Below are 72,089 nucleotides of genomic sequence, written 5' to 3'. Positions count from 1 at the left end.
GCCCGAAAGTCGGGCGGCCCGCATCCGGTAACATTAAGGGTGAAAGAAAGAACAAAACAAAGTTAAAGCAGAAAACTACTCAATTAACCACATCACTCAATGGCCCAATTGGAAAAATTTCAGATCAAAACAGAACATTTTCTTCAGTCCCAAATGTGAAAAATAATAGCAATAGTAGTAATAATACGGTCAAAGAGGAAGATGAGTATAAGTATTTGGAGACCGAGGAGCCACTTGACTTTTCGCACCTGCAAATACCTGAAATGGATGTTCTCGGTGATCAAGGCGAAGATATAGGTTCATGGCTGAACATTGATGATGATATATTACAAGATGATGATTTTATGGGACTTGAGATTCCAATGGATGATCTATCAGATTTGAACATGATGGTCTAATAAAGTTGATAATGTTATGTCGTACAGAAGACATGTTGAGTATACACCACTTACAAATGAAAGATAGAAACATAACCGCTGGTCTCAAGAAAGAATGCCAGCCTGTTATTCGGCTACAGATGAAAGATACATATGTGGAAGGTTTTGAATGGCATGGATTTTGGTGGTATTTAATATAGGGAATTAGGGTTTGTAAAAATCTTTTTGTTTTCTACCTACGCATAACCTAGTTTGTTCTGGCCACTATATTTTAGGAAAACCCGATTTTTGGTTGTAGCATTTAAAGATCAGGGGACAATACCCCTTGTACATACAAATTTATGTTCTCAATAAAATCAGTTCATTCTTAATATCATTTTTTTCTTCATGTTTATTCTCTCTTATAAGTTTCTATTCATCTCCATTTCGGCCGCAGTTTGAAGAATTCAAAGCGAAGGTATGTAACAATAAAGCCTTTACATATTGGCTTTGTGCTATTCAGTTTTATTATTTCACATATTCTTCTGGACATGAATTCTGTGTTTCTGTTATTGCAGGGAGGAAATAAAGTCATCTTCTCACATTATTCATGGGCTTTAGATCATATGAAGCTCAAAATGGTTTTCTTTTTGTCTTGTATACTTTTGTTGCATTCTTTTTTTCTTTTCACTTATATAAGTGATTTTGGAATAAGAACATTCTCATATTGGTTTCTTTTGGAGCTAAATGCCGAGTGTTTGACATGGTTGCTAAATTCGTTTAGTTCATGTTTAGCGATTCGTGCTAAAATTGAGAAGAAAATGTAAAGTTGCTTTTTAATTTGTACTGTTTGACTCACACTAAAAGGTAAAAGAGATCACCGAATAGTTTGTACTGTTCTTGTCACGCCTCCTGGTATAAGCATAATTGATAAACATCTATATTTAACGAATAGTGTTGTATTTTAAAATGAACGACCGCCAGTTTTAAGCGTATGAATACGTTTATAGTTTCCTTCTTTATGTTTAAACATATATTTTGTAGCCAACTTGTTTGACTCATATAAGCTTGTTGAGACTGTTGTCTTTCTAAACATCAGAAAAAAGAAGTAAACGAAAAAAAAAAAAAAAAAAGACAGCCGGCCTGAGACGGCAATTTGAATAGGAAATATGTTATTATAATTAATTAAAAACTCAGGTAATCTGACAATGGAAGCGTCAGTTTTCTTCCTTCCACACTCAGATTTCTGGTTCAATCTATTTACGGTCATAACAAGGTAGGCTTTAAATTTTATATTATTGGATTAAATGCTGGTTTAGTTTGTTGATCATATAAAATAGGTGGAAGAAGTGGTAGCAACCAGCAGGCGACTGAAGTCCACCTCGGTTTTGAATCAGTGCAAATGGATAAGGGTAATCAATCTTAACTTTACTGGAAATCTGTCTAAACTTATGGTATTAGAAGATATTGTAATTGGGAACTTTTGGATAAACAGATGCTGCTATGGAAGAAGGAAAGGTTTCAAGATATGTCTTCGAATTTGTGAAACCATTCTCAATTTTCAAAGGTAACAAAACAACTTTTAAGTTTTAACTATACAAAACCACAAAATAAAAATATTAATTGACTAAAACAAGCAGGTGCAGATAATGCAGGACACACAACAAAGAATGAAGATTATGAGAAAGACAGATATACCCTTATAAAGGATGCAGATGATTTTCAACAAGGAATTTATGATAAGCCTCTTCCTTGCTTTGGCTGTGGCGTAGGATGGTTTTCGTACGTATTAACATTTTTTCTTTTCATTTATTTAACGAATTCGTGAATCTTGTTTGTTTTTCTTTTTAAAGGTTTTTAGTAGGGTTTGCATTTCCGTTGATGTGGTACTATGCTACATTTCTCTATTTTGGAGACTATTACCAAAGAGACCCTAGGGAACGCGCGGGTCTTGCTGCTTCTGCAATTGCTGTAAGTCCACTTTTGGTATCACCTATGAGTGAAATAAGCTATCTACTTGACACAGTGTGATCTTGATTGCAGGCTATGGGATTCTCTCTTGTGCTATTGATCATAGCAGCAATTTTTATATTCTAGGTGCACATTTTGACCCTTTGTAGATAAAACTCTTCTTATCAAAACCTTCAAATTGTAAGTTATAGTTACATAAAAGTTTATGGGCGACGGATTGTATAGACTTTAAGCATGATCGATCAACCGCACACAAGTGAAATGACTTGTATATTTTCTCAAATATACCAACAAACAAGAATAATTTATATGTTTATATACATATCAAAATAGTACTTGCATAATGTGAAGTTAAGACGGACTCTCGTTCTGTTCATGAGTCCTAGAAAAACTTTACATGTTCTGTCTGTTCTATCCTCTTTAGAACATAATAGACAAGAGGAAGAAAGAAAACTATCAACTGGTCCAGAAGGTTGAAGAAAAAAGAAAACTTTTTTTTTATTAATCTTGGTGTTGATTTTGTTGCGGTTGAGCCACCTTTAGTTTTCTCTTTTCCTTGAGAACCACTTGACGCGGCATGACTTCCACCAAAAACTGGCCTCCGTTCCATACGGCTGCAGAAACTTTAAGTATTTGGAAAAAAGGTGTAATTCACATGACAAGAATATTGGTACTGTGAGTGCCATTGTTGCTACTGTGAAAACAGCTTGTAGCAGAATATACATCAACAAACGGTTATTATCTCCAAGATACCCGCTTAAGCGCCACCATATGTTGTTTGCCTTTTGTGCCTTTTTTGATAGTCCCCTACATATATCATGATTTTATTAAAAAACAATAAAAAAAAAACTAATTTTATGTAGAGAAGTGTGATAACCTGTAAGAGGTCATGACTTCAGGATCCTTTAACAGGCGTTGTCGACGAAGGACATCTACTATGAGGAAATATAGAACTTGCCAAAGAACATAAGCGATCAATGGGACCGTGAACAACCATGTGCATAGAAATGATTTCTTTTCAGTGTGGCGCCATGATAATCCGTTTGGGCTTCCCTCTGGATCCATGGCTTCAAAGAAAGCTGGGTCCCACCAGCAAATCGTAAAGAAGACAACACCTGCAGATAACCCAAAAATAACAACAAAAAAAAACACCCTCATAAGGTTAGAACTTAGAATCTTTGTTTATCATAACATCAGTAGCAAGAATGAGCCCTTAGAATATGATCATAAGGCATAAGTATGAGAGATGAATCACTGAAAGAATCAACTTTTATCCGGCCGACGCACCTGGTAAAAGATGTATCAGGACGCTTACAATTTTGTCAACAGAACTAAAAACCAAGCTACATCGCCAAACAATCAACGCCCATGCTAGTGGTCCCTGCAAATGTAGCTTATTATTTATTAATCATGGTTCTTGCGATTCTCTACATAAATTTGGTTCTTTAGTATAAAGTGCCTATATATGCATATGGGAAAAATCTAAGTGCACTTGCCTCTGCAAATGAGAAGGTAACCATGAAAAGTTTTTGATTTCTGGGATAAAACAAAAGCATGACCAAGAAGATGGTATTGGCATAGTAGCAGAAATCCTACATGACACAACAAAACATAATGTTTACATCACTTTGCACAAGGACGATCTTTGCAATTTACGCTAAACAAAATGAGTGACGGAGAGGGTCATACCAAAAGGTAGTAATGCCATTTCTTGTATCGGTAGTAAATCCATCGAAGTGGCACAAAGGTGATATAGAACAAAACGTATATGTATTGAACATCTTGTGGCCCTGATTGATTGATATCGACAATCCATACGAAAGATTAGCGTTAGCTAAGTATAACTAGAAGGCAAGTGGAAATAATCAAGAAATCATATACTTAATTGCACCCAAGATAAAACAAAATGCCCCGTATGAGAAGACACCCAGAAAATGAGTTACCTACAATAACCAGAAAAGAAAAAAAAAGTTGTATTCAAACAATAGTAATCTTAAAATAATATATCTTTCAAACATATTAATAGGATAAAATCCCGTTTCGTATGAGAACCTTAAAACACTTATATTCATGGGTGGAACTAGCAGGGGCCTGTTAACCCTCCGATCAACCAAATTTTCTTTACATAGCCGGTTATATACATGTATATGCGTATTTTCATATAGTTACCTACCTTGGTGATGAAGCTTTCATGTTCTTCGGCACGTTTGGCGATCAACAAATCTTGTTTGGACAATATCTCCTTAGTTTTTTCTTTTGTTTGTACCACTTTCTATATATTCCAAAAAGAGAAACAAAAATGTGTATTAAATCGATAGACCACAAAACGTCTAACGATAAACAAAACTCATACCCTTGATCGATCTTTTAGCCTCTGCTTCACCTTTGAAAATCTTCGTTCGCTATATGAACTTGCTTCTTCCGCATCTACATCTTCAATGGTTGACATCTCATCTACATCTTCAATGGTCGACATCTCATCATAACACGCTCACAAATCTATAATGCATACGTGTACCATAATCTTCTCTTGTTTGATCATCGAAAGGGAACCGAGGAGGATGATATGTATGTGATCTATGAATTAAATGATAAACACATACAAAAACATAGAGAGATTGAATGTTGATGGTAAACTGATATTTTGGTTACGAAAGATTTCAAAATGGGTAATGTTTTGCATGGATATCAACCCTCAATTTATTTTGGTTGTGGTTTATTCTTGTTAACCAAATTTATAATATCCGTACATTTGACTGTTAAGACTTTATATATCTGCATTTATCATTTTATTAGTTTGTTTTTTGGTTTCTTTTTTATATCAACAAACATTTAAGATCTGTAATCAGCATACACGATGTTTTTATTAAAATTTATAGTTACGTTTACGTACAACTTACTGTTATTCATATATATTGTAAGTGTAGTGATTGTTATAATAGTCCCACTTATTTCAGGTTCCAAACAGCTTATCGGGGTCTAGTTATTGCATGATATGATGATAGTGTTTTTCTTTTTTAAATTATACATAAAAACTTTTAGCACCCTTTATCAAAATAAAAATAAACAACAGGGATCGTAACTTTTAAGCAAATATTTCGATTCTAGTAGAGTCCATAGATTCCAAACTTATTTCCACTGTTTTCTAATAGAAGCTTTTCAAATGGATCCACATCGGTTCGGGTTGGTCAATGGTAAAATATTTTAAATATGTTTGGTCCTGATTCGGGTTTCAAACATGATTAGAGTCCATATAATCATGTCCTATATTTCAAACCAAAATCAGGTCGGGTCCAAGTCGGTACTCCTGAACTGGTTTTGTTTTTATCTTTTTATTATAAAATACACAAAATAAACAAAAATATCTCAAATTCACTTTTTTGTTTAATAATTTAAAACTTAAATAGCATCATAAATTGTAATACGTAAATGTAATACATTGGATAAAAAATACAAGCCACAATTTAATTTTCTATTCTTTGGCTAGGGTTCTAGTTATTATCGTGATGTATTTAATCTTCACCCACCGAACCCTAGTTGTTGCGTAGGTACTCATTAAACGTGGCTTCATCTTCGGTCATTGGTGTCGTCAACCCAACGTCTATCTCGTCCTCGTATAATTCACATTTATATTCCATTTCGCCTTTAAGTGAGAATATATGCTGTATGTGTTTCCTTCGAGCAAATGGACATCTCTATCACAGGAGGAGTAAGTCTTGTTATTAATGTTGTAGGATATAACTCCCGCTACTAACACAAAAAAAAAAAAAAAAAAAAAAGATTCTTAAGTTACGTTAGAAGCTTGGACAGTTAGTAGATCTTGGGTCATTGCGGATAGGATAGGAAATTGATCATCCTTACCTTTCCATCATGCAAATATATCAAATTGTCCAAAATCTTTCACACTCATACCGGATAAAAGGCCCGTCCCACCATAACTCCCGAGTTTGCTACTTTGGTATTTTCATTCATTAAAGTATCATATATACAAGTTAACATATCAAGACTACTACTTGAACTTCCAGAAGATGTTGCTTTTCTTATCGACTCTTGAATGTTTGATGTTGTACCATATTTTTCTATATAAACATCAAATTTATGTAGCATCCTGAAAATTTTCGTGCAAAAAAATGACAACTCGATCTAAAAGTTGAGGGACCAAAGAACATGTATGCCAAAGTTACTAAGTAAAATGCTGGTTAGACGGATAATCCAACCATTTGTGACGGTCGAATTAGTGTCTGGATATGTATGGAAACATCGTACATTAGACAGACCATCTAATCTGAATACAATTTTGTGACGTCCCGTCAAATGGGTGAGTCATCAACACCATTTGAACACGACTATAATGTGTCACAACTTCACCAGTGGTTATCCAAATCGATTTGGCCTATAAAAAGGGTGTTATGGCCGTCCATTTCATGCATCCATTATCCCTTAATCCTCTCCAATCACCCTCACTCTCTAAATCAAAGATTAAGCCTTGTTCTCATGTTCTACCCTCATTCAAGTATAAGGAAGTTCTATTGAGTCATTCTCAGGTGCTAGAAGTCATAGCAAAGCCATAAACATATCTAAGTTACCATTTTATGTTAGTTTACATAAACATAAGCTTTGATCTTGTGCACAAGCTTACAAACGTTGTTATGCTCATCAAAATAAGATTTCTGAATGCTTGAATAAGTTAAATGGCTTAAACAAACATCTCCATGATGTTTAAAAACATATTTAACCAAGGCAGGGTCACTGATAAATGTTGGTTTAAGTTTATATCTTAAAGTTTGAGTAGAAAAGGGGGTCTTGTTCGAGTAAATCCAAACCATGTGTTATTTTTTCAATTAAAGTTTTAACCGCATTTAGGCATGAGTTCAATGTGGCGACACAAGTTATAACTGAGGACATTTCTTTAAAATCTTTTCCACCTTTTTCTTTTATCACCGGTATCAAATTAGAAAAAGGCTTTGCCTCTAACTAAATACGTGTTAATTCAGAACACATTACATGTATAAAGTACTAAAGTACTCATGTGATAATAAATTCCTGAAAGTAGTTGTTGCAATTTTGAAAACAATACACATATCGATTGTTTGTTTGCTAATAGCCCAACTTGATAGAGGAAATGGAGTAATTGAACGGTCTGAATGGCTTGCAAGAATACTCTGAAACATAATTAAACTTTCTTTTTGTTATATAACTTTTTAAAACATGTTAGATGTGGAATTCCATCTTGTGGATTGAAGAGGTAGGTCCCAGCAGAGCCCAGTTGGACCCACAGGACTCACCTTGAAGAGAGACGTCTGCGCAGAAACCAACTGGATCCGCAGGACCCACCATGCTCAGAGACGTGACGTCCTTACGCGCAGTACGCAAGCTGTTCCCGCAGGAAATGCCTCCCAATGGTGAAGTACTCTGCCTGTTCCCGCAGCTGCGGATACAAGCCATCAGGGAAGGCCACCCGCGCAGCAAGGCTACATGCACAAGGCACTTAGCTCTCAATAATTCAGTAGTCACCTGAAGGAATGAGCAAAGCCGGGAACAATCCCGCACAAAGGCGGGAGGGGGAATACTCCCGCCCAAATGAGCCAGTCCGTACGATACTGGAAGATCTTTTGTACTGTACCTGACGAGGTATGGGCAAAAGATCTGACCAGAGATACGACAGCCCATTGACAACAGTATGGCGAGCAGCATGCTCTTGTACTGTATGTCACTATTAGCCGCTACCTACTCACCAACTCCTGTCATACCACATGCATAGCCTGCAGTTGGTGGAAAAGGAATAGTACACAGCAGGCCTGGTCACTGTCAGCCGCTGCCTACCCACCAACTGCCAGCATGGCACGTGCGTAGGCCACAGTTGGTAGAACAGGAATACTATTCAGCCGGCTATACCCTCTTGGAAACCTACCTTCGGCTATAAATACCCCAAATGGTATGATCATCTCATCTTATCTTGTATCTTACATCTTATACCTGATATCTGCTCTAGCAATCTCTTAATATACACTCATATTCAAGAGCAATCTAGTCTGATTCTCACGCCGGAGGGTGGTCGTACCCCCCCCCTTCTCAGTGACGAGCTCACGGTGTCTGTTTTGCAGGTCATCAGAAGAATCATCTTTGCCGGACCTAACCCCTCGTGGGAAACATCTATTTAACCCCCAGATTATCCGTAATCTGCCCGGGGTCGATTAGTGTTTCTTCATTGGCGCCATCCGTGCATAAAAGCTAGAACTTCATTTCCTTTCAGTTTTTTCAAACTTCTGGAAATATGGTTAAAGAAACTCCGGTAACCACAACCCCAGCTACTCAGGGGGATACCGGCGACTACACAGTTTTTACGAACACTACCCCAGTTACCCAAGCCGGGGCAAGTGCAGTAAATTTTACGAACACTACCCCAGTTACCCAAGCTGGGGCAAGTGCAGTAAATAATCGCTCACTGGGATTCACCGATACCCAGTTAGAGAGACAACGAACGAGGCTCCCCCGCCAAACACTCGATGAAGTTAAAGCGTGGGCGGAAGCACGTCAAAAAGAATTCCAAGCCGAGTTGGATGAACGCTTACGTTCACTCCAACAGCCTGAGGAATTCGGAGAGTACTGGGACAATGACGTCCTTACGCGCAGTACGCAAGCTGTTCCCGCAGGAAATGCCTCCCAATGGTGAAGTACTCTGCCTGTTCCCGCAGCTGCGGATACAAGCCATCAGGGAAGGCCACCCGCGCAGCAAGGCTACACGCACAAGGCACTTAGCTCTCAATAATTCAGTAGTCACCTGAAGGAATGAGCAAAGCCGGGAACAATCCCGCACAAAGGCGGGAGGGGGAATACTCCCGCCCAAATGAGCCAGTCCGTACGATACTGGAAGATCTTTTGTACTGTACCTGACGAGGTATGGGCAAAAGATCTGACCAGAGATACGACAGCCCATTGACAACAGTATGGCGAGCAGCATGCTCTTGTACTGTATGTCACTATTAGCCGCTACCTACTCACCAACTCCTGTCATACCACATGCATAGCCTGCAGTTGGTGGAAAAGGAATAGTACACAGCAGGCCTGGTCACTGTCAGCCGCTGCCTACCCACCAACTGCCAGCATGGCACGTGCGTAGGCCACAGTTGGTAGAACAGGAATACTATTCAGCCGGCTATACCCTCTTGGAAACCTACCTTCGGCTATAAATACCCCAAATGGTATGATCATCTCATCTTATCTTGTATCTTACATCTTATACCTGATATCTGCTCTAGCAATCTCTTAATATACACTCATATTCAAGAGCAATCTAGTCTGATTCTCACGCCGGAGGGTGGTCGTACCCCCCCCCCCTTCTCAGTGACGAGCTCACGGTGTCTGTTTTGCAGGTCATCAGAAGAATCATCTTTGCCGGACCTAACCCCTCGTGGGAAACATCTATTTAACCCCCAGATTATCCGTAATCTGCCCGGGGTCGATTAGTGTTTCTTCATTGGCGCCATCCGTGCATAAAAGCTAGAACTTCATTTCCTTTCAGTTTTTTCAAACTTCTGGAAATATGGTTAAAGAAACTCCGGTAACCACAACCCCAGCTACTCAGGGGGATACCGGCGACTACACAGTTTTTACGAACACTACCCCAGTTACCCAAGCCGGGGCAAGTGCAGTAAATTTTACGAACACTACCCCAGTTACCCAAGCTGGGGCAAGTGCAGTAAATAATCGCTCACTGGGATTCACCGATACCCAGTTAGAGAGACAACGAACGAGGCTCCCCCGCCAAACACTCGATGAAGTTAAAGCGTGGGCGGAAGCACATCAAAAAGAATTCCAAGCTGAGTTGGATGAACGCTTACGTTCACTCCAACAGCCTGAGGAATTCGGAGAGTACTGGGACAATGATTCGAAAGAATCCGATAGTGACGCAAACCCTCGCCATAGGGCGAAAGGGAAGCGTAAGGAAACGGACTCCCAACCGAGAAGGTGTTTTGGAGAAACCTTCAAACCAAAAAACGCAGGTGGAAACCCACGTGACTTCTCCAAAACATTTACACCAACTGCTGCAAAGGCGGGAACGTCCAAATTTGCAAGGGACATTGCGGAAGCAATCGTCCCGAAAAGTGCCAAACAGATGTCCAACATCGGCACTTACGATGGTATATCTGATCCAGACGATCATTTGAACAGGTTCATAGCGGGGGCAACCGTCAGTAGTTGGACGGAACCTACGTGGTGTTACATGTTCCAAATGACGCTTGTTGGGGCAGCTATAGCGTGGTTCGATCGTCTACCGGTCCACCACATCTACGATTGGGAAGACTTCCAGCAAAAATTTAGCCAACACTTCAGCCAACAAAGAAAGTATACCGAAGAGCAATGGACAATCCTCAAATGCATTCGAGAGGAAGATGAATCTATGCCAGACTTCATCACTCGCTTCAACTCAAAGAAGCTAAGTCTGGGTAATATTAGCGAAGATCTTGTTCGCTCTGCTTTCATCCAGGGCGCAAACGACCCAGAGCTCATCCGCACCTTAACGGGTAAAGATGGCATGCCATCCACATGGGATGCCATCATGACAGCAGCTAAACGCTTTGCGGAAACGGAGAAGCAACTGGGTAGAGATCTCCCCCAGAGCACAAACCTCTACACCCAGAAAACAAGAAAAGACAACATCCTTACCGCCCGACTAAACAAAAAGCGGAAGCTAGGCATTTGGCAGTCAAGGGTAAACTTTGACACATCCGGCTTGCAACATCGGTTAGGCGGAAGGGATAACGTACAGTCGAACCAGAACTCCAGATGGACGCCACTCACCAAAAGCGTCACCGAGATATTTGCCACTGAGGAGCTCCCATGGCCAAAGGCTCCAATAATCCGACATCGTCACAATGCTGATCGGAGCAAATACTGTGACTTTCACAGGACAAAAGGCCACAACACTGAAGAATGCACAGACGTAAAGGACATCGTCGAAGCATTTGTCAGAGATGGGACGCTCGCACACCTCGTGGCGTAACGAACGCTGAGCAGGCTGATGCGTGTAGAACCCCAGCTGGGGAAAACACGAATAAAATTGCAGCTTCAATGCCGGAGACTACATACTGCGTAAACAACGAGATCCCGAACCAGGTGCATATCGGCTCGATGGCACTCCCATCCCAACAACATGGAAGGGAGCTCAATTACACAGTTTGCATATAGATCAATTCCAAATTTGTAAAGAAAAGGCCCAGAGCCACTTCTAATGGAAATGATTCTCCTTAGAACATCGACGCTGATGATTTTACATTTATACTTATGAACTTTCCACACGAATATGCCGGTTTTCACCGCATAATTACGGGGAAAGTCGTTGCGTGGGGAAGGCGGCAAAACCCGCATAAACCCAAAAAACGGCAAACCTTCACGCAGGTCAGTTAAAGGTAAAGTTCAGTCATCACACTAAATGAAAGTGCCGGTCTATCCGCACGAATCATGATAGAGGAAACTGAACACTTAACCTATTAACAACCGCGCGTCGAACGGTTAATTTATTCAACACTGATGCCGGTACTCACCGCATAATTATGTAGAAAGTCGTTGCGTGGGGAAGGCGGCAAAACCCGCATAAACCCAAAAAACGGTAAACCTTCACGCAGGTCAGTCATAGGTAACCTTTGGTCATCCCACTAAATGAAAGTGCCGGTCCTAACCGCACAAATCATGAGAGGAAACCGAACCTATTGACAACCGCGCGTCGAGCGGTTAACTTATTCAAAATACTTTAGAAAATTTCGAACAAAAGGATGAGGAAAACCTCCACGCATGTCAGATATAGGTAAAGTTTAGCCATCCTACTAAGTGCAAGTGACGGTCTTACCCGCACAATCACGAACGAGGAAGCAAAACTTCAACTTATTATCTACCACGTTCAAAGGTTAACTTATTCTAAACACTTAGAAAATTTCAAAGGAAAAGATGAGGAAAACTTCCACGCAGGTCAGATATAGGTAAAGTTTAGCCATCCTACTAAGTGCAAGTGACGGTCTTATCCGCACAATCATGAAAGAGGACGCAAAACTTTAACTTATTATCTACCACGTTGAAAAGTTAAATTATCTAAGTACTAAAGAAATTGCTAAGTTAAATCAGAATATGCGTGAAATAAACAAGGCAAGGGATTGGCAAACAATCTTTATTCCATCGAAATTCAATTATTACAAAGATTGCTGGGTGCATACCCGCATACAAAAGAAGCTATACAAAAACAAAAATCTACGCTAATGGTGGAAAGGGATCTTCAGGATCAAGCTTCAGGACCACTTCCACTTGGACCCGCACCATCAGTAGAGCGTGGCGGTTCAAGGAAAGCTTTAAGGATAGCTAGCCCATCATCAGCAGCAGCAACTTCGTTCACCTTCTCCACCACCGGATGCGGGAAGCCGGCATACTGGTTCGTTGCTTGGTCATAAACAGCTTCAGTATCCACATCGTACAAAGGGAAGTTGGAAGGCGGGATGCCTTTCTCAACGAACCCTACACCAAGCAGAAGCCGGCCTTTTCCCCATCCTCATGAGAAGCGTTGAGGGCTGCGCTCATGGCATCGTCGTATGATGTGTCCGTGAAGACTCGATGCACAACCTACAAGAAAAAATACAAGTGTCAAAATCTCTTCCATGTGCAAAGAAAAGAGTAAAGATATGAAATTACGCATACCTGAGACAACGCTTCTCGAAGAAGTCATTCCTTGGTAACCAGAGCTTCCTGGAGGGCAGCTTGAGCTTGGTTACGGGCGCGTTCGGCTTCACTTTTGTTGAGGTTGGCAAGCAACACTTCTTTAGCCGCAACCTCTTCAACTCCCTTTAGCTTCCGCTCAGTCTGGTCAAGCACCCCCCTCTGGTCCAGGATCTCTTGGAGCTTCTTCGCGTCTTCCATCGCCAAGGCATCATGAGCCTGTTGCAGCGCCTCTAGTTTGGCTTTAAGTTCCTCATTCTCGAGGCGTAGAGGCTCAGCAACAGCTTCAGCCTTGGTGGCCCTTTCAGTTGCGTTCCGAGCAGTTTCCTTAGCCAGCCGAAGCTGTTCGTTAACAGCTTGGGCAGCCTTGGAACGGGCCTCGAGACGGGCCTGAACTTCAACTTCAAGGGCCTTGAACGCCTTCTCCTTCTCCGCAGCAGCGGCGGAGAGCCTCCTATTCTCCTCCCGGACAGCCCGCGCCTGAGCTACTTCTTGGATACGAGCTGCTTTTAACTTGTCGTTTTCACGACAAAGCAGCTCGACACGCGGCTGCATCCGGGCCAGGAGAACCCGAAGCTCATTGGTTAGCCTACCCTCCTGGTAGCTAGCCATGGCTTCCCCCAACGCACCACTGGGAGCTGCGTGACGAGCCCACTCCACGCACTCCACAGGTGTGCGAAGGGTTGTTCCTCGGCGGATGTTCCATCGTGGAACATACACTTCATTGGAATCCGACACTGCAAAAAACAAAAAGCAGTTAGGAAAAGATGATATAAAAAAAAAAGAGGCCAAAAGAACCCTACGCACCTGTAGGGTCAACAACAGGCCGATAGCCGCCAAACCCATCACCTGAACCCAAAGGAAATCCGTCCAAGAGGTCAGGTAGATGGGAAAGAGGCAGAGGTTGGCGAGAAGCCCCATGCATACCTGAAGGATCGGCCGTCGTTGCCGATGACGGAGGAGGCATGGTGAAGGCCGCCGCGGTAGTAGAAACCAACGGAGGTGAACTCACAACCGTGGTCGCCGCTGCGGAGTCCGCAGAAAAAGTAACCGCCGGCTCAGTGAAAGATGCGGTGAATAGGGCACTGACAGCCGGCGGTGATGTCATCACAGTTGGAACAGTTGGCTCAACGGGGTGAGCAACTGAACCAACGGAAGCAGGCGCAGCCGCCTGGGTCGTCGCTCAGTTAGGCTGACCAAGCCTACCGTCATGGGTCCGGAGGTACTCCTCCCCGCTCCACCCTGGAATGCGGTAGCATCCACGCCTGCACAAAGGAGATAAGTATTAATGATGGAAAGCTATGAAGTTAAAAATAAAGGAAGTTAGTACTTACGGGTTTTCTTGAGCCTAAAAGTGCGGACAGGCGGGGACGAACCCGATGGAGCCGGCCTCTTTGCGCCGCTCACCGTCGTCATCCTGGGCTCTCTGGAGGTGACAGTCGTCGCAGCCTCCGGAGCAGTGGTCTTATCACCACCAGGGTTCCCCGCCACCTCCTCGCTCTCGGTCTCTGAATCAGACCGAGGCACTGAATCGGCAGTGGAGGCCACCTTCGCCTTCCCCTTCCCGCCGGCAGCCTTCTTCTTCCGCACCAACGGAGGACCATCTGCGGATTCCTCATCAGAACACAAGATTATAGGAATTCCAGCAGAGGTTTCAGCATTGAGGGGTCGAGGGTTGAATAACGCCTTACCTGGCCGCCTGGCGCTCAGGATCTCGTGGCCTGGCGGGTAGACCTCCACGAACCGATCCGCCGTCTGTTCAAGGATGGGCAACTCGTTCTCATTTAGAGCACGAGTACCCATCCGGGCGGGAATATCAGCCTCCCGCGGATACAGGAGCGACTGCAAGTCGTTCCCCTCTGAAATAAAAAAAAAAAACAGTTAGAAGACAAACCTATATAAACAAAGTAAACAGAGCATACCGTAAGGAACAGAGTTCAAACCGTATTCGAGGACGATCGGGATCTTTTGCGCCTCCGCATCCTTCCACACCCGGCTCATCCCGAGCATCACCATCCCGGACTCCGCAAAGCGGTAAACCGGAGATTGGACTCGGGATATCTTTGAGAACCATTCCGCCTCCTGGTAGTTGGAGGCGTGAAGGCAGGGGAGTGCTTGCCCATTCTTGAACTTCATGGCAAGGGGGATGGCGCGAGCGGAGATATAAAAGAACTCCCGCTTCCATGAACGAAGACTGCGCTCGGTTGCGCAAATCTTCAAACCCTTGATCCGGGTTATCCAAGTATACCACCCCTGGATGCACCTCCAAGAATAGAAGGTCATCAGGCGGTCGACGAAGGGCTCAATGCCCAGAATCCGGCACACCCACTCGAAGTGGCGAATCTTGGCGATCGCCATCGGGTGCACCTCGGTCAGGTGTACACCGTGCCTTTCCAGAACACGGTACACAAACTTCGTCAAGGGGAACCTAAGATTCCCATAGACAAAGAATGTGGCATATACCCCGATCTTGCCTTTAGGGGCATCATACACCGTCTAATGAGGTTCAGGAAACTCAGGCTCGAGAGACTCGAGCATGAACTTCCTGACGATGTACTGATATAGATCGACAGGCAGAGCACACTGGCACTCGCCAGCAGTACTCTTGTCATCTTTGTCGGACGTGGATGACGGGTTCTCGGCGTACACCCCAGCCTCCTGGACTGTAGCCTCAAGATCGTAAGCAGAAGACATCTTGCAGGTATGAAAAAGAAAACGATTTCAAGAATGCTCGACTGAAAAGGTGAGTATTCGCCGGAAATCGTTTTGGAGATGAAGAGAAAAGTGAAAGTGTGGATTGCAAAGGACCCTCTCCCCCTTTATATACTAATCGCAATTAATGCGATGAATTTAATGCGGAAGAGAGAGAAATCGCAGGTGCAATGAAACTATGACACGTGGCAATAAGCAAGCTGGCAACAGCTGTTGAAAGGACGCGTGCCATTAATTTCGCGGCCACGCGCCCGAAAATTCGCGCCCACGCGCCTGAAAAAGCGCCTGGAATGACCATATACTGTCACGTCGCCATAACTTCCTGCACGTCCTGACACAGTCAGAAGAAACCGTCGGACGACGTTTCAATAGTTTGGACTGTTCTTATCCTTTCACCAACTCTTCGAATTTCAAAATTTCAAAAAGATTCAAAAGCAGGAAAATACCCCTTACCTTGGCAACCAAGTAACTGTAAGACAGGTGCGGGTACAGTGTTAAGGCAAAACCCTTCACATACTTAGCACCCGCAGGGAATTGACGCCAGGAATACCTTGGAAGTAAAGTAACCGTAAGACGAGTGCGGGTACAGTGTCAAGGCAAAACCCTTCACATACCTAGCACTCTGCAAGGAATTGAAACCAAGAAGGATCTTCTGGGCAATGCTTGCGGAAACGGGAATAACATCCCCGCATAGCGGGAACGTCGAGAACTACATTGTTTGAAGCCCCAAGATGGAATTTGTGGTTTTAACATAATTGATCACTATGTTCAAAACTACCAAAACCTTGTGGAGAATCCACACAAGTGTCTCAACGCTCCTGACTTGCGAGGAGGTTACAGACCTACCCGCATCATCCCCAAAGATCAAGCAGGAAAGTCGGGAATTTCTGCAAGTGACATAAGGACTTCCACGGGAAGAATCCCCATGGAAAACCTTAAAACTAAACCCTTTTCAAAAACCCTTTGCTTAAAGTCCAAAAGTTCACCTCACTTATTAAACACTCATGAGAAGAACATTGGACTGGGGGGACTTGAAGAGGTAGGTCCCAGCAGAGCCCAGTTGGACCCACAGGACTCACCTTGAAGAGAGACGTCTGCGCAGAAACCAACTGGATCCGCAGGACCCACCATGCTCAGAGACGTGACGTCCTTACGCGCAGTACGCAAGCTGTTCCCGCAGGAAATGCCTCCCAATGGTGAAGTACTCTGCCTGTTCCCGCAGCTGCGGATACAAGCCATCAGGGAAGGCCACCCGCGCAGCAAGGCTACACGCACAAGGCACTTAGCTCTCAATAATTCAGTAGTCACCTGAAGGAATGAGCAAAGCCGGGAACAATCCCGCACAAAGGCGGGAGGGGGAATACTCCCGCCCAAATGAGCCAGTCCGTACGATACTGGAAGATCTTTTGTACTGTACCTGACGAGGTATGGGCAAAAGATCTGACCAGAGATACGACAGCCCATTGACAACAGTATGGCGAGCAGCATACTCTTGTACTGTATGTCACTATTAGCCGCTACCTACTCACCAACTCCTGTCATACCACGTGCATAGCCTGCAGTTGGTGGAAAAGGAATAGTACACAGCAGGCCTGGTCACTGTCAGCCGCTGCCTACCCACCAACTGCCAGCATGACACGTGCGTAGGCCACAGTTGGTAGAACAGGAATACTATTCAGCCGGCTATACCCTCTTGGAAACCTAACTTCGGCTATAAATACCCCAAATGGTATGATCATCTCATCTTATCTTGTATCTTACATCTTATACCTGACATCTGCTCTAGCAATCTCTTAATATACACTCATATTCAAGAGCAATCTAGTCTGATTCTCACGCCGGAGGGTGGTCACAAGGAGGTACCCCCCCCCCTTCTCAGTGACGAGCTCACGGTGTCTGTTTTGCAGGTCATCAGAAGAATCATCTTTGCCGGACCTAACCCCTCGTGGGAAACATCTATTTAACCCCCAGATTATCCGTAATCTGCCGGGGTCGATTAGTGTTTCTTCATAGATACATCCCAATTTGGACATATGGTTCTAATGGTCGAAACCGTTTGGAAATCAGTCACCGGTCGGTTCCAAACCATATTTAAGTCTCGAAGATGCAAACTAGTCTACAAGCCATTGGTTTGGGTCGGTTTCGAATCAGGTCAGAAACCAATTTGGCGTACCCAAACTGTTTTTTTGCCCACCTCTCGACTCTCGTCACATGCCTATTGCATGTTGTAATTTAACTTACCTCGATGGTTATCAAGATATTGACAACCTCGTACATTTAGCAACATGTTTCATACAAAACAAGTTTAGATGAAAAACTATGAAAATTGTAGGGGTATGGTACTAAACCCGGTTTTACGACCCTAAATTTATTATGTTTGGCTTATTTTATTATATGGATTAATACAATGTTATTGGGCTGAGGGGGTTTTGTGGAGGTAACCCTAACTGGGCTAGGCCCATTAGGGTACCATGATGGTGGCCATGAGGCTCCCTATATAAGGAGGTCTCCACCTCCTTATTAGGGGTGGGTCATTCTCAATAAGAGCGACCACCATATTTTTGTGTCTGTGAACAAGAGATCCTGGAGATTTCTTAGCGGTCACCTCCACACCCCCAAAAAGTCATTGCAGATCCCAACCAGCCGGAGAAGAAGATCAAGACGTGGTTCGTTCATCTTGAAATCCGTGAAAACATCGTCATGGATCAGGTCAGATTCATCTCGTGCTTCGACAAAAATCATATAATATACTTCCCTGAGATAAAGAAGTAAATAATTACATAGAATTTTATGTGTTAAGGGCTTATGGTTAAAGTAATATATATAAGTGTTTATGTTTTATATATATAATTGCTTTTATATTGGATGAATAAAGAATAAATATGCGAAACATATATATTTTTAAAATTTATTTATATGGGTTGAGTTGTAATAAGAAGATTAGTTTTTCTAAGAAGGATAAGAAATAATCTTATTCATTCATTTGAGAATTGAATGGTTGAGATTAGATTAGAGAGATCATTAAGTGTAAAACAAGGGTAAGGGCATAATAGGAATAACACATTTATTGACTTTCTCTCTCCAAATGCAAGACACGTGTCAAATTCCTCTATCATTTTTTTATATCGGATGAATAAAGAATAAATATGCAAAACATATGTAATTTTTAAATTTATTTATATTAATATATTAAAAAGAAAACAGAAAATAGGCAGACAAGGAATCTTTGCGATTGCGGAATTAAGGGGGGCAATAAAAATCCCTGAGCACCAACACAAGTCACAACCAACACTTCAACAACATATTATTAATATCTATCAAAACCTCCAAACCTTTCCTTTCTTCATTCTTGATCATTCCAATTCTGTGAATTCACACATCTAATTCTTCCCTCAAAATGCTAACATGCATTGCTCGTCCCAAACAGCGCGATGAGGCCGATGAATCAAAGCGTGTTAATGGCGGTAGTTCCACTGCCAATAAACAAGCCATCAAAACTCTTACTTCTCAGGTAAGCAATCTTAATTTCCTTTGTAAATCGTGTGTGTGAATTTTCTAGGGGCCATCTAATCCGACACCATTTGGTCAAACGACCGTTCTAATCAATAATTTTTAAAGTTTAATTGTATATGTCTAGAAAGACACGTCCGGATATTGGCCAAATAACAATTCAGCCAATAATTTTCAAAGTTTAACTCCACTATTATCAGCGTCCACCATATATCGTAAAATGTTTGTTCTGGCCAATAATTTTTAAAGTTTAAATTATGATCAGAACGGTCGTCCAAATATTGTAAAATGACCATTCTAACCAACAATTTCCAAAGTTTAGTTTAAAACGGCCACTCTAATCAATAATTTTCAAAGTTTAACCGGTTATGTCAGAACGACTGATCTGGTTATTGGCCGAAAGACGTTTTGATAAAAATTTTCAAAGTTTAACCGTACTATGGTCAGAACGCCTATTGTTCAAACGGACCAATAATTTTCAAAGTTTGACGGCAGTCTGGGCGACATGTGACGGCCGTTTCTATACATAACATTTTACGGATTGAATGTTTCGGTGTTGATTGAAATAATTGAATTTATATTACAGATAAAGGATATGACGCTAAAAGCCTCCGGATGCAATCCATGTACCGGAGCAGCAATGATGACACCACAACAGCGGTTACAAAAGAGCAACGAACCGGAACCGGACTTATCAACGTCCGTGTCGGATAGATTCCGGTGGCCGTACAAACGGAACGGGAGCAAAAACTCGAGCTCCGGCAGGGCTTGGGGGAAGGAAATGGAGGCGAGACTGAAGGGGATATCGGTGGGAGGTGACGTGTCGTTGGGGACGTTGTCGGCTTCCGCTAGTGGCCGGAGACCCGACCCGATTGTGTTGGAAGAGGAGAATGAACCCAAGGAGTGGGTTGCACAGGTGGAGCCCGGTGTGCTTATTACTTTCGTGTCTCTGCCACGTGGCGGTAACGATTTAAAACGGATCCGGTTCAGGTAATAATTTGTTATCATAGTTTTGGTTTGAGTTGCCTCTAGTACACTCCTGTTAGATTCTATTCACACTATTTTATAGATTGAGTCATCCCGAAATCACAAAGAATAATATGACTTAATCGTCTAAGCTAAGCATAGTTGTAAAAATCGTGATTAATCACAGTTAATTCTGATTAATCTCGACTAATTATAATTTTAATTTTAATTAATCATGATTAATCGCTAGTCCCCTCCCACCATGCGAGTAGTGACGGTTACTATAGCATTGCATCTAAGTTTGAACATCACCAATTTTACCAAAAATCTTATTTAATGTAACATTTTATAATCGCTTTACTTTGGGAAAATGTGACCTACCATGTGAACATGAGTGATTAAATGCTCTTATTGTTTATGCAACAAAATAGATATGATTACATTGAGGTACATTCTCAAGTTTTTCCATAGACATATTTCTTCATCAAGTGAAGTAGCCATAGAGTCATAAAGATGGATGCTTGATTCATGTTGCCTCACAAGACCTTGCATTTGCAAGAATTTAAATCCACCGCCTCACTTTTGTAAGGGAAAACATCATACAACTAGACCAACAGATTATGTCATGGGTGTAGGTGTTGTGTTTTTATGTTATTAAGAAAAAGAAATAGAGTTTGAAAGGTTTTTTTTTTTATAAAATTTTCAGGAAAGGCTAATAGCTTTTCATAATGACAAAAAAAGGTCTGTGTTTATTAACCTTAATTAAATCATCATATAGTTATAAAATTTAAATTTTCCTTACATATATTGTCAACCCCATACTGTATAAATCCAACCAGCCTTCTTTTTTGAATTCAAGAACACAGAAATAATAATAATCTATCTTTCCTTTTATTTTGTCGATCCCTATGTCTTTGATGTAGAACTTGAGAAAGCAACATAACTATGTAATCTTTTTTGAGTCCTAAAATAATATTGTTTGTGAAAGTATTAATATTATCATTATTTTTTTTGTTATGACCTTAGTTTTGCTACTATTTGTTTTGAAAAAGACTTGAGATTCATGAGCCTTAAATTCTAATTTCTATTGCCAGGTGCTAATTTTGTTTTCTTCTTCTTCTAGACTTGTTTTTTGACATGCACAAGTGATGATTCCTTCGGTAGGTGACACACTCATCATTATCATTATTTTCTTTGAAATTGGTCACAGCATGCATATAAAGTCATTTGCAATTATAATAGATTTCCTCTCCTATTCAAACAAAGACTTTGAATACTCCTGCTGGCCATACAAACTATAATATGAGTGTGGGTACCCATTAGCATAATAGATTATCAAAAACATTAAAAAATATTTATTTCACAACCCTATATATTCATTATTCATGAAATAAACACTTGTCTAATCAGCTTTCTTCATACATATTTTGTAATATGTAACAGCTACAAGTATATTAATTTATAAAACTTAATATTTCTATGAATATAACCTCTTCAAAAAATCAAGAAACATAATTTTCTTTATTTGTGAAATCGGTGGTGTGCGTGGGGCAATATATCCTTAAAGTGGTCACATTCGTACTGCAAACATCATTATGAACAAGGCCCCGCTAGAAAATAGCACTCCAATTTATTATATGAAAAAGTCCAAAAAATGTAACTTATTACTCATTAGTGGGTCCCTGTTCAAAGTTTTGTATTCTTGGTATGCTTTTTCACCAAAATGCTGCTGCCTTGTCGGATAACTGTCTGCTCTCAACTTTTTTTACACTTTGTCCCACCTATGGTTTGTCATCTTGTGATGGTTAAGATGACAACAATGAGAAACATGTCTTGCCATTTTTAACTTGGAAAGTGATCAAATTTGAAGTTGAAGATTCAACAAACATGAAACATTATATGTCTCTTGTTTCAGTCCCACTATGATAAAAGAACATAGTACCTTATCCATAACATAGTTAGTGTTCATTGAATTGTCATATAATAGTTTGGATGTCGCGTTTGTGGGACCGAAGTTATGTTTTAATTGATCTGATGCATGGTTTCATAACAGTGTTTTGTTTTTCACTTGTGCTTTATCTTTGATTTACCCTTGTGAAACTTTGACCAATAATTTTGATTTTATTTTGAAATAAATCAATGATGGATTTCTTGCTTTTTCTAACACAGTCACTTGATTGTGCATCTTTGCTTTATTAGTACTATTATTCCACTAATCTATCTATATTAATTTGGTTTATGTTTAAAAAATATTATTTATGTTCAAATTATCACAAGATCTAGATAATAAAGGAGCAATGACCCTTTTAGTCAACAATAGTGGTTAGGTTTTTGTTTTCTTTAATTAAGTGGAATCCATGATTAACATGATCTATATATAATATAGCCTAAACTACAAGTCTATTTCATATGCATTGGACTTTTGATGCAATTCATATAAGATAGTGACCTAACTCCTAAGGCCTAATTTAGCCTTACTCCTGAAGGTACCTTTTAGTCCTTTGTGATAGTGTTCATGTCATGAAAACCACTTGTCCTTAAGTGCCTAACAAGCATTATAAGTTTATAACTCATGTTTAGCCAAATTTTACTCAAAACTAATAAAAAGCATAGTTAGATCCAAAATTATGACCGTAATGGTCACGACTTATAGTTTTGATTTTTGGTTAGCCGAGAGATGTTTAACAAGTGGCAAGCTCAAAAATGGTGGCAAGATAATTATGACAAAGTAATGGAACTTTACAATGTCCAAAGATTAAACCGACAAGCGTTTCCCCTTCCAACACCTCCAAGATCCGAAGACGAGGTGGGAAAACATAATGACGTGTTAAAATATTTAATAACGATCATAATTTTAGTTAACCTTATATTGCTTTAACAGGGTAGTATGATGAAATTTGAATGCAATGGGGACAGCCCAATAACACCACCTTTGAATAAAGAAAGGTTACCTAGAAACCTATACCGCCCGATGGGAATGGGATACTCATCCTCAGATTCACTTGACCACACGGTGGGTCGGTCCAACCGGGACTCATCTGGACTCACTGCTACTCCAAAACTATCAAGTATCAGTGGGGCTAAAACCGAAACATCATCCATGGATGCCTCTATAAGAACCAGCTCATCACGTGAGGCTGATCGGTCCGGAGAGCTATCAATCAGTAATGTCAGTGACATTGAGAATGAGTGGGTCGAACAAGACGAGCCTGGTGTCTACATCACCATTAAAGCACTCCCGGGTGGCTCCAGAGAACTCAAACGTGTTAGATTCAGGTTTGTAGATATAACTTCAATTTAAATTTTATAAAAGATTGGGAAATAACATTAGAAATATTGAATTGCAGCCGAGACAAATTTGGGGAGGTGCACGCGAGATTATGGTGGGAAGAGAACCGCGCTAGGATCCACAAACAATACTTGTGATGGTGAGAAAAATATGCATCCGATGGAAGTCGAATATGTTCAACAGAATGTTGAATGTTGAATGTTGCTGTTTGTATACTTGGCTGGTAAGTTTTAAGAGTTCTTTATATTTTTGACACTGCATTAAGTAAATGTAGGAGCCATATATATTTTTTCATATATATTATTGTGGAGGACAAAGATGGTGTATTCAAGTGGAAATTAATCAAGTTGGTTGGTATATTGTTACTAAATTTTCAACTTAATTCATAAGATTTGTTATAGCAAAACGAAATATCTATGTATCAGTATTCGAGTCTAGCTAATAAAACGAACAATAATAAGATCCATCGACATCTACTTAAAAGTCTATGATTGATTTATGCGTCTGGACGCACCAAATCAAGTGGCTCGAAATCTGACCGGAAGAAGAAGATTTGATAAGGGATGTCATTTAACACCACCTTACTGGTCATGTTATTGCCATGCTCTTTAAACTTGTAAAGCACGAGCGTGTGGCCATCCACCATAACGCTTGTATCCGAACCATGTAACGCCTTTAGTGACTCAAATTTACTCTTAGTTTCTACAGCAACATCTTGTTTCTCCCACCGTTCATCCAACGTGTGAACCCAGATCTCCCAACAACCATTAGAATCTATTGGCTTACAAGCTAGCCCCAATCTTACACCACACTTCACTAGCTCCATTGGTGGATTTGAAAAACCAGACTAATCATACGGAATTGGAGACGAAAAGACTTTCCACTTTTCTGTATATGCATCGAACTTAAACACATCGTTATTCGATAATAACATGTAGATCGAACCGCTCACTGTGATTAGTTGCGAGTTAGTAAAGTGTACACGATGATCAGCCAACTTTACGTGCTTTAGTGATCGCCATTCCCATGTCAATGAGTTGAATATATCACACCGATACGTCGTGTCGAAATTTCCCCACCGTTTCAAACAACTGCAACAAATTGAAGAAAAAAAAATTAAATATATAAGTTAAAATTTAATGCATAAATTTTATCAGTAGGATCTTGTTAATATTTGAAGTTGGTTAAATATTAAACTCAATAGTCATAAATTACCTGCTTTGTGCAAATCTGATAATCTTGTAATGTAATGGCTCCGAACCCATCACCACAATGTTGGATTTAATGGTCGGTTCGGGTCAAGTCAACGTGACCGACCCGAATGTGACCCGGTATGAGTTACACCGGGGGTAACGAAGAATAAACCCACTTAAACGTTTACGTTTAGTGGGCCCGACACAATCACACAATAGAATTAGTTGGTGGATTAGGCTTTGTTTTAAACTTTGGGCTTAAAGCCCAATGAAGTTTAATTGTTAAACCCTAGATATGTTCCCTATATAGATAAATAACATTCTATTTATGGTAACACTAAGAAACCACTAACCATAGCCTCCATCTAATTTCCGGCACCTTGATCCGGCCACCGGAAAATCGACCCCAGCCGCTAGCCACCAACCACCGTCCATTGGTCACCGGAACTTCCCCCGCCGCCCCATACAAGCTTCGGTGTTGTCTAGAACCCCACCGCAACCTTCAAATCGTTTTTCCGGCGACCCTTGAAGATTCCGGTGGACGCGTTTTTCCGGCAGCCCCATACCAGCTTATTTTCGGGTTGTTATTGTTCCTAGGAGAGGTGTTGATACTGCTGTGCTGCTGTTGCACCACCGAGTTCCATCACCACCACTACTCTGCCGTTGTCACCTCTGCCGGAATACCCGCCGCCGCTGGAGTTCTTGGTGTTGATTGTGTCTCATCTAGCTTGCTTCGTTAACCTTCGGTGTCTTCCCGGTTTCGATAACCGAGGTATATCAATAAACTATAAACTATGGTTGTTTATTTTCGTTTATCGTGCTCGTATTGTTGTGATCGGATCCGGGTTCGAGTTTTCGTTTATGGTTCATTTAAATCGTTTATATTCCGCTGCGTTTTATAGATTTCGTTTATGTATCCATGTTTATTAATATTGGTTAATTACTATCGAAACGAAATCTTTAAATAAAATGGGTTAAAAAGGTTTGTCCGTTTTGTTCCGAACCACCGTTGAAACCCAACAGTGGTATCAGAGCCGCGGTTACAACGTACGAGTCGATTCCGGTTCGTTTAAAACCGGATCTGCATCTTAAACTTTAAATCGTTTAAAGTTTATAGATCTAGATTTATTTTCGGGTGATTTTAGAGTTGGTCAAGGTTTTGTTTATTTTATTTGACCAAGTCAAAACGACCCGAAATTTATTTATTTTGAATATGTAAATTCGGCCCCGACCTATGTTTGTTTGGTTGTGTTTGGTTGTTGAGCTTGTTTTTGGCCATATGGATGGTTCAAAAGTTGTAAACGATTATTATATATTTTTCGGTTTTCTTTTGGCCATAAAGATGGTTCAAATTTGTAATAGGGTAAATTATTGTTAGTTTATAAATTTGTAATTAAGAAGACGCGAAGATAACCGAGGACGAGCTCAAGGATTTTGGAGTTAGTGGGAATTCGAGCAAGATGACGGGATACACGAAGAAGTCCATCCTTGTGATTGTTTTGTGTTGTGAACCCCTTGACCCGATCGGTCTCCCTAATTGGCTCTAGCGAGACCGATCACCTTTTGGCCATAAGGATTTACATATTATTATTATTTGCTATTGTGATTGCTTGGATTGATTATAATAGGATTATAATATCACCGATTTAATACCAAATAAATTTGAAAATAATCATTTCATTAACCGATTTTGTTTTGCAAATTAAAAACGTTTTGATTTCCAAAACTAATAACTTAATAGATTTTCTATTAACTTAAAATTGGTTAGTTATATCGCGACAAACTTAGTTTTTAATAGGTTATTTAAAGTAAATGTCCTGAGAGGTGAAAGGGTTCATCTATTCGTCCCGGTAATAAATACAGTAAAATTTGACTTTTACTCTATTTGGTAATTTTAAAATTAATCCCAATTTAAAACCAATAGTTTATGTCAATCCTACTACAAGTCACACTTGAGGCATACTGCGAAATTTCGAGTGTTTGGAGCTACAGCACCACACTTGTTTTCTAGCCTATCCCATCAAGGTGAAAGCGCTTCGTTGACACATCCGACCCTTTCACACGTCACGGTACTAGGACAACTATTACTTTACTCTCCTATTACGTGTTAAAGCTGTCTGGAGACTTAAAGTGGGCAAATATGAGGTTAAACATATCTATACAGACAATCGTTGTCTCTATAGGCCTCATAATCGAGAGTTGTGCTCTATTCACAATTGGCAATCGTTGTCAGTCTGCCTAACCACTTATTAATGTTGTGTGCTACAGCTGCCTTTAATAACTGGAACCAGATTCTCATACTCCTAATTAATTAATGTTATTGGGTCATTAATAATAGGACTACAACGTCGAAAATACTAATTAAATTTACTTTTGCTTAATTAATCAGATGTCGTCAACGAAATTTCACCCTACGCCCTTAATACTATCCATGAGAAGGATAAACTGAACGGTACCAACTTCATCGAATGGCGCCGCAACTTAAGACTTGTTCTCACCATGGCAAAGCGCATGTATGTTCTCGATGGACCTGTTCCAACCGAGCCTGAAAACAACACAGCCGCTGCACGAAAAGTTCTTGACAAGCATAAGGACGACTCGGCTGAGGTCTCCTGTATTATGCTAGCCACCATGACTTCTGAGCTTGCTAAAGGCTTGGAAGACTTTGGTGCCTATGAGATGCTTGAGCAACTCAAGGGCATGTTCCAGAAACAAGCCCGTCAAGAACGTTTCGACACCATGAAATAACTCATCAGTTGCAAGATGGCAAGAGGGTCTCCCGTCAATGCGCATGTTCTTAAGATGAAGGGGCACATCGATCAGCTCAAGAAACTTGATTATCCCATGCCTGATGAGATGGCATCTGATTTCATTCTCAACTCTCTCCCCAACTCATACGACCAGTTCGTAATGAATTTCAACATGAATGGTTGGGTGAAGACAGTGCCGGAGCTTCATAACATGCTCAAGACGGCTGAGATGAACATTCCTTCTAGGACCAATCAAGTTCTGATGATTCGATCTGATGGTGTCAAAAAGCCAAAACCAAATAATCAGGGTTTTAAGGGAAAAGGCAAGAAGAAAGTTACTGTTGCTGCCAATGTTGCCACCAACACTAACAAGGTAGTTGCAAAGAAAAAGCCACCGCCCTTTGAGGAGTGCAAGTGCTACAAATGCAACCAAATGGGGCACTAGATGAGAAACTGCCCGAATACCTTGCTGAGATCATGAAGAAGAGAGCAAATGGTGAAGACTCTTCTGGAGGTATTTCCATATACGTTATTGAACTTTTCACTGTCTCTAGCAACACATGGGTATTTGATACCGGATGTGGTTACCACATCGTGAATGTCTTGTAGGAGCCTGAGAAGTGGAGGAAACTGAATAAAGGCAGCATGGAACTCATCGTTGGAGATGGGAAGAGAGTACCAGTTCTGGCAACTGGAGTATTTCATTTTACTTGTCCATCTGGCCTAGTTTTTCCTTTAAATAATTGTTTGTATGCTCCTGGCTTGACCAGAAACATCATTTCAGTTTCGTTGTTATCTGAACAAGGATTTAAGTATGTTCTTAATGGCATGACTATTTCTGCTTACTTAAATGATATCTTTTATTTTGAGGCTAAACCTCGAAATGGTATTTATGAGATTGATGTTCAACCTGACAATAACGTATATTATCTTTCAAAACGTATCAAGACTAGCATCAATGATACTTTTCTATGGCATTGTCGACTTGGCCACATAAGCAAGGCGTTAAAATACTCCAATCCGAAGGGATTATTGAATCCACAGGACCGGACTCTTTTGACGATTGTGAATCTTGCTTAGCTGGCAAACTCGCCAAAGACTCCTTCACTAATAAAAGTGAACGAGCAAGTGATCTGTTAAAACTCATACATACTGATGTATGTGGACCTTTCAGAACCATGACTAGAAACCATAAAAGATACTTCATCTCTTTTATCGACGATTATAGTCGATACGCTTATGTGTATCTTATGAAACACAAGCATGAAACTTTTGAAAAGTTCAAAGAGTTTCTAAGTGAAGTGGAAAAACAACTTGATAAAACCATTAAGATACTTTGATCAGATCGAGGTGGAGAGTATCTCAGCTCAGAGTTCATCACTCATCTAAAAGAGCATGGAATTGTTTCACAGCTCACTCCACCTGGCACACCCCAACTTAATGGCGTGAGTGAGAGGAGGAATCGAACTTTGCTAAACATGGTTCGATCGATGATATGTAGAACTAACTTGCCTCACTCCTTTTGGGGATACGCCCTTATGACCGCCGCCCACATTGTCAATCTAGCTCCAACTAAGAAGATAGACAAAACACCATATGAGATATGGCATAAGGGAAAGAAGCCCAAATTGTATTATCTTAGAGTATGGGGATGTGATGCTTATATCACGAGTGAGTATGATGACAAACTTGATCCCCGCGGCGAAAAGGTTATTTTCGTCGGATACTATTATAAAAGTGGTTATTACTTCTTTCATCCTGATACAAATACGATTTCTGTCAGGAGGAAAGACCACTTCCTTGAAAAGAAATTTCTCAATCGAGGAACTGGAGATAACATTGTCGATCTTGAAGAAATTCAAGATCCACAACCAACCGCTGAAGAAGTTGGAGAGTCTGATCAACAAGTTGTTGTTGCTGATACATCAGATGTGAACACAAGCGTTCGCAGAAGTAGTAGGACTCCCGTACCAAATTCTAGATAATTATGTCATCTAGATGGTCCCAAAGTCTTATTAGTAGCTGAGTCTGGGGACGAGCCTACTAACTACAAATCTGCTATCTTGGATCTGGAATCCAAGAAATGGCAAGATGCAATGAACGCAGAGATGCAATCCATGCATGATAACCAAGTTTGGAACTTGGTTGAGCCACCCCCCGATAGTCGGGCAGTAGGGAGCAAATGGATTTTCAAGAAGAAAACCGACATGCATGGAAATGTGCAAACCTACAAGGCACGGCTAGTCGCGAAAGGTTTCACTCAAACTCAAGGTGTTGACTATGATGAAACTTTTTCGCCCGTTGCCATGACCAAGTCAATTAGGATACTGCTTGCCATTGCTGCATACTATGATTATGAGATATGGCAAATGGATGTCAAAACCGCTTTCCTTAATGGACATCTTTCTGAAGATGTCTATATGGTTCAGCCTGAAGGTTTTGTCGATTCAAAATATCCTAATAAGGTTTGCAAATTGAACAAGTCCATTTATGGACTTAAGCAGGCATCTCGAAGCTGGAATCTTCACTTTGACGAGAAAATCAAAGAGTTTGGTTTTGTCAAGAATGAAGATGAACCTTGTGTTTACAGAAAGGCTAGTGGGAGCACTATATCATTCCTCATCTTGTATGTGGATGACATACTGATCATTGGAAACAACATTCCTATGTTTAAGGAAGTTAAGCAATGGTTGGAATCTTGTTTTGCAATGAAAGATCTTGGAGAAGCCGCATAATACTAGGAATAAAGATCTATAGAGATAGATCTAAGCGGATTCTAGGGCTTAGTCAAAGTACTTACATAGAAAAAGTAATGGCACGCTTCTCGATGGAAAACTCCAACAAAGAAGCAGTTCCAATGACTAAAGGAACCGTGTTGAGCAAATCGCAATCTCCGGCAACAGACATTGAATCTAAACGTATGCAACCAATTCCATATGCTTCTGCGGTTGGCTCTATCATGTATGTTATGTTGTGTACTAGACCTGACGTCTTATATACCTTGAGCATGACCAGTCGTTTTCAACAGAGTTCTGGCATTGCCCATTGGACTGCTGTGAAGAACATTCTAAGGTACTTTAATAGGACCAAAGACATGTTCTTGGTGTTTGGGGGAGTGGAAGAGGAGCTCACTGTAAAGTGTTACACTGATGCTAGCTTCCAGACTAAACGAGATGATTCTCGCTCACAGTCGGGTTTCGTTTTCACTCTCAATGGAGGAGCTATTTATTGGAAGAGCTCCAAGCATAGTGTAGTAGCGGATTCTACCACCGAATCCGAATATATAGCTGCATCAGATGCTGCTAAGGAGGCTGCTTGGATGAAGAAGTTCATCACCGATCTCGATGTGGTTCCGAATATTCACAAACCAATCGAGATATTCTGTGATAACACAGGTGCTATTGCTCAAGCCAAAGAGCCAAGGTCTCATCACAGAACCAAGCACATTCTAAGGAAGTTCCATCTTATTCGGGAAATATTGGAACGAGGTGACATCGTGATAAGCAAAGTAGACACAGATCAAAATCTAGTTGACCCGTTCACTAAGCCGATGACTCAGGACAAGCATGATCAGCATAGGGATGCTATCGAGCTTAGACTTGCTAGTGATTTATTTTGATTTAGTATTTGGATGTGTGAACATTTAATCAGTTGTACTTTTCTGTTCACTTTTTGATTTAATGGTTAAATGCAAACGTTGAATAATACAACTGTGTTCATTTTAATACGTTTAATCCGTGAATATTGTATTCTAAATTATCCGTAGTCGGTCAGACTCGTGGGAGCGATTCTGAATTAAAACTATTCTGACTTTGGACTCAAGCAGTTGACTTCCAAACTCACAGACCTCATTGTGAATGACGTTGGATGTAACTCGCATAAAATCATCTTCATGGATCTTGATCATAAGATGTTTTGATAATAGTATGCTCATTTAGTATCCTAAGACCTAAGATACATATTAGAACTCTCGTTTACCGAGGAATATTCTTTGATCATGTCAACCGCTGTTGCGTAACTGCCAGCCATAAATGCATTGATTGGGAATGTTCTGGAGTTCAGTGGGAGTTGTATGTAGTCAAGATGGGATTTTGTACTCTTACATTTAAATGTAACAGTTAGACATATTTGAGCCCTCGTTGATTCAAACTGGTAAAGTGTGAGGCCTCACCCAAACTTACTGTGTGTTTGAATGGACCACTTTGACTCTATATCGAGAACAACAATAATTGAACACTATATGAGATTGATTTGATCCATGTCTCATTGTTCAATTAATGTCTTATACAGAAAGGATAGATGACAACGATTACAATAAATTCATTATCTTGCAATAAAGTATTCCAAGATGCTTTGGTTATGGATTTAAAATGTCATATTTGATTGGGGACAACTATGTGAAGCTAGAACGCCTCTGGCTGTTAGCGTTGTGATACTTGACCCAAATCCGTCCAAGTGGAAGACTGTTGGATTTAATGGTCGGTTCGGGTCAAGTCAACGCGACCAACCCGAATGTGACCCGGTATGAGTTACACCGGGGGTAACGAAGAATAAACCCACTTAAACGTTTACGTTTACTGGGCCCGACACAATCACACAATAGAATTAGTTGGTGGATTAGGCTTTGTTTTAACCTTTGGGCTTAAAGCCCAATGAAGTTTAATTGTTAAACCCTAGATATGTTCCCTATATATAGATAAATAACATTCTATTTATGGTAACACTAAGAAACCACTAACCCTAGCCTCCATCTAATTTCCGGCACCGTTTTCCGGCCATCGGAAATCGACCCCAGCCGCTAGCCACCAACCACCGTCCATTGGTCATCGGAACTTCCCCCGCCGCCCCATACAAGCTTCGGTGTTGTCTAGAACCCCACCGCAACCTTCAAATCGTTTTTCCGGCGACCTTTGAAGATTCCGGTGGACGCGTTTTTCCGGCAGCCCCATACCAGCTTATTTCCGGGTTGTTATTGTTCCTAGGAGAGGTGTTGATACTGCTGTGCTGCTGTTGCACCACCGAGTTCCATCACCACCACTACTCTGCCGTTGTCACCTCTGCCGGAATACCCGCCGCCGCCGCCGGAGTTCTTGGTGTTGATTGTGTCTCATCTAGCTTGCTTCGTTAACCTTCGGTGTCTTCCCGGTTTCGATAACCGAGGTATATCAATAAACTATAAACTATGGTTGTTTATTTTCGTTTATCGTGCTCGTATTGTTGTGATCGGATCCGGGTTCGGGTTTCCGTTTATGGTTCATTTAAATAGTTTATATTCCGCTGCGTTTTATAGATTTCGTTTATATATCCATGTTTATTAATATTGATTAATTACTCTCGAAACGAAATCTTTAAATAAAACGGGTTAAAAAGGTTTGTCCGTTTTGTTCCGAACCACCGTTGAAACCCAACACACAATTGCCATCTTCTCAACTGTATGGTTTCCTTTGGGACACGACAATGCCGATATCTGTTTAGTAGCAGGTTTACAAACATAGTACGCATATTTCCTACAATTCATTGGATCGGGTTTCATGAACACCATTATTCCTTGCTCGGATGTCGCAAGAATTCGGGTATCGTCTTGTAGAAAACCAAGATCAAGACTCTTTGATTCAGGAGATGGTGCAAATTCTTTGGTGTACCAACAACCTCTTCTCAAATTTTGAATGATAAAACCCGACACAATGTTGTTTCTTTTCGTGTTCATATCAAGAACAAATGATTCGTTGGCGAGTGTATTGAGATAGTTACACGTACAACGCATGGTGGCGAAGGATTTTAATGATGCTCGAGACATAATCTCCATGAACATCTCGTAGGGAAGATTGGAGTCCTCTATACGAGAAAAACAAGGTAAACAAATGGAGAAGATTGAGTTGTTTTCAAAGAGAAGACGCTCTAAAGATACTAATGTATAATGTATATTTACGGTAATCTATATATAGCTAGGGAAATTGAAGCTTGGGGGCCAAGTTATAATCAGACTAGTATAAGTAATATTTTTGATTTTTGACAAATAATAAAATTCTGTTTCCTTTTTAAAACCTGTGTTTTATTAAATTTATTATTAGATTCTATCTTTATTTTGTACTTTCAAAGCAAACCAAGAATTATAACATATATTCAAATTTCTTTTGGATGATCTGGATAGAAACACGTTATTGGATTGTAACATGTTTTATTAGAAAAGATTAAATATTAAAAATAAAAAGAATAATATAAATTACCTTGAATTATTATGTTAGTAATGTAGAAGTTCAAAATACAAACGCCCTTGTGCGTTGTATGTAAAGATTTAATTTAAACTTTTCCTTTTTCTTCAAATACAACTGGCCTAAATTTAGATGGAATATTTAAAATAATGCAAATCTTACCGTATAAAAATACAACGGAGCAAATATTTAAACTCAAATTCTAATTGAAATCTAATCCGTAATAATTAATAGTTCAATCTTCAACTAAAATTAGGAATTTTGAGTATAAAGCTATTTACACTATTTTCGAGCAATAAAAGCATATGAAATAAGTATTAGGCTACGCACCCTTATTATGTAGTTGTCATACTCTTTTTCATAAACTTTCATTTCTTTCAACAATTTTATTTGACATATTACTACCCTTTAACTTTTTTAGTTCTATCAAGTCTCATTATAAAATATCAAATCAAATACTATAAAGTTTATTTTTTATTTACTCTTTGTGTTTATTGTTCAAAATAATAATAATATTTATTATCATTATAAAATGTATTTAAAGAGTAATGATATAACACCTTAATAAAAATGATAAAACATTTTGTATATATCGATCTTATCATATGCCTCACACCCGACAAAAAGATTATCTAAATATTTTTTGATACGTTCGAAAGCATTAAATTAATGTCACATGAGAAAAGAACCAAATGTGTTTTTTGATGAAAAAAATGTGTTTTTTTTAAAGTAAGTTATCTCTAAAATTAATTTAAAAGTAGAACCAGTCGTATATTGTTTAATCTGTTTTATTGATGAAAAAAATGTGTTTTTTTAAAGTAAGTTATCTCTAAAATTAATTTAAAAGTAGAACCACACCCTAAAAGTATTAAAACACTTGTAGAAAAAAAATGTTTTTATTGTTTTAATTTAAAAAAAAAAGTTTTTTACATAAACAATTTCTTTGTTATTTAAAAAACAAAAAAAAAATTATAATATAAAAAAAAGATTAAAGGAAAAGAAAGACTCTTAATTAAATAATAAAAAAAACTTTGATTAATTAATAATGATAATAAAAGATAAAAAAATGACAAAGAATAAACATAAATATTTAAATGTATTAATGTAAAATTTGAGGGAGATGGTATGTTTAGTAAAAATGAATGGAAGATGAGTACATTTAGCAACACCCATGAAATAATAACCAAGTTAATACAATTACTTATTAGGTAAGTGACCGGAAATTATAGGAAACACCAAATAAACATAAATCTTATATATCTAAATGAACTATAAATATTGTATTATTGTTTCAAAAAAAACAATAAATTGGAGGCATACAGAGTGATGACACTAATAATATGACTAACAATTTGAACTTATCGATTGATAGTAAACCTATTATTAGGTGAATAATATTATAATATGTCCGTAACATAAACGGTAAAATATTGCTAAACAAAGAGCAAGTAACATGTGCAAATAATCTACATAAAGTTATAAACAATGAAAATAAATAATAAATATAAAATTTATATCAAAACTTCATAAGCTTTCAAATATTTCCTTATATGTAACATTTTTTGTTGCATGTGTAACTTTACATTCTTTGTTTAAATAAATATTTTGTGACCATCGTTGTATTTTAAATTTGCCATACAGATAGGGGTAACATGTAGGGGTGTTCAGTATTCGAATCACACTCGAATAACTTGAAATTCGATTCGACTCGCATTCGAATTTGAAGGTTCGAATTCGATTTTCAATCATTCGAATTTGATTCGGTTCGAATTCGATTTTAGAAATTGAATTTCGAGTCGAATACGAATTTATGATTTTAAATTCGATTCGATTCGAAATTCGAATTCAAATTATACATTTTATTTTTGTTATATATAGACATACTTATGAAAAGATAAACCACATAAATCTTTTGAGTTATAGAGATTAAAAATTGAAAGTTCATGATGTGGTGTGAGATATATATATTTTTATTAAAGATTTTTCACACTTTATCGGGTTTTAAAAATGGTTTTCACCTAGACTTAACCACACACACAAAAGGCAAGTGTACCCGTCGTGTGGTAATATAGTAACGGCGAGAACCGGGTATCAATCCATGGACACGTAAATTTTTAATAACAAACCTTTGCAAATATAGTAACCGTGAGAAATGAGCTTAATTGATTTGTTTTTAAGATTAATTTTTAGAAAAACTCGTAACAATAAATTAAAGCAAGTAACACGATAATGGAGATAAACAAGAATTAAGAAACTAACACCTTAACTTAGAATCCACTTGACTCCTAATGATGGTAATCTTAAATATATGATAAATTCATTATTTTGTTTTAAAAAGAATAATTTCTAGTTATAGATAACCATCCAAATGATTTTTTGGAAAACTTATGATGAATTATACAAACTAATCACCTCAAATCATACTATAATGTAAGTGAACCTTTATGTTGAAATTTAAAGATATAGATTATCATTCAATTACGAAATTCAAATCTAACAACCGGTCGGAAAGATTATATGAACAACACATAATCCACCTATGGTTGATTAAATTAGACTAAGTTCAAGTATTCCCTTGATTTATGAATTTTCAACCCAGGTGTAATATTAAAATAATTGTGTTAACAAATTATTTACAATATTACTTAACAAGAATATCAATTCATAACAAATGTTCAATCTTTTCAAATCTAAACATGAGGATATGTGTTTAACCAATTTTCATGTGCCATACAAGAATTATTTTAACTATTTCTAGATTAAAAGTTATAAAGTTGCATGAACAACATTTATAAATAAATGATAAAATCAAGAGTCTTTCAACATAACAAGATGTACCATTTATAATTCTTGTATATTACTTTCAGTTGTTTAAACACAATATTTCATCAAAGGATAACCAAGAATTAGTCATTATTTTAACATAAAATTATCATATATTAATTCCAACCATCAAAAGTTGTCAAGTTTCATCATGGGTTAAGGTGATATAAAGAGTTTTAACTCATGATAATTATAAAAGATACACCAAAATAGAAGAATATAGCATTCATGTTTAATATTAAGATAATATAACCAAGCTAGATAATTATGATGATGCTAAGACTTCTTCTTGATGTTGTATGAAGGTTCAAGAGCTTCTCTTTCTTTACTTCTATGGATTATGAGAGTGAAAATGGGTGCGTTTTTCTCCAAAATTGTGCATACCAAATGAGCAACATGCATGGTCTTTATATAGGCTCACTTGTGCACAAGGCATGACCCATGCTTAGTAGGGCATGACCCATGTTGGTCCCCATGTAGTACACCACGTGCTCCCTGGTTGTACTCTTTGGAATATAGCTAGGCACGGGGCATGTTTGGTCTAGGCATGGGCTGTGCTGGTCCCTCAAGCATTAAATGCGCATGCTACTGATTGTACTTTCTTGGCAGACTTGATTGGCATGGGGCATGTCTGGCTAAGGCATGACCCTGTGTGTCTTCAAAAAGGAGGACAATGTACTGTGTACTTTATTTTGTCATCTTCTGAGGAGGCGTGGGGCGTGTCTGCCTGAGGCGTAGCCCCATGCTTAGCTGATGTGTCTTCAGATGGAAATGGGGCATGCCTGGCCGAGGCTTGGCCCATGCTTAGCTGACAGACTTTTATTTTTCTTGATTTTTTTTCTTTGTTTTTTTTCATGTTTGGTTTTCTAAGCTCATTTTTCCTACAAAAACAAATAGAGGCTTATTAGAACCGATTCTCAATAATATTATCACGAAAATAACATGAATCGTGTATAAAATGATGCAATAAAGATGTATAAATAATTATACATCAGTTCATCACTTTAATCAATAATTAATGTAATTGGATGTTACCATTTTAAATATTTAGAATGTGATAACTTTTAATTATTTATTTATTTTATGTGATTGTACTTTTTGTTGTTAAAAAACTCAAATTTGTTATGGTATTGAAACTGGAATAGATTTTTTTAACTGAATTCGAATCGATTCGAAATTCCAACTTCATTCTCGAATCGAATCGAATTAGGTTTTTTGAATTCGAATCGAATCGAATTTGTCGAATCTATTTCGAATTCGAATCTAGCTTCAACATTTCAAAATTCGAATAATTCGATTCGAAAATATTTGAATATTCGAAATTCGATTCGTTGAACACCCCTAATAACATGTGTGAAATTTCAGGGTCTTTTACATACTCTTGATGATGAGTCAATCCTATGCATGAGTAAATGGAATTGAATTAGAATAAATACTTTAACATGTAATATTAGATGTCGAGGTTCCATTATAGCTAGATGAAATCACATAAAAGTTAAAAAAATATATAAACTAACAGTATAAAAAATGTCTCACAAGTTTATACTTCTTTCACCCCTCTTTAAGTGTCATGAATTGAAAAACACTAAGTTCAATGTAAATTGCATGATTACTTTTTTTTTGTTTACCAAATGATAATAATGCCTTAGAAATTTGATCCATCAGTATTGTTAATTAGTGCTAGTTGTGTGTGTTTAAGGGTAAACTTGAAAATTAACTAATAGACTAGGACAAATAAAAAAATATATGAACACTTTAAATAGGACAGATAGGGTATAATTTAATTATTTTTAGGAAGTTTTAACTAATTAAAAATATATGTTACATAAATATTACTTGTGTGTTAATTATGAAAGTTACAAAAACAAAGAAACATATTAAAACATATTTAAGAATTAGTTAAAATATTTTAGCAGTATTTAATTAATTAATGATCACAAATGGTAAGATTCTATATGTCATCCATGTTATGTGCACATTCTAGAACGGTGACACGTGTCAACCTAGTTTCTTTTAATATTGGAGTAAGGTATGATATTTTTTTTAGTTATAAAGTCACCCAAATTTAATATTTACCAAAATAGACAATTTTAACCAAAATTTGATCAAAATAGACATGTCTATTTCAACATCTCTTCAATCACTGATTTTTTGACCAACAAAACAAGTTACACGTCAGCGAAGCTGGCACTGTATGGACACAGAATTTTATGAAAAGTAAACGGGAGCTACCTTTAGCCAATAAAAATTCTATACTTTTCAAAGGCGGCTAAACCTAACCTACATCTATGGTTATTTAGCCGACATCCTTGACTCTTAGCCGGCTTCGGGATATGTGTCTATTCACTTAGCCGGCTCAAAATATTACTTCTTAGCCGGCTCCAATTCGGGTTGTAGGCTAAGGCTTCACTTAGCCGTCTTTTTTTTTCATTTAGCCGTCTAATTTTAGCCGCAAAAATTGAATATTTTACCAGCCTTACAACCCTATTTAATATTTAGCTGGCTTCTATCTTTTTATCTCTTAGCCGGTGTAAATTTATCCTCCAAAATTTAATACTTTTATCTACTCCATTAAATATTTAGCCGGTTTCTACGTTTTTTTTTCTCTTAGCTGACAATTTAATAATTTTTTTTTCTCAATTAAATGTTTTAGCCAAGTAAACGACGACGTTAACAAACATATTTTTTAAAAAAAGGAGGATCGTGTGTGATAAGAAAGTAAAAAAGTTGGATAGGGTGAAAATGGTTTTATAAGATGGAGTGAAGATGGTTGTATAGTTTTATAAGAATGGTTGATGAAAAATTAAATTTGGGTAGGTAAATGTATTTATTTCTGATTGCTAAAACATGCCGGCTAGGAGAAAAAAAAAAGTAGAAACTGACTAAATATTTAATTGAGTAGGTAAAAGTATTAAATTTTGGGGGCTAAATTTACAACGAATAAGAAGAAGGCTAATAGATAAAAAGATAGAAGCTGACAAAATTTTTAATAGGATTTGTAAGGTTGGTAAAATATTCAATTTTGGCGGCTAAAATTAGACAGCTAGATGAAAAAAGAAGACGGCTAAGTGAAGCCTTAGCCTACAAGCCAAGTTGGAGCCGGCTAAGAAGGAATATTTTGAGCCGGCTAAGTGAATAGACACATATCCGAAGCCCGCTAAGAGTCAAGGATGCGGGCTAAATAACCATATATGTAGGCTTAGTTTAGCCGACTTTGACACGTGTCGAATTTTTATTGGCTAAAGGCGGGTCCCGTTTACTTTTCATAAAATTCCGTGTCCATAAAGTGACGGCTAAGGCTTAGTCGGCTTTGCTAATGTGTTACTTGTTTATTGATCAAAAAATCAATAATTGGAGAGATGCAGGCTAAAATAGACATTTATATTTTGATAAAATTTTGATCAAAGTTGCCTATATTGTTATTTTTCCCTAATATTATTCTATTTTTAATAAACTTGTTTGTAATTGTTCTGCCTCCGTAGTCTTGTTTGTGCACCTTTAATTTCTAAATTGTGATAGTGTCGGCTGTTTTTTAGTTTGTTAGTCTCTTATCTAGGTTCAGTTTGTAAGCTGATTAAATAATTCTAAACCTAACTAACATCTTATATAATGTAAACTTAATCCCCAATGTAGTAAGATAAATTTACTTTACAGTTGGAATTTAACCATTTTCAAAGCATATGTAATCAAAATGTGTACATAAATTTGCATACGGTTACATATTTAGTAAGTTATATATAAGATTAAGTTACAACGCAGAAATGGCTTTGTTTCTAAAAATGCAAGATATGATTGATAGATTTTCACTTTTGAATGGTAATGATCGATGGGTTTGGTCATTGCTAGGGATGTCTGAATTCTCGGTTAAGGGTATCCGGCCGGAGAGAATTGATAACAATACGCTCCCTAGCAGGCCCGGCTCCGAGAAAGCAAAAAAAAATTTGGACTGAAGGCGAAATATTTTTTTGGGCCTTAATTAAAAAGGATTATTTTGTTGGTTTAAATAATTAAATTTTTATGTAGGTTTACTTGGTTATAATTAGGGTTGTGTAAATTTTTTTTGTATAAAAATAGGATTAAACATGTCTCAAATGAGACTTGAACCCATAACATTTTGGTTGAGATTAATATCACTTTGCCACTAGACTAAGCTAGTGGTCATGTAATTATGTTCAAACATTAAATATACATATTGTTTTTAATAAAAATAAATATAATTTTTTTTAAAAAAAATTTCGGGCCTAACGAGGTGTTGGGCCTGTGGCCATCGACCACCCCGCCACCCCTATGGGTCGGCCCTGCTCCCTAGTGCCTCAAGGAAAACCAATTGGCTCCCTTGTTTGCCTCGTAAAATAAATAATATTTGCGGATGGAGGGTTGTGGGAAATCGATTGCCAACTAGGATAAATTTGGCTACTAAGGGAATAGACGTTCTGTCTACTATTTGCCCCTTGTGTAATGATGGGTCAGATGCTGTTATTCATGTTTTTGGGGAGTGCGCCTAGCTTGGTTAAGAAGATTTGGGAATTGGTTGAAATGTGGCTTGATGTGAAGTTGCCAGCTTTGCGATTCCCAGTTGATCTCATGGAGTGGGTTGAGAATTTGTCTTTAAGCGTGCTCAAGAAAGAAATTGTGGGTGCAATTATATATGTCATATGGTGAGCAATTTGCAAGCTTCGAAATGATATTGTGTTTTTTTAAAAGACATATGAAGTATGTAGTGTTGTTTGATGATGCTACTTACTTCTCTTTCCTTGGTAGTTAAGGAGAAAGAGTAAGTCTAAAATTAATTGGTTAGATTAGTTAAATAACTCTCCTTTATTCATGTAATTTTCCTTTCTTGTTTGTGCCCGACTAGTTTCTTGCTAGTCGGTCGTTCAAAAAAAAAGTTACAACACATGCACATCTACTATATATACTATATATAATTTAATCACCGCAACCACTTCCACTACCGTCACTAACCACCATAAGATAACACTAGTAGGAAACCCATGTAGTGCCACGAAACGACAATTGGTAACAACAACCCAAACCAATAACATATAGGTCGGTCCGGGTTTTAAGCGGCACGGTGGTATGGTAGGTAGGTTTCACGGGTATATGTTATTTAAGTGGCTACAAATTATTATGGCTGCATTTTGCATTTTAACACTTAAACCCCCCCCCCCCCCCCCCCCCCCAAAATATATATATATATAATCCAAAACATTGATACAAACAATATAAAGATACAAGTAACAACTCTATATATTCAAACATCATGTCCTCTAAAATCATCAAAAAGCATTTGGAAGTCGACTTTTTGGCGGGTGTAGGTTCTGTAGCGCCGGTTCATAGACTTTTGCTCCTCCGCCACCTTCATCTATCGGTTTCCCTGTGGAATTACCATTTAATTTACCCCTAGATTTGCAGTAGTCGCATGTCGTTTTCCCTTGATGCGGATCATGCAGCCGAACCATCTCTACTTTTTTAACTCCTCTATTACGTCACACCCCAACCTACATATTGTTGGAACTTGGAAGTAATTTAAATGGTGAACTTCCAAACTAAAAGTGAAACTCATTAGAAAGGGCCTAAAAATCATGTTGTGTCTAATTTCAGTTCCACTTCTAATGGCTTTGAATGTTGTCAAATAGAACTGTTTTACTGCATATATATAATTGTTGTCAACATTGTAGTTTTGTTGCAATTTTCGTGATGTCAAAGGTGCAGTTTCACTGCATTTTTACTGCTAGTCAAGAGTGCAATTTGGCTGCATTTTTAGTGTTGTTAAAATAGCATTTTTTGTTGCTATTAAAGCACAGTTTTTTATGTATTTTTGTTGTCGTTAAAACATAGTTTTTGTGGCTGTCAAAAGGGTAGTATTTTGATGCAAATCACCTTCGAATGTGGCTGTTGGTATAATTGGCTGGTAAGTTTTAAGAGTTCTTTATATTTTTGACACTGCATCAAGTAAATGCAGAAGCCATATATGTTTTATCATATATTTTATTGTGGAGGACAAAGGTGGTGTATTCAAGTGAAAATTAATCAAGTTGGTTGGTATATTGCCACTAAATTCAACTTAATTCATAATATTGTTATACCAAATTCATAATATTGCCACTAAATTCAACTTAATTCGAGTCTAAAACAAATAATAGCAAGATCCATCAACATCTACTTAAAGTCTATGATTGATTCCCCTCTGGACGCACCAAATCAAGTGGCTCAAAATCTGACCGGAAGGAGAAGATTCGATAAGGGCTGTCATTTAGCACCACCTTACTCATCATGTTATTGCCATGCTCTTTATACTTGTAAAACACGAGCGTGCGGTCTTTCACTGTAACGCTTGTATCCGGACCATGTAACGCCTTTAGCGACTCAAATTCACTCTTAGTTTCCACAGCAACATCTTGTTTCTCCCGCCGTTCATCCAAAGTGTGAACCCAGATCTCCCAAACGCCATTAGCCCTTATCGGCTTATAAGCTAGCCCCAATCTTACACCACACTTCACGAGCTCTATTGGTGGGTTCAGAAACTTAGACTCATCATACGGAATAGGAGACGGAAAGACTTTCCACTTTTCTGTATATGCATTGAACTTTAACACGTCGTTATTCGATAATAACATGTAGATCGAACCACTCACTGTGATTAGTTGCGAATTAGTAAAGTGAACAAGATCAGCCAACTTTATATGCTCTAGCGATCGCCATTTCCCCATCAATGAGTCGAATATATCACAACCGTACCAGCTGTAGAACTTCCTCCACCGTCTCAAACAACTGCAACAAATTGAACAATAAATAAATTAGCATTAAATATAATGCATAAAGTTGTATAAGCCATGCATGCATTATATGTTTCTTAAAAACATTAAACCCTATATATATTTATAAAGATGAATGGAAGGAGATAAAGACTTACTTGTGCTGAGAAAATCTGATAATCTTGTAATGTAACGGCTTCGAACCCATCACCACAATTGCCACCTTCTCAACTGTATGATTTCCTTTGGGACATGGCAATGCCAAAATCTGTTTAGTGGCAGGTTTACAAACATAATACGAATATCTCCTATTATTCGTTGGATCGATTGTCATGTACACCATCATTCCTTGTTCTGATGTTGCAAGAATTCGAGCATTATCTTGTAGAAAACTAACATCAAGACTCTTTGATTTAGGCGATGGTGCAAATTCATTGACGTACAAATAAGTTCTTCGTGGATTTTGTATGAGAAAACCCGACACCATGTTGTTTCTTTCCGTGTTTGAATCAAGAACAAGTGATTCATTGGCGAGTGTATTGAAATATCTACTTGTACAACGCAAGGTGTCGAGGGTTTTTAACTGTGCCCAAGACATAATCTCCATGATCATCTCGTCCGGAAGCTTGGAGTCTTCCATAGGAAAAAAAACAAGTTAAACGAATGGAAAATTTTGGGTTGTTTTCAAAGTGAAGATGTTTTAAAGATATTAATGTAGAGGTATATTTTGGGTCATCTTATATATAGGAGATTTGAGACTTGGGGGGCAAGTTGTAATAGGATTAGTGAAAGTAATATTTTTTGATTTTTATAAAATAAATAAATTTCGTTTCCTTTTTAAAACTTGCGTTTCTTTAAATGTATTATCAGATTTTATCTTGATTTTGTACTGCAAATCAGGAATTATTCGATGACCTATAAATTCGTTATAGGAATGTCATATGTTTTATCAAAAAAAGATTATTTTTTGCTTGTTGAACATTTTAAAGAAAAAAAATAATGTATAAATTATATAACATATAGTTGTTTGCGTTATACAAACGCCCTTAGATGTAAAAGATTTAATTTTTTTATATATTATTTTCTTTAAACTAGTTTAAAATAATACAAATCTTACCATAAAAAATATAACGGAACAAATCTTTAAACTCAAATTCGAATTAAAATCTAATCCACAATTAATAGTTTTGAATTTGAGAATAAAGATACTTACACTATTTTTAAGCAATAAAATCAGTTAATAAAGCCACCCAAAATTTATATTATTCTATTTTCACTAAACATAAATAAGAAAATAAAAAAGGTTGTTAGAAAAAAAAAACCTTATTTGTAATTGTTCATTTGTTACAAACGCCCTAAATTGTGTTGAGCAAAAATCAAATTGGGCCAATTGAACCGGCCCGAAAACCTTAGAGTTGGTTGTTGTTTCGGTTATGTAACTTATGTTGGGTTTGGAACCGGATAACAGTCCCAAACCAAACCAACAGCTTAATTAATGTAAACCTTATAGCCAAATGTTATGAGATAAGTTTATACTTTACAGTTGGAATTTAGCCATTTTCAAAGCATGTGATTGTGCTTTCAACACATGTACACATAGATTTGCATACGGTTAGATGTTTATTTACAAGATAAATTTACAACACATGTACAACTACTTATAAATTTCTATCATTTCATATATATAGTTATCATCATCACAAGAATGGGAAATTAATGAAAGAAGAGAAAAGTTAGTGAGTGTTAAAGGACACGCGAATCATATTTGCATCTCTGACTACTAGATTCACATGTCCTAGATACCGCTTTTCGTCTTCCCGTGTTGAGTTATTAGAAAGTCAAAGTTCATATGCCGAGTTATGATCATGCAAGTCAGGGTTATTTGCGTAAAATTGTTCTAACATTCTTATTTTGGTCCAGTTTGGTCACTTACCAGTTTGTATCTATGATCCACTGTCCAATAAACACAATAAAAATAGAGGCCAACGGTCCAGTTTGATCACCACAACAACTACCACTACCGTTACTAATCACCATAAGATAATATATTAGGTTCATCCATTCAGGTACCTTTGTGTACTTTTATTTTATCTATGTTCAACTTGACTTCACTTTTGCCCAAACTCGTTTTGAAAGAGCCAAACTGATATATTTTTTTTTTTTTGAAACAACCTGTTTTGATCGGAACTCATTTCACTCATAACTCTAACTAATCCTAACGCATCTTGACCCATGATTCAAACATGCCCAACCCGCTCAGTTTACCATGCCTTGAGGTGAGAAAAAAACTTGTTCCAAACCCGACCTGGTTGTTCCTAACCGGAACCGAACCTGACCCAACATGCGGGTATAATCCGAGATTCGGTTCTTCAGAAAAAGCATACCCTGAACCGGGATTGGACCCACCGAAATTGGTTTCACCAATACATGGTCAAAACCTGAGTAAAACCAGGCCACCCCCGGGCAAACCTTGTCAAATACCCTACGATACCTAGAATCGGTTCATACCATACCCGTCTTCTGACTTTTGTTGACCATATTTTCGGTTCTTGAAAATACCCGATTGGACCAATAAACACAAAAGTGAAAGTAGAGGCCCAATGGTGTTTACCCAAGAAAGCCCAATTGACATAAACTTTGCTGACGTCACCTGATATGCATTATCATCAAACGCCGATTCATTCCACTTCAACAAAACACAAACCCATCGATCCAAAATCCTCACAAGATTTAAGCTTTACTGAACCTTTTGATTTTTGATCACAATGAGTTTCTTGTTCGGGAAGAGAAAGACACCCGCAGGTACGATTTCTCAATCCTAGATTTCAACTGCTTTGTTTCGATTGCAAGATCGATCACTCGTAGCTTGATCTGGGTGCTTATTATTATCATATTGTGATTTGGTTTATGGGGTTTGATGATCATATAAGGATTATACAATTTTAGTAAATCTGTTTGTGTTTTATTGAATATAAAGTCAATGAGTTGAAAATTGGTAATTAGATATTTAGATCATAAATAAACCCGGTTTAGTTTGATTGTGGAATTGATCTATGGACTGGGAATAAGTTGTTTATGGTATCTAAATCGTTGCTATCGCGATCGCAGAGTTGCTGCGGGAGAATAAGAGAATGCTTGATAAGTCTATTAGAGATATTGAAAGAGAGAGGCAAGGTTTGCAGAATCAGGAGAAGAAGTTAATTGCTGAGATTAAGAAAAGCGCCAAACAAGGCCAAATGGTAAATATTATTATGGCTTGGACTGTAAACGAACCGAACGTTCGGCTGGAAGAGATTTCGGTTATGTTTGTTTTGAATCATAGGTTTTAGTAAACTTAAAGGTTAAAATTTGATGATCCAGGGAGCTGTGAAGGTGATGGCGAAAGATTTAATTAGAACGCGACATCAGATCGAGAAGTTTTACAAGCTAAAATCTCAACTGCAGGGTGTTTCGCTTCGAATCCAGGTATATATTACCTCTCCTTTGACTTTTATCTTGACTTTGGGTTGTGATTATTTTGGAACCAAACATGTTTTTTAGACGTTGAAATCAACGCAAGCGATGGGTGAGGCGATGAAAGGTGTGACGAAGGCTATGGGGCAGATGAACCGACAGATGAACTTACCGTCCTTACAGAAAATAATGCAAGAGTTCGAGAGACAGAATGAGAAAATGGAGATGGTAAGTGAGGTGATGGGCGATGCGATTGATGATGCTTTGGAAGGAGATGAAGAAGAAGATGAAACGGAAGAGTTGGTGAATCAGGTTCTTGACGAGATTGGAATTGACATCAATCAAGAGGTAATTATTTACTTTCATATTATCTATCTAAGTTAAATCATTTTGTTAACGAACCGCATATTTACGTAATAATGTGAACTTTGCAGCTGTTAAACGCGCCATCCGGGGCTGTTTCCGCGCCTGCTGCAAAGAATAAGGTGGCACAGGCTGAAGCATCTGCATCTGATGATGGCGGGATAGACAGTGATCTACAAGCTAGGTTAGATAATTTAAGAAAAATGTAAGTTTCATTACATGTGTACATTATTGACTTGCTTTGTATGGGCTTTTGTGAGGAATTTGTGAACTCTTTGGGTTGCGCATAGCTGATCTCAGTAACAAACTACTTGTAAATTATGTTTGCGATTTGATTAAATAACATGATCGAATACTATGATCGCAGTTGGATGAATGAAGGAAAAAACTGACAGGATTACATTAACATTCAAAGTCATTTAATTACATAAGAGTGAATGCAAAGATGTGGGAAATTTCATGAAAACATACTGTTACAGAACAAACACATATAATATTATAAGTCTAATAACAGCACACCAGTAGTAGCATAGGAGGATGAACACATCAACAGTCAACAAAAGCCAAAACCAAGCAAAGTTACTTGTTTTGAATACCAATAAATGAGAACCTCATTTATCTGCAACAATGAGAAAACAGGTAACCAAGAAATTCTTTAGCTTTACCGTTGATAAATGAAAGTAAAGATAAAAAGCAAGCGAGTCACGTTCTAGTGGGTGAAATTACCTTTACGGGGCAAGAAGAAGTCGTGACCAGAACTGGGAATGGAGATTGAGAGTTTAGATGTAGAAGAATCTTTATCTTTGTTATGACCATCGTTGTCTCTATGTGGTGATTCATCAAAGAAATGGTGCATTACTTTGCGGGCTTCTTTTCCATCAAGTTTTTGATTATAGCGTCCCTGATCTTGATCCGGATCCTGATCTTGCTTTTGTGTTATTGGCGAGTTATGAAGCTGTAGATACGAGCGATCATTTAGATAATCAGCCAATGAAGAAGACGAGTTGTTGACGGCCAATGGTTCCAAGAGCCAAGAATCAGCAACTGAAGCCAAGATGGTACCACTGCTACAACTTTCAGACAAAAATGGATGTCAACACCGGTAAACAGGTTTATGATAACATCGGAAAGTTTCTTTTTGGTTACAAAGAATGTCTCAAGATCAATCCAATTTCAAGAAACATACTAAAGTTCTTATAGGGTGTATCTTTCCAATGAATATCTTCTCAACCTTGTTGATGTGTTCATGGTGATGCTTCTTTTATTATGAACAAAATTGAATATGCAAATCATAAGAAAATGGTTGTCCTTGAAACTTTTATCTCGTATTTTAATAATTTTTTTGTAACAAATTAAAAGTCCAAGTTTAGGTACTATATTAGACCATATTAGACCAACTATATGATGAAACTTAATATTAGTAGAGTAACACACAAAGCAAACAAGCTCACACACATTTTTAAAGCACATATCATTACCAACCCTACATAAGCACATCTGATTTCCGCTAATACTTAAAAAAAACGTTCCTAGTCCACTCTTCCTGATCCATGGGTAAGGTTCGGGATGGTCTAATGATAGTTCATATTTAAGGCTATTTGTTATGGAGTTTTTTAAACTTGTTATTTAACCACATCACTGCCACATAGGCATTGAACTTTAACTAACACGGATCTTTAACCGTGTTGTGATTTAACTAACAATAACTAGTACTTGGGTCCCACCATTTTCTTGTTAAAGCCCTGTTACGATGTTAGTTAATGCCCGAAAACGCCCGAGCTTAACGCCCCGGCGCACCTGTTCGTGATGTTAATGCTAGGCCATAACACCTTTACCGTCCCACAACAAGTAGCCTAATTGGAAATTAAAATTTTAACTTTTGAGTTGATAAATACATTTGGAAGATACAACACTACTACATGACTAAAATAGCATGGTCCCACAATTAATTACCAAAATAAACATAGGAAGCTTATGTAATTTAGACACTTCACGAAAATTGAGGACTTCAGGCTTTCATGACACTTTTCAGAGACAACAACTGTAGTTTACACGCTTTGTCTGATAGACGGAACCATCAATGGATCACTTATTTCGTGACACGTGGCACTTTTCAGAGGAAGCATCTAAACAGATGTCTTCTAAGGGGAAACGTACAAAAACATGACATTTTTTCTAAAATATCTAAATAAGGACTAGGATTAAAGAAAAAATCACTAAAAGACACAACTAGATTATTATAAAAACACAACTAAAATATCAAAAAAAAATAATAATAACTAGTGAAGAAAAGACACTAAAAGATGGTCCAGAAACATCATAACAACCTACCAAGTTTAACTTTTGCATCTTGAAATGATAAGTAACTAGTTACTTAGCATTGAAAAGCAGAAGATGTCAAAAAGCATAATCTCATTTCTGTTGAGATTCAGAGAAAGTATCATCATTCACATTACATGCCACTGGACATTAGCATGTGGGTGCATGTGTACACACCATGACAAACAATTAATGCATGTATGTATGTAAACCATCAATTACCTGATAAGATCTTTCTGTGAGGGTACTGATCTAGATTCCACAGGCTTTCTTGAACGATTTCTGCCTCTGTGCATGTGCCTTTCACAGTACTTTGAATCACCAAAAGCTTCTTTTGAGCATCTCCATTTCTTACCATCTGCTCTTTTGCATCTTCCTGGTTCTGGATCTATCTTCCTCCCATATCCCATATGGAAATAGTCCCATCCAACTGCATATCCAAAATTATTATTATTATTATTATTATTATTATTATTATTATTATTATTATTATTATTATTATTATTCACTTAGTTAAGAACAAGAAACACACATTGACTTAGAGGCGTGCATGAAACCGAAAAAACCATTCCAAAATTGAAAATGTCAAATCCAGAAAACCAAACGAAGACAGATGGTTTAGTTTTAGGTTTTTGTAAACGAACTTATGGTTTGGGTTTGTTTTGCATGTACAAAAATCGAAAAAACAAAACCAACCCGAATTTATAGATTTTTAATTAAATTAATTTATAAAAATGTAATAAATACGTGGTGACTCAAATATGTTAGCTCAAATATTTAATTCCTTATTGTTTATTAATTAACAAATATGTTTAAGCCAAAATTCATTATTTTCAACAATTTTGTTTTTTCAGCCCATTTTTTTTAAGCTCAAACCGAAAAACCAAAATCAAAAGGTTTTTCAAAATAAAAATAAAAAAAAACCAAAGTTTTAGTTTTTAGTTCGGTTTAAAATCGGTCCAAACTGAACCGTGCACACACTACACTGACTTACATTAAGCTTGTTTGGAGGAAGAATCCATTAAGCTTGTTTTGATGGAGAAGAGGAGATAAGGAGGTATGGGCATGCCAGAAATCATGTACTTGTAAACAAGTGCTTGGTGTTCCAACTCTTGCCATTGACTTGATGTGAATGGAAACCGAGAGGTGTGGTGGTTCTGGTTCCTCACTGTAATCATATTCTCCGTTGTTTCAGATGAACAAAAAGAGTGAGGAAGTTGTGAATAAAGTTATGGTTAATGTTTGTTTTGAGATTTATGTAACGTTTGTGTGCGTGTCAGATATCTGGTGCACACTGTAGCTGCTTTCATACAGCTTTGTACCTGACAAACATCATAAATCATACGGAAATATATATACTAGTTTTTAACTCCACGTATGTTGTTTTATATTATTTGTTTTTAATATTTATTTATTTTTTGAATTATTTATCTTTTTTATTGTATAAAAATCAATAATATACTTATGGTTTGATGATAAATTATTTCATAAATATATGAGATGTTATAACTCGTTTTAAAAGTTACATGAGTTTGGTGAGACCCAAGACCCGTTTATTTTTTTACTATAAAATTGGTTTTTTTAATTATAAATAATATATGTCCTTTTTTAAATAAATCATATATTATTTTTAGTATATCCCTACTTTATAGGATTTTTATATAAAACATTTGGTGATATTATTTTTTAATTTAATGAGATGTTGTAACCCGTTTGAAGAGGTAGGTCCTAGCAGGGCCCAGTTGGACCCGCAAGACTCACCTTGAAGAGGGACGTTTGCGCAAGGACCAACTGGTTCCGCAGGACCCACCATGCTCAGAGATGAAGACCTTACGCGCAGTACTCCAGCTGTTCCCGCAGGGAAAGCCTCCCAATGGTGAAGTACCCCGCCTGTCACCGCAGCTGCGGATACAAGCCATCAGGGAAGGCTACCCGCACTAATAGCAAGGTTACACGCACAAGGCACTAACTCAATAATTCAGTGTCACCTGAAGGAATGAGCAAGGCGGGAATACTCCCGCCCAAATGAGCCAGTCCGTATGCTTCTGGAAGATCTTTTGTACTATACCTGCCAAGGTATGGACAAAATAGACAAGATCTGACCAAAGCAGCCCATGAACCAATCACAGGGTGACAGCTCACCGACAAACAGTACGAGGAGCATGCTCTAGTACTGTTTGTCACTATTAGCCGCTGCCTACTCACCAACCCTTGTCGTGGCACGCACATAGCCTGCAGTTGGTGGAAAAGGAATAGTACACAGCCGGCCTGGTCACTATCAGCCGCTGCCTACCCACCAACCAGCATGGCACGTGCGTAGCCCGTAGTTGGTAGAACATGAATATTATACAGCTGGCTGTACCTGCTTGGAAACCTACCTTCGGCTATAAATACTCCAACACCTTGGAACGGTATCATCATCTGGTATTTTACCTTCACTAGCTATTTCTCTCAATATACACTTATATTCAGAGCAATCTAGTCTGATTCTCACGCCGGAGGGTGGTCACAAAGAGGAACCCCCCCCCCCCTTCTCAGTGACGAGCTCACGGTGTCTGTTTTGTAGGTCATCTGAAGAACATCCTTCTTTGCCGGACCTAACCCTCGTGGGAAACATTACTTAACCCCCAGATTATCCATAATCTACTCGGGGTCGATTAGTGTTTCTTCATTGGCGCCATCCGTGGGACCAAAAGCTAGAACTAATTCAGTTTTTTCAAAACTTCTGAAAAAATGGTTAACGTTACTCCGGTCCCAAGGCCAGTAAGTGACCAAGAAACCCCGGTAACCACAACCCCAGCTACTGGGGGGAACACCGGCGGTTACACAAATTTTACGAACACTACCCCGGTTACCCAAGCCGGGGCAAGTGCAGTAAACAATATTTCACTGGGGTTCACTGATGCCCAGTTGGAGAAACAGACGAGGCTCCCTCGCCAAACACTCGATCAAGTAAAGGCGTGGGCCGGAGCACGTCAAAAGGAATTCCAAGCTGAGTTGGATGAACGCTTGCGTTCACTCCAACAGGCTGACGAGTTCGGGATCACTCGACAACATCTCAACATGAACAGTGAGTGCGAGTATTCGGACGATGATCGGGAGGAATCCGACACTGACACAAACCCTAGCCATAGGGCGAAAGGGAAGCGTAAAGAAACGGACTTCCAACCAAGAAGGAATTTCGGAAAAACCTTCAAACCAAGGAACGCGGAGGGAAACCCACGCGACTTCTCCAAAACCTTTAGACCAACTGCTGCAAATGCGGGAACATCCAAGTTTGCAAGGGACATTGCGGAAGCAATCGCCCCGAGAAGTGCCAAACAGATGTCCAACATCGGCACTTATGATGGTTTATCCGACCCAGACGATCACTTGAACAGATTCATAGCGGGGGCAACCGTCAGTAACTGGACGGAACCCACGTGGTGTTATATGTTCCAAATGACGCTGGTTGGAGCGGCCAGGGCGTGGTTTGATCGTTTACCGGTCCACCACATCTATGATTGGGCGGACTTTCAACACAAGTTCAGCCAACACTTCAGTCAACAGAGGAAATATACTGAAGAGCAGTGGACGATCCTCAACTGCGTGAGAGAGGAAGATGAATCTTTACTAGACTTCATCACTCGCTTCAACTCCAAAAAGCTGAGTCTGGGCAACATAAGTGAAGATCTTGTTCGCGCCGCTTTCATCCAGGGCGCCGAATACCCAGAGCTTATCCGCACGTTGACGGGTAAGGACGGCATGCCATCCACATGGGATGCCATCATGACGGCGGCCAAGCGCTTTGCCGAGACGGAAAAGCAACTGGGTAGGGACCTTCCCCAGAGTACACATCTCTACACGCAGAGGACCAGAGAAAACAATGTTCGGATCGCCCGGCAGAACAAAAAGAGGAAGCTAGGTATTTGGCAGTCAAGGGTAAACTTTGACACCTCATCCAGCTCTCGCCCTCTTGTTGGCGGAAGGGATAACACGCACCCTTCAAGCCGAAAACACCGGTGGACGCCACTCACCAAAAGCGTCACGGAGATATTTGCCACCGAAAAACTCCCATGGCCAAAAGCTCCAATGATCCGGCAACGACCTAATGCGGATCAGAGCAAATTCTGTGACTTCCACGGGATAAAGGGTCACAGTACAGAGGAGTGTACATCCTTGAAGGATATTGTTGAAACATTCGTCAAGGATGGAAGACTTGCACAACTTGTGGCATCAATCAAGAATGGAGGAAGGAATGATAACCGATATAAAGGCAATGGACGAAAGCCCGTTGACATCAGCATCCACATGGTTCATGGCAACATCAGAGGAAGAAAAAGACGAACGACAGAACCATGCGAATGGAAGGAAGCTGAGGTGCGCTTCCCGCGAGTGCCAGGAGGACCCAGCAAGGAAGGCCCTATCGTCATCAAAAGCCAGCTGGGGCATTACATAACTTCCCGCACTCTTGCTGACAATGGCGCCTCGTCAACGGTTATGTACAGGCAGTTCTTCGACAAGCTAGACGACTAAGACAAAGAACGCCTGGAAACGGTTTACGCCTCAATAGAAGGGTTCGACGGCAGCACAAACACCCCCCTGGGTATCCTATCTTTCCCCGTCATTCTCACGGACGGGAAATACTCCCGCACAGAAGACGTGGACTTCGTCGTAATGAGGAAGCCACATCACACATACGACATTCTCTTCGGGAGAGACGGGATGGCAAGATTCAACGACGTGGTATCTTCAGTCCACGGCATGATGGGATGGCCAACTGCTGAGGGTGTAGCGATGATCACCGGTATCCCCCAGGTATGCATCGCATCCGTCTCATCTAAACCCAAACCAAAGATGGCTAAACCAACCATTACCGAACCAGAAAAATGGGCCCTCAATGGCAGATACCCTGACCAGGCTGTTACAATTGGCCCAACAATCGCTGATCCTACGCGCACCTTACTCAAACGCTTACTACAGAGAAACGCTGACATCTTCGCGTGGACACCAGCTGACATGACTGGTGTACCTCGAAGTAAAGCAGAGCATAAGCTCAAGTGTGACCCGGCTTTTACGCCAGTCATACAAAAGCGCAGAGTAATGGGGGCGGAACAGGCTAACGCGTGTAGAACCCAAGTCAAGGAACTCCTTGACGCGGGCATCGTACGCGTTAGTAGATATCAAACATGGGTTGCAAATCCCGTTATGGTACTGAAGGCTAACAAACAATGGCGCATGTGTATAGATTTCAAAGATTTAAACAAAGCATGCCCCAAAGATTGTTACCCGTTACCCGAAATTGACCTCAAAGTGGATTCATTAGCACCGTTTCGCCTTAAATGCTTCCTTGACGCATAAAAGGGGTACCATCAAATCCACATGGCTGTAGATGATCAGGACAAAACCGCATTTCGGACGCCCGATGGCACATTTTGTTATCAAATGATGCCATTCGGACTTAAGAATGCAGGGTCCAGATACCAACGCCTGATGGACAAAGAGTTTCATGCCCAAATTGGGAGAAACTTGGAAGTCTACATGGATGATTTGGTCATCAAAAGCCCTGAGCCAGAAGCGATGTTGAAAGACATCGAAGAAACTTTCAACACGCTCAGAAAGATAAACATGAAGCTCAACCCGAGCAAGTGTTCCTTTGGGATGGAAGAAGGGAAGTTCTTGGGAGTCATTGTTACTAAAGATGGCTTCAGAGCGAACCCTGAAAAGGTCGAAGCCATTATCAAAATGGAATCACCTACTACCATCAAGCAAGCTCAGATACTGAATGGACGCCTAGTCGCACTTAACCGCTTTTTGTCAAACCATGCGGATAGGTCGTTCCCATTCGTGTCAACATTGAGAAACTGTTTAAAGAAAACGCACTTCCGCTGGACACCAGAAGCGGAAGCAGCTTTTCAGGAAATTCGGTCACGCTTGATCGAACTCCCAACGCTCACAGCACCAGAAGCGGGGGAGGAATTAATCATATACCTTTCTGCCACAGATAGAGCGACCGGGGCAGTCCTGCTAGTAGAGCGGAAAGGTATCCAGATGCCTATTTACTATGTTAGCCGTGTCCTAACAGACGTAGAAACCCGGTACTCCACCCTGGAAAAATTAGTCTTAGCACTTGTACAAGCTTCACGCAGACTAAGACGATATTTCCAGGGTCACCCAATCACCATTCTCACCAACTTCAAACTCGCAAACATTCTAGGCAAACCCGAATTATCTGGACGTCTAGCCAAATGGGCAATTGAGTTGGGGGAATATGCGATAAAGTACAAGCCAAGACCAGCTATGAAAGGCCAGGTCCTGGCCGACTTTATTGCAGAAGTCCCCGCTTCGCGGGAGAAAGAGTGCCAGGAGGAGGCTCAACCCTCCCCAGCACAGGACAACAATGATGTCTGGCGACTCTACACTAATGGAGCAGCCAGCAACGAGGGTTCAGGCGCAGGGTTGAAATTAACCAACCCAGCAGGCCAAGAATACACTTACGCTATTCGACTGGATTTTCCAAGTACGAATAACGAAGCCGAGTACGAAGCATTCTTGGCAGGGCTGAGAATTGCGCGTAAAATGGGAGTGAAAAACTTGGAAGCCCACGTGGATTCCATTTTAGTAGCCAATCAGATAAACGGAACGTACACGGCCGTGAACGACACAATGGCCCTGTACCTCGCACAAGCAAAAACCCTTATGCGCGATTTTAATGATTGTAAAGTCATACACGTCAAGCTTAGCGAAAACAAATCTGCGGAGGCGTTAAGCAAGCTTGCATCATTAGCCTTAACCCATTTGGGAAAGGACATCCGCATTGAACTCCTTGAAGCACCATCAGTCCCGCACAAGGAAATTTGTGTCATCCAAACCGGTACAGAAACGTGGATGACACCAATAATAAATTACCTTGCAGCGGGTATACTACCAGAGTCAAAAACACAGGCAAGAAAAATACGTTTTAAAGCATTAAACTATCAACTCATCGATGACATCCTTTACAGACGTAACTTTCTTGGCCCACTCTTAAGATGCGTGGACAACCAAGATGCTGACTACCTCCTAAGGGAAGTACACGAAGGCATCTGTGGAGTACACGCAGGTCCACGCGCTGTTGTAGCTAAGCTAAACAACGCGGGATACTTTTGGCCGGGGATGCATATGGATGCGCTGGCATACATCAGAAAGTGTAGGTCTTGCCAGCTCTACGCACCCAACACGCATCGCCCGAAGAATGAACTTGTTCCAGTCACCTCTTCATGGCCATTTCAGAAGTGGGCCATCGATGTGACAGGCCCATTTCCTACAGTAGCAGGAAACGTTCAGTTCCTAGTGGTAGCCATCGACTACTTCACCAAGTGGATAGAAGCAAAACCCTTAGCCCAAACAACCGCAAAACATATTAAAAAATTTATTTGGGAATTTATTATTTGTCGTTTTGGACTTCCACAGACTTTGGTGAGTGATAACGGCACCAACTTTGCTGACAAGAAGCTACAAAAGTGGCTAGAAGAACTTCAAATCACCCACACCTTTACCTCAGTGGCACACCCGCAAGGTAACGGTGAGGTGGAAAGAGCAAATAAAAACATCGTCGAAGGCATAAAGAAAAGACTCCTGGAACACAGATCCGGCTGGGTAGACGAAGTTCCACACGTCCTTTGGGCAAACAGAACGCTGAAAAAGGCCAGTACGGGAGAAACCCCGTTCAGCCTCACTTATGGCACTGAAGCCATGGTCCTAGTCGAAATTGGTTTGCCCTCACCAAGGGTCTTGATTCAGCCAGAAGACAATGATGCGGAAAGACGGTTAGACCTTATGCTAACCGAGGAACGCAGAGACTTAGCCGCAGCGCGTGAAGAAAACTACAAGCGACAAATGCAAAAGTACTACAACACGCGGGTAAAACTCTGCAACTTCAATGTAGGAGACTACATATTGCGTAACAACGAGACTTCAAACCAAGAGCGCCCGGGAAAACTGGTACCGGTCTGGGAAGGATCGTACATTATCAAAGAAGTTTTGGGAAAAGGCGCATACCGGCTCGAAAGGCTCGATGGCACTCCTATCCCAAGAACATGGAACAGAGCTCAATTACGCAAATGTTACATGTAGATCAATTCCAAACTTGTAAAGAAAAGGCCTAGAGCCACTTCTAATGGAAATGATTCTCCTTTCACATTGTGTTGATAGCCTTACCTTTATACTTATGAACTTCCCACGCTAATATGCCGGTATTCACCGCATAAATGTGGGAAGAAGTAAGTCGTTGCGTGTGGAAGGCGGCAAAACCCGCATAAACACATAAAACGGTAAAAATTTCTAAGGAAAACCTTCACGCAGGTCAGCTATAGGTGAAGTTTGGTCATCCCAATAAATGAAAGTGACGGTCCTACCCGCACAATCATGATAGAGGAAACTGAACATTGACCTATTGGCAACCGCGCGTCGAAAGGTTAACTTATTCAAAACACTTAGAAAATTTCAAAGGAAAAGATGAGGAAAACTTCCACGCAGGTCAGATATAGGTAAAGTTTAGCCATCCTATTGGTGCATAAATGTCAGTAGTTCATATGTCTAGTGTCTGTAATCGAGTCTGTAATATTGTTTATGTATTTGTTTGTTTAAAGCGAAGTTGTTGACAAGTTCGCTTAGGCGAACTTGTTAACCAAGCGAAGTTATGAACAACTTCGCCTGAGGCGAAGTTGTCGTGTATTTACATAGGTTACGGCTTATTGTTTAGTTGTTGTTCAAGTTGTTCGTGTAAGTCAGTTATTGTTCGTGAGTCAAGTGACGTGAGGTCGAGAGTCTGTAACTGTGATTATATCACGTGTTGAGTTATTAATATAACGTGTGTTTGTTCTTATCGTATTCGTGTGTTCGTGTGTTTGTGTTCTACGTCCGTAACGATCTACACAGGGATTCCGCACCTGTGTATATCGGGATATCTCGTGTGATCCGTCCAGGGAACCTACAATTGGTATCAGAGCTTTTGCTCGATTGTGTGGTTCGGGATATTCACGCGGGTGTAGAATTCGTCCCCGTTTCGACTTTTCGAGGGACGTGTTTTCGGTGTTTTTGCTCATTCTAACCTCCTACCAGTGTGTTCAAGCCTTTAAACTGTCAAAAACCTCGTTAAAATCCGTTTTACAGATTTGCAGAAACTGTGTTGTTCGTCAGGCGAAGTTGTTGTTCATCAGGCGAAGTTGCCGTCAGGATACGTAGGGTTTCGGCGAAGATATAAGGAGAGGCGAAGTTATTCACAACTTCGCCTACTTTTTCAAGTTCGCCTAACTCAGCGAAGTTCTCTTCAAGTTCGCCTACTTCCTAAGTTCGCTCACCCTAAGCGAAGTTATTCTCAACTTCGCCCAGTCACGCGAATTTAAGAAAGATCCAGCGAAGTTATTACTTAAGCGAAGTTATTCTTAACTTCGCCTACAGTACTTTATTAAATAAAAAAAAAAATTATTTTTCGGGTTTCTTCTCTTCAAGAAGGATGTCGTCGATCAACATCTCGGAGCTTGTAAAGATGGAAGTTGAAGCGGGGTCAGCTACAAAGGCCCCAAGGTTGCTGAAGGGAACCGATTTTGTCGCATGGAAGGATCGGTTCATCCAATATGTAAAGTACCAGGATGCGAAAATGTGGGTGTGCATCCAAGATGGCTATATTCCACCTGTAATGGAGTACGAAGGTAGGGACCAGATCAAAAAGTACAGTAAGATGGAAGAGGAAGAGAATAAGATGTATGAGGCCGAGAGCAAGGCCCATGCTGCAATCACAATGGCTCTTCCACAGGAGATCCTCCATACATTCAGAAAATACACATCAGCTAGAGAGCTTTGGGAAGCTCTTGAGAACAGATTTGAAGGGAATGTAGGAATTCGAGCTTCAAAAATCAAATTGCTCAAAACTCAGTTTTCCTTCTTCAAATTTTTGAAGAACGAATCTCTAGATGATATTATCACCCGATATTATCATCTAATGACTGAGCTGAGCAACTATTCTATTTCCTACCGAGAAGAAGAAATAGTTGAGAAGCTTCTCGATGCCCTCCCACCAAAATGGGAGATGTATACTGTACTGATGAGGGAAGACAATGACTTCCCTACTTATGATCTTGAAACCACTGTCAACAAGCTCAGAACTTTTAAGCTTAATATGGTAAGAAAAGAAACATCTATGGATCAGGTTCAAGATCCAGGCATGTACGGTGCTAAAGTAAACTCCAATTCAAGTTCAAAGACTGATTCTGCCGCCTACTACACGAAGGGCGAGTCGGGTGCCAAGTCTTCACAGGAGGGGCATGTGTCAGTAAACTCAAATGGGGATGTTTGCTTTGTAGCCGGTGGATCAAGTGGTACTAAACAGACAGCAAGCCAGAGTAGTGGCTCTTCAAGTTCTTCAAGCAATAACTACTCTAAGATGCCAATGAGCGTTAAATCTGCTGAAGAGCAGTTTGGCCTCTATGCTTCGTTTATTGCTTCATATGAGAACTATATCCAAGGGAAGGTTGTTGATCCAGCGATGCTGGATGAAGACTATGACCAAATAGATGCTGATGATATGGAAGAGATGGATCTACAATGGCAGATGGCCATGATTGTGAGGAGGGTGAAGAGGTTTATGAGGAAGACAGGGAGAAAGTTTGTTGGTGGCAGGCCTGGGTTCGACAAGACTAAGGTGAGGTGTTATAACTGTCAACAAAACGGCCACTTTGCTAAAGAGTGCAGAAACGAGAGAGTTGAACGTGGTCAAGGCAGGTCTGCACAGTACAATGGGAGTAATAAAGATTTAAGTGCCATGATGTCTAGAGAAGCAGGTGAATACAACTGGAACCTGCATTCGGATGAAACTTTTGAGCAGGCAAATATGGCTAAGGTTGAGAATGAAGAATGTGAGAAGGTCACTGGAGAAGTGAAAGCTACTGGAGAGGAAAAAGCTTTCATGACAGATCTCAAGGACCAGTCCTCCGAGGTATGTTCTAAACCTATATGTACTAAATGTGAGAATTTGTCTGAGCAACTTGCTACCATAACTGATCAGTATGTTCGTTTAGATGCTGAATTTAAAACTCTTAAAGAAGATCATCACTTTATGAAAGCAAGAGAGAACAGTTACAAAATTAAAATAAAAGCGTGTGAAAAAGATGTTAAAAGCTTAAAAACAAAACTTGCTGAAAAAATTGAAGTGATAGATCTAAGTTATGAGGTTTTGGAAGAAAAGACCAAACTTATTGCTGAACGAGAAAAACAGATTGCTGACCACCAGGTGAAAGTGGTGGAACTGAACCGAAAACTTGAGCAGTTCAGAAATTCCTCAGTTATTCTTGATCACCTTGTTAGTGATCAAGGTACCTCTGCGAAGAGGGGAGGAATTGGTTATCACGAGGTTCCACCACCTTATAACCACAATTATACTTATAACCCTAGTGTTCAGAAATCTGTTGATTTTGAAGTTCCTCAGACAGTTCCAATCAAGGTTTCGAGTAAAGAACCAATTGTTAGTAAAGGCGAAACAAGTTCGCCTGTTTCAAGTGTGAAAATTTCTGTTGCAAGTCCAGTCTCATCAGATTCGGAGAAGTCGTCCGAATCAGGTAAGACAAAAGAGGAGAATGTGTTACTCAATGGTGGAGAAAAAGATAAAACTAATAAGAAAAGTACTCCACTAAACCCGTACGTCCCACCTTATGTGAAACGAACGGCCGGTAACACAGCCTCGAGATTCAAAACAACCTTTGAAAAGAAAGTGGAGCATAGATGTTGTTTTAGGTGTAATAAATTAGGACATCTTGTTGCAGATTGCCCTCTGAAGCCGCGATTCAGAGGTGTGAGACCTAATAAAACTGAGAATAAGACTAATACTATTAAAAATGAAAACCATTCAAAATTTCGAAATGTAACTAATTCAGGTTTTCACAGAAACAAACCTCAGTTTTACAATGCAAATAACCAAACCACAAGATATAATTCTTTCAATTCACTTAGGTTTGGAAGGTCCCACACTCAATCTCCAAGGTGGTTTCCTAATAGGGCTTACAGAAATTATACGAATACTAACTGTGAAAAGCCAAAGTTCGGGATGTATAGATCCAAGACCAATTGGTCTTGGGTCCCTAGATTCTAATCCTTTGCTTTATTGTGCAGGGACAGTTGAACAGGGCTGCCCACAGTCTTTGGATTGTAGATAGCGACTGTTCCCGGCACATGATGGGTAACAAATACTTGTTGCACGACTTAAAACTTGTTCAAGGAGCGAGAGTTAGCTTTGCCGGTGAAAGTGGAGGCAAAATTACTGGAAGAGGAACGGTGTCCAATGGAAAAATGACTCTTGAGAATGTGAACTTTGTAGAAGAGTTGAAGCACAATCTGCTGAGTGTGTCGCAGATTTGTGATAAGGAGTACACTGTTCATTTCACGAAGAATGAGGCGATCGTGTTGAAGCCTGGTTTTCAGATACCAGACGAGTGGATAGTGATGAAAGCTCCACGTGATACAAATACTTATGTGATGGATATGAGGTCTACTGAAATGGCCACGGAAGAATCATGTTTAATGACGAAAGCAAGCGAATCGGAATCCGAACTGTGGCACAGGAGGATGGGGCACATTCATCTTCAGAAGATGAACCACATTGTCAGGAATGGACTTGTGATGGGCGTTCCCTTGAAAAGTTTTAACTTTGAAGACAAATGTATTGCATGCAAGAAGGGAAAGCAACACAAGAAATCCCATCTCACCAAGAAGGTCAACTCTATTGCCAGTACTCTATAATTGCTTCACATGGATCTCTTCGGTCCCGTATATGCAAAAAGTATAGGAGGTACTTCTTACTGCTTGATGATCACTGATGACTACTCGCGATATTCGTGGGTATATTTTCTGAAATCGAAAGATGAGACGGCTCAAATGGTGAAGAATTTGATTACCAAAGTTGAGAACGTCATGGGTAAAACAGTTAAGTTCATCAGGAGTGACAATGGAACGGAGTTCAAGAATTTTGAGATGGAGATCTTCTGCCTTCAGAGAGGGATTTAACACCAATACAGCGCTCCGTATACACCGCAACAGAATGGAGTGGCTGAAAGGAAGAATAGAACGTTAATAGAAGGAGCCAGAACAATGCTGGCTGACTCGAGGCTTCCTGTGGTGTTCTGGGCTGAAGCTGTTGCTACAGCCTGTTATGTCCTGAACAGAGTCTTAACGGTTAAGAGGCTTAATAAAACGTGTTACGAGCTTATGCATGGGAGAAAGCCCAATTTGAGTGGTCTTGATCCATTCGGGTCCCCTTGTTCGATTTTGAAGACAAATTCTAAATTTGGTGAAGTAGCCGATGAAGGAATCTTAGTCGGTTATGTTGTTGGGACTCCTAACAGACGTGTCTTCAATACATCGACCAGCAAGGTTGAGGTGGTGTGTAACACCGACATCACAAGTTACCAACCGCCAAAACCAAGCAACGGACCTGCTGAGTTTTTCGACTATGTTAAACTCTTCAAGTCTTTTAACGTACCGTTTTTGGATATTGCTGAAGAAGAAGAGAGAGTTGCAACGAAGATGATCCTTGATGAGGAAGAAAATCTATTGCAAAGACAGCTGATTGATAAATGTCAACCTTCCTCATCAAACACTATCGGTACCCCTGCTGCCTCGACTGAAGAAGAATTTTTCAATCCATTTCACTCTCAGCATGAAACAACCATTGACGAGCTCTCTTCTAACTTGGAAGACAATTTGCATGTCGGTTCTGTACCAACCACGAGAATTCATCAAGATCACCCTTTGGAGAATGTGATTGGTGATGTGTCCTCCGGTGTACAAACTAGAAGTAGCTTGAATGAGCACACCTGTGTTTATACAAGCATTAAGGAGACAGGAATAATCAATGAATGCCTGTACACCTGCTTTATAAGCCAGATTGAACCGGAGAATTATCAAATGGCTTTAAAGGACAGCTCGTGGGTCGAAGCCATGCAAGAAGAGTTGGCTTAATTCGAGAAGATGGAAGTTTGGACTTTGGTTGAAAAACCAAAGAATGTGCATGCTATAGGCACAAAATGGGTGTTTAAGTGCAAGAGAGATGATAAGGGGATCATTATAAGGAATAAGGCGAGGCCAGTCGTTAAAGGTTTTAATCAACAAGAGGGGATTGATTATAATGAAGTGTTCGCTCCTGTCGCCAGGTTGGAAGCCATAAGATTGTTTTTGGCGTTTGCTGCTTATGAAAAGATGAAGGTATTTCAGCTAGATGTGAAGAGTGCGTTTTTGAATGGGAAAGTTGATGAGGTTGTGTATGTTGAGCAACCTCCGGGTTTTCCTGACCCAGACTTTCCAGATCACGTGTACAAATTGAGCAAGGCGTTATATGGATTACATCAGACACCTCGTGCCTGGTATTCAACTTTATCAGATTACTTGCTCGAAAATGGTTTTGAAAGAGGGAAAATTGATAGCACGTTGTTCTTCAAAAGAGATGGAAGCGACTTCCTGCTGGTGCAAGTCTACGTGGATGACATTATATTTGCTGCATCTAAAGTCTCCATGTGTCAGAAGTTTGAGGACGTCATGAAGAAAAGGTTTGAAATGAGTGCTATGGGTGAACTAACTTTCTTTTTAGGATTGCAGGTTGATCAGAAGAAGGATGGGATGTTCATTCATCAGACCAAGTATGTCCATGATGTGCTCAAACGCTTCAAGATGGAGGACAGCACTCCATTCGACACCCCTATCTGCGTCAATCACAAATTGGGTGCTGAGTCAGACGGTGATGCAGATGTGGACCCAACTCAGTATCGGGCTATTATAGGTTCTTTAATGTACTTAACTGCTTCTAGGCCTGATATAATGTTTGCTGTTTGTCTTTGTGCACGTTTTCAGGCAAATCCAAAAGAATCTCATTTAAAGGGTACGAAGAGGATACTGCGGTATCTCAAGGGCAAGCCGAAGCTGGGGTTGTGGTACCCGAGAGGAGGAGACTTGGAGCTGGTCGCTTACACGGATTCTGATTATGGAGGGTGCAATCAGAGTCGGAAGTCTACAACTGGAGGATGTCAGTTTCTTGGTGGCAGATTGGTGTCGTGGCAATGCAAGAAACAGACTTCGGTCGCAATTTCAACCTGTGAAGCAGAATACATGGCAGCATCCAACTGCTGCTCTCAGGTTCTTTGGATTCAACAACAATTGCGCGACTATGGTCTGAATTTCTTACTTACTCCTATTTGCATTGATAACACAGCTGCTATCTCAGTAACTAACAATCCCGTGAAACACAGTAAAACTAAACATATTGACATACGTCATCATTTTATACGGGATTGTGCTGAGAAGAAACTGATTGTTCTTGAAAAGGTGGATACGCTTGATAATTTCGCTGATTTATATTCTAAAGCGTTTGACAAATCCAGATTTCAAAACCTTATTGAACTAAATGGGATGATCAATCCCGAGTAACCATGCTTTTTGGGTATAAAAAAAAAAAAAAACGTCACTTTCGCTTAAAATTATGTCGGTTACCTCAGTTTGAAGGACATGTCTTAGGATATGTTTGGTCCTCATTTCTACTTGTAGAATATAAGGATAGCCATTAACCAGATGACTGACAGTAACCGGGGCGGTTTATGATGTGTTTTCATTCTTTCGCTTAAAATTAGTAGGTCATATTAATTAGTTAGAAGGACACATACTAGTATGTGGTCGGTCCAGCTGATCCATTGGATCTTCGGGATAGCCGTTAACCTGACGACTTGATTTGATCGGGGCGATTGAATTCAAAAAAAAATTTTTATAGGGAAATGAAATTATTTTTCAAGTCTACTACTTCGTAAGAAGTACGTTTGCTATGTTAAACGGAAAATTGATCCAACCTTGGAAAATGATAGATATACTAACTTTGTGTGCTTAACTAGTGAAGTTATAAGGCTTAAAAGGCTTTAGGACAGTCATTGTATGTCATGGTAACTTTTCATGGTGCGTAAAAGTAGATGTGATACAAACTAAAACTACTTGATTTTACGTGGAAACTCCTTACGAGTTTTGCATGTCTTCATATATATCTTTCCGAATGATAGGCAGAAAAGCGATTACCCAGTCATACACGAGCCCGTAAGTGTTCTGATTCCCGTGAAGATAGCGTTTCAAGAAACTGCAGTGATCCAGATTCGGGACTTGCAGTTGGTTACTACTCTGAAGTCTATGTAAAGTTTATCATAAAAAAAAAAAAAATTATGAGTTATTGAAACATTCTAGAGATGAAAATATCAAGACTTCTTAATCATGGAGTAAGAAAGAGAACGGGAAGGAGATGAAGATTAATTACAAACTTAATCAGACACTAAGGGTCGAAGTCAATTCGGGGTGACTTGGGGAAAGCCAAATACGCTTTGAGAATAGATAGGAGGCATCATAATCTCTGAGTTGTTGCCCACTTAAATTTTGAGCTTAATTGAACTTAACTCGTATCACAGAAATGATGAAAACCATCTTAAGTTATTTACCTACTTACAACCTGTTTCCTTATGTCATAATACAGTTAAACACGGATCTATGTGACAATCACGTAGTTAGTATGATTCCTGTTCGGACCTTTTCTAAAACGTAGTAGTCCCTATCAAGACTGAAATTTGATCCCTTGTACTTTAATTCTTTAATTTTTTAAAGTTTTTCGTACTTAGGTAGTTTATGATTTTGTAACTGGTTACTTGGACTTGATCGTGTTATTTAATTCTTAAAGGAAACCTTTAAAAGTTAAATGCAAAATGTTCAAATTTTAAGGGTTGATTTTGTAAATATAGGCGATGTTGTTGAACAGGCGAACTTGTGAATAACTTCGCCTAGGCGAAGTTATCCGTAACTTCGCCTGTATAACTTCGCCCCTATATAAGGATTTTCAAGAGTCACAGTTCATATTTTTCAATTCAGCGAACTTATACCCAGCGAACTTATCCGGAATTTTTCATCCGATTATCCTTTTGTTTCCGATTTCATTCATTGTTCAAGGTGTGTTCGGGTTCTATATGTTATACTCGATGTTCGATGTCGTCATTCCTAGGTTGTTTTGACACCCGGTTAACGACCTCGGACGTTCGAAACCTATACCCGATTTCAAAACAAGCTTTTACGTGTTCATGAGCAAACTGATCGTCCAGATTGCCTTAATATCATGTAGTCTAGTCTACTTAATCGTCTAAACTAGCCGAAACATCAGATACTCGATGTTCGATAACCTTACTGTCGCCGATTCAGTTTCAGGCGAAGTTAAGGTTTAGGCGAAGTTATCCGTAACTTCGCCTGATGCTCAACTTCGCCTGAGGCGATGTTGTGGTGAGGCGAAGTTGTCATTAACTTCGCCTGGACATGTTAAAATTTTAAAATTATTAGACGAACTTAAAGATGAAGCGAAGTTGTTCCCAACTTCGCCTCAACTTTAACTTCGCCTATACAGATTATCACAACTTCGCTCATGGTAACAAAGCGAACTTGTGCTATGTCTTTACGTTTATCTAACTTGGTTCGTTTGTTGCAGATATGGCTGCAGTAGCTGGTGCTGGAGGTGCAGGAGGAGACGATGGTGATAACCAACGGCAATTCTTCCCGGGTCACAATATGTACATTACCTTAGACCCGGAGGCAAGCGGTATGGAAGATTACCGCGATATCATAACTTTCCTCATACGCTCTAGGATATTTCATGCTATCACGACGACTCTGCCGATATCCTTACCGAATATCGAGGATTTCTGGCAGACGGTAGAATATGATTGTCGTGTTGAGCCCCCGGTCATGCGAGCGACTGTGAACAGTCAAGAGGTTCGGTTCAATTCTGAACAGATCCGAGTGGCGTTACTGTTTGGAGAAGAGACGAGGGACGACCCAACTGAGTTTGTGGCTCCGTTTCGTGATGGAGCGTTTCTCCGAATGGGCTATTCTTGTCCATTAGGCGATACACAGAGACGGAAGGGTTTTCTACTTGATCAGTGGCACTTCCTTATGCATGTCATGATAGTTTGCATGTCAGGAAGGAAGGCGGGCACTGACGGTATGAGTGCGACCATGCAGTCCGAAATGACTGCATTGACTTACAATAAACGCTATAGTTTTAGTCAGATGGTCTTTTACGAGATTGACAGACAGAGGAGGGCGATGGCTCGTGAGCGGTTCATTATGTATCCACGTTTCATCCAGATGATATTGAACCATGTGGCTCCGAATCTACCTCAGAGACGACCAATCAGATACGTGGAGTCTGTGAGCAAGCGTATCTTCGCTCAATGCCGCACTTCGAGTGCGAGGAGCAAGCCTGAGCTGCGTCCAAGGCATACTCCACTGTTTGGGTTTTTAATCAACCCAGAGTATGTTCCTGCTGCTGGGGACGAGTTCAGAGATCCTCAACCACGACAGGCAAGAGCAACTCAAGCTGCATCTGCTGTGCCTGTTGTGACGGCTGAGGAGAATATTGATCTTGATGAAGTATTTGGTGGTCAAGATTACTTTGATATGGACCGAGTTGATCCGCTGGAAGAGGTGCAGGTCTCTGCTGCACAGGGTTCGGGTGTGAGTGTTACTAGAGCAGCAACGTCGATGGCTGACTCAGATTTGGATGAGATCATGGATGAGGGGAGACGGTTGATGGTGTCTCGAGAGAGAACGTTTGGGAAGAGAAAGAGAACGGAGGATGATGAGTCAGAAGAGGAAGAAGATATACATAAGCTGATAAGACGATCAAGACGGGAAAGGACAGGTGCTGGTATGGGAGCTGGAGAGACTTCAAGAAGGGTACGTTTCGCTCCGGCCGCACTGTCTGGTATGTCTATCGTTCCTACTTCTGTACAGGTTACAAGCGCTGCGGATGTTCCCGTGGTGGCTACATCATCTGCTGGCATTCCATCTACCACTACTATCCAGATGTCGACTCCGGAGATTGTGTCTCTACCACCTCCAACGCTTACTCAGTCGGTGGTTGCTGCACGATTTGTAGAGTCAACGGTCGTCACTACTGCAGGGTTATCAGGTATGGTACCACCTGCGGTTACGCCTGCTTCTGATGTCTCGCCTACGCCTACTTCAGACTCAGAGAGAATAGCTTCACTAGAGCGGATCGTGGCAGAGCAATCTGTGACTATTCAACGCCTAGTAGAAGAAAATCAACTACAGTCATCCCTTCTGGTTGAGCATGGGAAAATTATAGATGCCTTGAAGGAGTTCTTGGCATCTCAGGGGGAGATGAGCTGTAAAGGCGACGAGCTCAGGACGAAGAAGAGAAACGACAGAGACGATGATCCCAATGCATCGAAAGATGCAGGTGGTGAGCTGCCAAGAACTTCTCAAGCTCTTGGTACTTCCACAGCTGAGGGGGAGTCTGCCGACGCGGCTGGTGGTGATGATGACGTGATTGATGCGTTGAGGGAACTTGACGATGATATGTTCAGTGACGATGTGTTATTTGATGAAGATGTGCTGCCGAGTGATGTGATTGAGAAGATCGGTGAGCAGATTGAGATTGAGAATGAGATTGAGGAAGGCGAGATAGTAGAGGAAAATGTCGAACATGACATTTCAGAGGTTGAGAAGGCCGATATGGGTGATCAGACGGCAGTTGAAGATACTGAATGGGAAGAGCAGCCTAGGTGGAAGGAAGGCTGTGCTCATTGGTTTATTAAGACCAAGAAGCCTGCTGTTCCAGCCATGTTCAAGAAGAGTTATAACATCAAAGGCTATGCTGAGTCGAAGAAGGGAATTATCTGTTGGATATATGATGAACAGATAAAGTTGTTTGTGGTGAAGCGTTATGATGGTATTCAATACTTCAAAAGAACCCTGAGATCTCTCAATACGTTGCCGGAATGTGAGGTGAAGGATTTGGCCAGGTTGGGCCTGATAAATAGAAGTGACGACAACATGGCAAGAGTGATTGGGAAGATCGTGTGGAAAGAAAGCATAAAAGAGAAGAAGTTTGAATTATTAAAGCCACAGAAGGGAAAGCTCGTGGAGGATACAGAAAGGGGAATGAGAGCAGATGGCAAGCCATGGATGGTGATGAAGTACAAACCGATCCGATGCATCAAGGAGGTTCCAATGAAGACTATGCCTCAAGATGTGTTGAAGAATCTAAAATGGTGGTACGTTGATTGCCAGACTGCTGAAGCCGTGATGGAAGACGAAGACGAACAAGAAGTGCTGAGGGTGTATGATCCGATGCATCTTGTTAACTTATCGAAAGCTGATCTGCAAGTGTTGAATGAAAAGAAGATATTCTATATTCCTGCTTGGAAGGATGAAGCAAGGAAATATCAGCGTGTAGTCACGGTATGTGTTAGAGAAGGAGTGCATACGTGAAGATACAGGATTACAAGACAAGAGCTTAAAGATCAAGATATGAAGCTACTGCCAAGAGGGAGTCTGTTGGTGCATAAATGTCAGTAGTTCATATGTCTAGTGTCTGTAATCGAGTCTGTAATATTGTTTATGTATTTGTTTGTTTAAAGCGAAGTTGTTGACAAGTTCGCTTAGGCGAACTTGTTAACCAAGCGAAGTTATGGACAACTTCGCCTGAGGCGAAGTTGTCGTGTATTTATATAGGTTACGGCTTATTGTTTAGTTGTTGTTCAAGTTGTTCGTGTAAGTCAGTTATTGTTCGTGAGTCAAGTGACGTGAGGTCGAGAGTCTGTAACTGTGATTATATCACGTGTTGAGTTATTAATATAACGTGTGTTTGTTCGTATCGTATTCGTGTGTTCGTGTGTTTGTGTTCTACGTCCGTAACGATCTACACAGGGATTCCGCACCTGTGTATATCGGGATATCTCGTGTGATCCGTTCAGGGAACCTACACATCCTACTAAGTGAAAGTGACGGTCTTATCCGCACAATCACGAAAGAGGAAGCAAAACTTTAACTTATTATCTGCCACGTTGAAAAGTTAACTTATCTAAGTACTAAAGAAATTGCTAAGTTAAAACAAAATATGAGGGAAATAAACAAGGCAAGGCATTAACAAATAATTTTTATTCCATCAACATTCAAACATTACAAGAATTGCTGGGTACGTACCCGCATACAAGATTAGAAGTCTACAAACATAAAAATCTACTCTAATGGTGGAAAGGAATCTAAAGTATTAAGCTTCAGGACCACTCCCACTTGGACCCGCACCATCAGTAGAGTGTGGCGGTTCAAGGAAAGCTTTGAGGATAGCTAGCCCATCATCAGCAGCAGCAATCTCGTTTACCTTCTCCACCACCGGATGCGGGAAGGCGGCATACTGATTCACTGCTTGGTCATACGCAGCTTCAGTATCCACATTGTAAAGAGGGAAGTTGGAAGGCGGAATGCCTTGTTCAACAAACCCTAGACCAAGCAGGAAGCCAGCCTTTTCTCCATCCTCATGAGAAGCGTTGAGGGCTGCGCTCATCGCATCGTCATATGATGTGTTCGTGAACACCCGATGCACAACCTAAAAAACAGAAGTATATCAAAAACTCTTCAAAGTGTAAGGAAAAGCGTAAAGAAATTGTGAAACTGCGCATACCTGCGACAACGCTTCTCGAAGAAGCCATTCCTTGGTAACCAGAGCCTCCTGGAGGGCAGCTTGAGCTTCATTACGGGCGCGTTCGGCTTCGTTATTTGTAAGGTTGGCAAGCAACACATCTTTGGCTGCAGCCTCTTCGACGCCCTTTAGCTTACGCTCAGTGTGGTCAAGCACCCCCCTCTGGTCCAAGATCTCTTGGAGCTTCTTGGCATCTTCCATAGCCAAGGCATCATGAGCCTGCTGGAGCCTCTCTAATTTGGCTTTAAGTTCCTCATTCTCGATGCGTAGAGGCTCAGCAGCAGCTTCAGCCTTGGTGGCCCTCTCGGTTGCGTTCCGTGCAGTTTCCTTAGCCAACCGAAGCTGTTCATTAACAGCTTGGGCGGCCTTGGAACGGGCCTCGAGACGAGCCTGAACGTCAACCTCAAGGGCCTTGAAGGCCTTCTCCTTTTCCGCAGCAACGGCGGCAAGCTTCGCATTCTCCTCCCGGATAGCCCGCTCTTGAGCCACTTCAAGGCTACGCGCCGTCTTTAACTTGTCGTTTTCACGACAAAGTAGCTCGACGCGCAGCTGCATCCGGGCGAGGAGGATTCGGAGCTCGTTGGACAGCCTACCTTCCTGGTAGCTGGCCATGGCCTCCCCCAGCGCACCGCTTTGGGCGGCGTGACGCGCCCATTCGACGCAGTCCTCAGCAGTCCGGAGGGTCGTTCCCCGGCGGATCTTCCACCGAGGAGCGTACACCTCGTTGGAATCACGAACTGCAATAAAACAAAAAACAGTTAAGAGAGAGAAATGATGAAAGGGATATAGGCCAAAATAACCCTACGCACCTGTAGGGTCGACAACAGGCCGATAGCCACCAAACCCATCACCTGAACCTAAAGGATATCCATCCAAAGGTCAAGGAGACGGGAAGGAGGCAAGGGTTGGCTAGACGCCCCAACCCCAAACGTACCTGAAGGACTGGCCGTAGTCGCAGGCGCCGGAGGAGGCATGGTGGAGGCTGCCGCGGTGGAAACCAACGGAGGTGAACTCACCGGAGGTGAACTCACAACCGTGGCCGCGGCTGCGGAAGAACCCGCAAGAGAAATCACCGCCGGCTCAGTGATGGATTCTGTGAAAATGGCACTGACGGCCGGCGGGGATAATGTTACAGCTGGAACAGTTGGCTCAACGGGATGAGCAACTAAACCAGTACTGCAAGCAGGCGTAGCCGC

General features: G+C 40.0%; 4 protein-coding genes and 1 pseudogene across 5 annotated transcripts; 3 read left to right on the top strand and 2 right to left on the bottom strand.

The window, feature by feature from the left end:
• The first annotated feature begins 1,373 nt into the window (after window positions 1–1,373).
• Window positions 1,374–2,684, top strand: LOC143630185 (uncharacterized). Of its 2 annotated transcripts, XM_077099263.1 has the most exons (5): window positions 1,374–1,768; window positions 1,852–1,923; window positions 2,003–2,138; window positions 2,210–2,327; window positions 2,400–2,684. In XM_077099263.1, the coding sequence occupies exons 1-5, from the start codon at window positions 1,759–1,761 to the stop codon at window positions 2,451–2,453; spliced, it is 390 nt and encodes a 129-aa protein (XP_076955378.1). In that variant the 5' UTR covers window positions 1,374–1,758; the 3' UTR covers window positions 2,454–2,684. The 2 variants fall into 2 exon arrangements, with proteins under 2 accessions (XP_076955378.1, XP_076955377.1); XM_077099262.1 differs by having other exon boundaries at window positions 2,210–2,684.
• Window positions 2,685–2,820: 136 nt separating this feature from the next.
• Window positions 2,821–4,803, bottom strand: LOC143630215 (glycerophosphocholine acyltransferase 1-like; annotated as a pseudogene).
• Window positions 4,804–19,048: 14,245 nt separating this feature from the next.
• Window positions 19,049–23,861, top strand: LOC143630239 (protein Brevis radix-like 4). The gene is made up of 5 exons (XM_077099305.1): window positions 19,049–19,251; window positions 19,837–20,240; window positions 22,887–23,022; window positions 23,098–23,492; window positions 23,564–23,861. Exons 1-5 carry the CDS (start codon window positions 19,138–19,140, stop codon window positions 23,640–23,642), a joined length of 1,128 nt encoding a protein of 375 aa, XP_076955420.1. The 5' UTR covers window positions 19,049–19,137; the 3' UTR covers window positions 23,643–23,861.
• Window positions 23,862–42,653: 18,792 nt separating this feature from the next.
• LOC143630214 (uncharacterized) lies at window positions 42,654–44,126 on the bottom strand. Its single transcript, XM_077099284.1, has 2 exons — window positions 43,400–44,126; window positions 42,654–43,281 (listed from the first exon to the last, which is right to left on the bottom strand). Exons 1-2 carry the CDS (start codon window positions 43,879–43,881, stop codon window positions 42,657–42,659), a joined length of 1,107 nt encoding a protein of 368 aa, XP_076955399.1. The 5' UTR covers window positions 43,882–44,126; the 3' UTR covers window positions 42,654–42,656.
• A 1,819-nt stretch (window positions 44,127–45,945) lies between these two features.
• LOC143630238 (vacuolar protein sorting-associated protein 2 homolog 1) lies at window positions 45,946–47,483 on the top strand. The gene is made up of 5 exons (XM_077099304.1): window positions 45,946–46,043; window positions 46,350–46,480; window positions 46,602–46,706; window positions 46,782–47,042; window positions 47,129–47,483. Exons 1-5 carry the CDS (start codon window positions 46,007–46,009, stop codon window positions 47,264–47,266), a joined length of 672 nt encoding a protein of 223 aa, XP_076955419.1. The 5' UTR covers window positions 45,946–46,006; the 3' UTR covers window positions 47,267–47,483.
• The last annotated feature ends 24,606 nt before the right edge of the window (window positions 47,484–72,089 follow it).

Source organism: Bidens hawaiensis, unplaced genomic scaffold (genome assembly GCF_021521415.1).
Source record: "Bidens hawaiensis isolate Kalapana, Puna unplaced genomic scaffold, B.hawaiensis_p1.1 tig00005588_1, whole genome shotgun sequence".
Lineage (NCBI taxonomy): Eukaryota > Viridiplantae > Streptophyta > Magnoliopsida > Asterales > Asteraceae > Bidens > Bidens hawaiensis.
Note: the sequence above shows the minus strand (reverse complement) of the source record. Positions and strands in the feature narration are given on the sequence as shown.

Excerpts from the sequence above, each read along its gene's own strand:
- LOC143630185 (XM_077099262.1), top strand. Across the intron at positions 1,924-2,002 it reads ACCATTCTCAATTTTCAAAG|ATAATGCAGGACACACAACA; the intron begins GTAACAAAACAA and ends AAGCAGGTGCAG. Across the intron at positions 2,139-2,209 it reads TGTGGCGTAGGATGGTTTTC|GTTTTTAGTAGGGTTTGCAT; the intron begins GTACGTATTAAC and ends TTCTTTTTAAAG.
- LOC143630239 (XM_077099305.1), top strand. The coding sequence starts at position 19,138 with ATGCTAACATGCATTGCTCGTCCCAAACAGCGCGATGAGGCCGATGAA. Across the intron at positions 19,252-19,836 it reads TCAAAACTCTTACTTCTCAG|ATAAAGGATATGACGCTAAA; the intron begins GTAAGCAATCTT and ends TTTATATTACAG. Across the intron at positions 23,493-23,563 it reads CTCAAACGTGTTAGATTCAG|CCGAGACAAATTTGGGGAGG; the intron begins GTTTGTAGATAT and ends ATTGAATTGCAG.
- LOC143630214 (XM_077099284.1), bottom strand. The coding sequence starts at position 43,881 with ATGGAAGACTCCAAGCTTCCGGACGAGATGATCATGGAGATTATGTCT. Across the intron at positions 43,282-43,399 it reads ATCAGATTTTCTCAGCACAA|TATTTATTGTTCAATTTGTT; the intron begins GTAAGTCTTTAT and ends TTAATGCTAATT.
- LOC143630238 (XM_077099304.1), top strand. The coding sequence starts at position 46,007 with ATGAGTTTCTTGTTCGGGAAGAGAAAGACACCCGCAG. Across the intron at positions 46,044-46,349 it reads GAAGAGAAAGACACCCGCAG|AGTTGCTGCGGGAGAATAAG; the intron begins GTACGATTTCTC and ends TCGCGATCGCAG. Across the intron at positions 46,481-46,601 it reads GCGCCAAACAAGGCCAAATG|GGAGCTGTGAAGGTGATGGC; the intron begins GTAAATATTATT and ends TTGATGATCCAG.